Raw genomic sequence first — 72,089 nt, forward strand, 5'->3', positions numbered from 1 at the left:
AATGTCCTAATCTGATTTCTCTGAGGAAACCCACAGAATATCTTCAGCCCTTCATATGTACCAGCCTCTCCTCTCTGTTCTGTGTTGCAAATTCAAGGTACATTGATCTTCCATTATCTCTTCAAGTCAATAGCAAGGAACTCTCACTGGGTTCCTCTTCTCTGTAACACAAACTGGAAATTCTTTCCAAGCAATAAGTTGAAACAATTGCATTCATTTTTATTTATTCATGTAAAGAATCGCTTTCCTCTGCTTCCTAATGTTTAATACCTTGAAAATGTTTTTTATATATCTCATCTACTCTTTTAGTTCTTGAGATGAACAGGTAAATCTAGAAACTGTTGTCTATCTTAGATGAAATAGCAGTCCTGATTTATATATATATTTTTCAGATTGAATATAGAATGTTCAAATCAAGGAAAAAAGTAAGTTTTGAGGGAAAGTTAAAATAGCAGTAGGATCATTATAGCACATTACATCTTAAATAGTATTGGTTAAATATTTTCTTCATTAAAATCAAAAATAGTTTCTTATATAGATAGTTATCTACATAAATTACATATGAATGTTCATTTAGATGAACTACAATTAAATGCAAATATTTTGAGTAAAGAATTTAAAGCAGTTCTTATATTTCTAACTTTAGTAGCTGCCTTATAAATTAAGTATAGTTCATTAAGAAGCATAGCTGTGTTTTTAGATACAGATATGATATCAACTCCAATACCAAGAGAGAAACACATCTATTTTCTTTAAGATTGAAATATTTTGAAATATGTTGGGGGTTTCCAGTGTTGATTACAGCTCAATTTGTTGTGACTGGGTGTAGTGATATTTTATTTGTATTTTAATAAATAAAGATTCCCTGAAGATCAGAGTGCAAAGCTAAGCCATTAGAGGCCAGAGAGTGGTGGCACACACCTTTTATCCCAGGATTTGGGAGACCGAGTCAGATGAATCTCTGTGGGTTCAAGGCTACCCTGGGATACACAAAATGGATCCAGAAACAGATCTAGGTGTTGGTGACTCATACTTTTAATCCCAGTGTTTGGGGTCCCACACCTTTAATCCCAGCAGCCACACTATTTAGCCATAGAGGCTTTGTGGTGGTGGTGCACGCCTTTTGTCCCAGCACTAGAGAGGAATCTAAGATAAGAGGAGACAGGTCTCCGCTCAATCTCAGTCTGAGGATCATGGAAGCAGGACTGCCGCTTTCAGTCTGAAGTAGAGGTAAGAGCTAGTTCCTGGCTGCTTTGCTTTTTTGATCTTCATCTTGAACCCCAATATCTTTCTCTGGGTTTTTAAGTATTCGTGCTACAACTGGGAATTTCGTCTATGTTTTTGTCCTGGATACATTGTTGTAACTGTTTCACCAATTAGATTTCTGAGTTGATTTTGTTTGTAGAAAATAAAGATTTGGGGAAGTTTTAAGCTGTTTGGTCTTTCCATAAACTCCTTCAGCTTCAATTAAGTAACCATCCCTTAAGCCAGTAGTTACCATCCCTTAAGCCAGTAGTTGAGAGCATGTTTCTGAGGAATACTTGGGACTCACAGTTCTGAATAGGTGTTTTCACCCTGTTCTTTCAGCAATTCTCTGAAAGACATACTGCATTCTGAAGGTTCAGGCTTCTCTGCTATCAATATGGCATAAGCCTATGCCAGGGGTCTCAAGTAGTATCTTCTTGGGAATGTGGGCATCATAATCTTTTAAATTTATTTCCTGTTCTCTGTGGGTGATGGTATCTTCAGGGAATCCTCTTTACTTCCCAGCTAGAAAGAGCTAAATTACATTTTAAACAAAGTTTGGAACCTTTCTTGGTTTTTCGAGACAGGGTTTCTTTGTGTATTCCTGGTTGTCCTGGAACTTGTTCTGTAGACCAGGCTGGCCTCAAACTCACAGAGATCCATGTGCTTCTACCTCCCACGTGCTGTGATTAAAAATGTGCGCAACCACATCCTGGCCAGATTGGTACTTTGAAAGTTGGGCTGTTTTATATTGTGATATTAACATGATTTTGGGGGGGCAAGGAAAAGTTGTAACTTAGCAGGGATGTGTTTGTGTATCTAGTTAATGAGGTGTGGACTTGTGATGGCTAATCTTGGTTGTCAGCTTAATCTGCTTGTAAAGAGGGACTCTCAGCTGAAGAACTGCCTCCATCAGACTGTCCAGTGGCCATGTCTGTGAAGCACTTTCTTGGTTAATAATTGACGTAGGAGTACCATATGCCCACTGTGGGCAGTATCGCCCCTAGGCAGGTAAGACTTAGCTATATAAGAAAGGGAGCTGAACTGAGCCTAGGAGTGAGTCCATAAGAATCATTCCTCCATGATTTCTGCTCCAGATTCCTGCCTTGATTTCCTGCCCATATTTCCCTCAGTGATACACTGTTACCTCAAACTGCAAGATGAAACAAGCCATTTTCTCCACAAGTTGCTATTGGTCACGGTGTTTATCATAGCAACAGAATTCAAATTAGAAAAAAATAGAAAATGTGAGTATTTTCAACCATTAATAAATTGCCAGCCAAGGAAAGTCATGGGACAGCAGCATACTAAAAATATTACACATTAAGAATAAGGTCGTTTTTGTTCCTGGAATGAGTGATTGTTTAAATACAAACATAATTCATCGAAATATACTATAATACTATGATGAATAGAGTGCAAGACAAACAGCATGGAATAAGTATTTAACACAGTTTAGTACCCCTATCGTGATAACTATACGCAGCTCATAAAGAATAGAACGTTTTCAATGTATGAAAGTCATATGGAAAACCCAGGCAAACATCACCGCCAACTCTTGAGAGCCTGGATTCTTTGCCCATGATTAAGAATAGGAGGAGAATATCTGCCCTTCCACATTCACTCACCATAGTATTCAAAATTATGGCCAGAGCACATAAAGAAAAGGAGTAACACTATTACCATTAAAGATAGGCCCTAACAAAGAGAAAATCCTAAAGAATCCATAAGACTAATGATACCAATAAATTATTTAAGCCCAGTTGTAACAATCAATTATAATTTTGTTTGAATTATAACTGTCAAAATAGTCTCTTTGAAATAATCTATTTAATTTTATTTTATGTATATTGGTGTTTTGCCTGCATGTTTGTCAGTGTAAGGGTGTCAGATCTTGGAGTTAGAGACACCTGTGAGCTGCAGTGTGGGTGCTGGGAATTGAACCTAAGTTCTCTAGAAGAGCAGTCAGCACTCTTAACCACTGAGTCATCTCTTTAGCCCAACAAAGTATTCTATATAATTTCTTTATAGAAACTTTGCCTGGAAATATTAAGCCATTTATCACCTACCATACATTGTGGTGGTTGCTGTGGACCCAGGGAAGAGTCACTCCTATACCTGAATTATTACAGCTCTCAGGCCTCACTAGGGAAATTTGCTTGTGCAGTGGACAGTGCAGAGACTCACAACTAGTCAAGTGAGTATAGATGTAACATAAATGGGACATCAAATAGTGCAACCTATTGTAAGGCTTAGGGACCATCATGGAAAAGGGTAAGGAAAGATCATAAGAACCAAGAGATTGGGGTGGACCAACGCAAAACTGTGTCTTCTCGGAAAAGGTGAGTCATTATTCTTTAAGGGTTTTGCTCCTGGTAAGTGAACCAAGTACAGTTTAGAGTTGATGGGCTCGTAAATATTTTTTTAAAAAAAGATTATTTTTGTGGTTTGAAAGAAAATGGCCCCCGAAGCAAATGGCGCTATTAGGAGGTGTGGCCTTGTTGGAGTTTGTGTGGTTTTGTTGGAGGAAGTGTGCTGCTGTGAGGGTGGGCTCTGAGGTCTCATATATGCTCAAGCCATGCCCAGTGTCTCAGACCACTTCCTATTGCCTGTGAGTCAAGATGTAAGGACTCTCACCTCCACTCCAGCACCATGTCTGCCTGCATGCTGCCTTGCTTCCTGCCATGATGATAATGGACTAAACCTCTGAACTGTAAGTGAGACACTAAATGTCTTCCTTGATGAGAGTTGCTGTGTCATGGTGTCTTTTCACGTCAATAGAAACCCTACCTAAGACATACATGAAGTTGGGGGTGTAGGGATGTGGAGTGGATGTGGGAGGAGTTAAGGGGAGGATCTGAGGGTACATACAATCAAAACACAGTAGAGAAATTCTCCAAGAATTTACAAAAATATTTATTATAAAAGAATACATTGTTATTAACTATATCTACTATATTATACAGTAGTTATTTTCCTATTTTCTTTTTAAAAACGTATCTATTTTTGAAATTATAACATAAATACTTTTCTCCCTTCCATTTCCTCCCTCCAAATCCTTCCATAATCCAGTCTGTACCCATCTTCAAATTCATGGTCTCTTTTTTACTGTTATTACATGCATATTTGTATATGTACATACATACATACATATCCCTAAATATAACCTACTCAGACCATATAATGTTACTTGTACATATGTGGATCTCCTAAACATATGCCTCCTATGTAACTAGAATTTTGTATCATTTGATAACATTTGCCTAACCCCATTCACAACCAAGTCCATGGTAACAATCATTCTTCTTTCTGCTTCTATGAATTCATACATTTCTAGATTATGCTTTAAAGTGAGATAATATAGTATTCATCTTCCTGTGTTTGAAGAGTATTCTAGAGGGTCATTTATATTGTTAGTGATGAATACTATTACACTGTATATGGTGGTTATATTTTCTTGAACTACTCTGTCTTACTTTACATATTATTGTGGTAAAATATGTAGACAGAAATAACATTAAAAAAAGTGTGTATTTGGTTCCTAATTCCAGTTTATAATCCATCTTTGTGGAGAAATCAGGGCAACGGGAACTCGAAGCAGTTAATCACGTGACATCTATGGTAAAGAGCTGAGAGTAATAAATGAATGTCTGCATGCTAATCCTCAGTTGGTTTTCTCCACTCTTATGTATTCCAGGCTCCTCTGCCTATGGAGTAGTTCCATACACAGTGGTAGGGTCTTCACAGACATGACCAAAGTCACTTTTCCCAGGTGACTCTAAATTTTGTCTAGTTGACAAATGGCACATGGGTTATTATAGCTTTCAGACCTAACCATCACACACTTATATAGAGACGGACACTTAGACTGATGAACACATATCAATGTTACTATGCTACATGGTTACTCTGCTGCAATGAACATGGAAACAGGGACATTTCTGTGACATATTTTTTCACTTCTTTTGAATAGATTCTCCAGTAGTGTGATTGTTCAATCATATTATAGATTTATTTTTATGTTTCGGAGGAACTTACATACAATTTACTACAGTTTTCATTTGAAAGAACATTGCAGGGATCCCATTTTCTCCATGTCCTCTCTAATATATATTACCATTCACATTTTGATACTAGCCTCTAAGGTATGTCTCCAAAGCTATGAAGTGATATTTCATTTTTGTTTCAATTTGACCTCTATGGCGGTTATTGGTGCTGACAGTTTTATCATATACATGTTGGCCACTTGCATGTCTTCTTTAGGGAAAATGTTAATTCAGATCCTTTATCTGATTTTAAACAGGTCTTTATTCTTGTGTTACTGGTTTGTTGATTGGAATCTGCAATGTGCTGGAAAGGCTCCCATGCTTACGGTTTTTTGGCCACCTGGTGGTGCTATTGAGAAGCGACTAGATCATGAGATTACTAAACTCACCAGTGGCTTCTTTCATTAATTTAGAGCTGCATGAGTTATAAAGAAGGAGGGCCTAGATGTAGAAAGCAAGCGATTGGGGACACGTCTTTGAAGGTATACCTTGCCTCTCCACCATTTTCTCTTCTCTCTCAGTTTGCTTGGAGTGGGTCTCAATCCAATCTAACTGATATCCTTAAAAAAAAAAAAAAAACATATAAAAGGAGACAACAGGGATGCTTGTGAACGGAGGATGAAGCAAAGATGCTGCCATTTGCAAGGTAAAGAGAGAAGCCTGGGAATAAATTAAACTTGCTGACATCTTTATCTCAGACCTTTATCCTTTAGAACTATACACAAATTATATTTATATTACTTGTTTGAAGTCATTTTCTGTTATTTTTATGGCAGATGGCAGTCCTAGCAAAGTCATATATCTAGTAATGGTCTTTTATCTAATAAAATATAGAGGTAGTTAGGGAGATGGTTTGGTGGTTATGGGGTGTGGTGCTTGCCAGACAAACCTGACTGCTTGAGCTTGATCCCCAGAACCCACATTTGAAGAACAGAACCAACTTCTAAAAGTTGTCCTCTGATCTTTTAAATAAGCAAAAAAATAAACTAACAAATTAATTAATTAATTAAATTAAAAGAAATCTTATACCTCAAGAAAAAAACACAGGATTATATTTTTAAGTGGACAAATCATGGTTTGGAGAGATAGCTCAGTGCTTAAGAGTACTGGCAGCTCTTCCAGCAGACCTGGGTTCAGCTGGCAGCTTACAACCATCTGTCTCCAGTTCTAAGAATTCTCACAGGCACTTCTGGCCTCTGCAGGCACAAGGCACACATGTGGTGCACAGATAAACATGCAGACAAATCATATACTTTAAAAAATGGAATTTAAATAAGAAAATCAGTCACCATGGGCTGCAGCTCATTGGCAGAGTGCTTAAGTAGCATCATGAAAGCCTAGGTTGAATCCTTGATGGGAATAAAAAAAATCCCACAATTGTACTGGTGAAGGTACACTGACATTTTAAAAAAAGCAAATCAGACTCAGACTCAGAAAAACAGGTACTGCATGTTTTCTTTCACCTATGAAAGAGAGGGATATCAAAGGCCCAGAAGTAAATGAAAGATTGCTAAGAAAGAGAAAGAGGTTTAAGGTAGGGAGGAGGGGATAATGGAGGGCAAAGGGAGGATAAAGAGGATCAAAGTTGGTGATATTCAGGTCTGAAAATATCACAAAGAAATCTAATATTGAATACTTTAAATATACATGAAAATAAGACATGGGCCACAAAAGAACATTTGTTTAAGGGAGGGATTAAAAATGGACAATAAGGATATGAAATAGGGCTCACTGTGATGCAAGTCGAAAGCCACACACAAATACTATACATGCTGGGAGGTGGTGGTGCACGCCTTTAATCCCAGCACTCGGGAGACAGAGGCAGGCGGATCTCTGGGAGTTCGAGATCAGCCTGGTCTTACAAAGCGAGTTCCAGGACAGGTTCCAAAGCTACAGAGAAACCCTGTCTCACAAAAACAAAACAAAACAAAAAACCAGAAAGCCTTGAAGAGAGAGAGAGAGAGAGAGAGAGAGAGAGAGAGAGAGAGAGAAATGTAAGAGTGCACAGGCAAAGTGAAACAATTTGGCAGTTAGACATACAGTCTCAATGTGTACTTAAAAACAGATATTCAATTTAAAATTTGTACAAAGTTCTGTACAATAATTATTTACAATAGCTAAAAAGTAGAAGAATCCAAATATTCATCAAAACTTAATTTATAAAGATACTATATAGTTAAAGCACAAAATATTGACCAGGCATAAAAAAATGGAATCTATGCTATAATAGCACTGATGAATTTCAATATTATGCTAAATGAAAGATAAAAGACATACAGATCATATATCATTCCATGAAAATTAAATATTCAAAATAAGGAAATCCATATAGACAGGATGTATATTAATAATTAGGTTGCCAGATATAGAAGAGTGGGCTTATGGGAAAGGGAAAGTCACTGATAGATACAGGATTTTCTTTAAGGGTGACAGAAATGTTTTGGAGTTACAGGGAAGAAATGGTTGTTCAATATCAAATAACATAAATACCATTCCATTTTTTACTTTGAAATCAGAAGCGTTTCATAAAACATTTGAATTTCACCTTCATGAAAGTGAAGATAGCGTATCCACAAAGCATGCATTAATTTCAGAAAAGTGAATTAAACTAGACAGAAACTTCTTTGATCAGTAACAAGAGAATTTTATAGGGCAGAAAATAGCAAAATATGACCCCTCTCCCTCTGGTGTGTACTAGAAAAAATCAGAAAAACTTCAAATACAGAGAAAAATTACATCTACATTAAACTATTCTAGTACTTGCCCCAAAGCATAAATGAATTCCAGAGCAACAAAGAATACCCACACATTCCATAGATAACAATGTTTCCCCTGTGGCAGCTTCTGGACCCAAGAGACAGAAAGTGTGGCAGTTAGAAAAAAAAAAAGTTGAGATGAACTGCCCTGACTGGCATCATCTAGGTGAACCCAAGTTCCCTTTGTCCTGGAGATTTAGTAACTTGAATGATAGTGTACTTTTCACGCTCCTTGAAATCAGATTAACCAAGCAGAGCTGGATTGTCCAGGTAAAGCTGGGATAGAAAACAGGTAAGAGGTTGGAAGAGAAAACACTTCCTTAAACTGTAGGATGTTTTTTCCTTAAATGGAACAGAACAGGGTTTCACTTCAGACACACTACCAAAAGAAGCCCATGAGACCCAGTCACATCACAAAAACAATGTGGATGGCCCAAACAGCACGTCTCCATCAAACCCACTAGTCTAGAAACTAGAAATGTTTTCTAGTGGGAATTACCTAGATGAACTCCAAGACACAGAATCTAAAACAACAATAAAAACCATCATGAAAGAACTCAAGGGGCTTAGAGAAGACACAAACAGTTCAATGAATTTAAAGAAAATAGCAAAACACGTCTTAAGGGTGCCCAAGAAAACTCTAGTACAGATCCAAGAAAATCCAGATTGGAAAGCGAAATTCAATAACGAGATAGAAACATTCCAGGAAACACAAGCTGAAATAAAGATGGAACAGAAAAACTCAATAATCCAATTAGAAAACCCAGGGGGAAACCTCACAAGTAGTATAGACCAAGTAGAAGACAGTATAAGGATCTGACAATAAAGTAGATTACCGTAATTGTCATCATAGAACCTTCACCCAGTAACTGATGGAAGCAGATGCAGGGATCCACAGCTAAACACAGGGCTGAGCTCCCAAAATCCAGTCAGAGAGTGGGAGGAGCATAAAGGGGTAAAATTATGATGGGGATACCCACAGCAACAGCTGACTCGAGGTAACAGGAGCTCACTGACTCCAGACTGATGGTGTGGGAACCTGCATTGGCCCAAACTAGGCCCTCTGAATGTGGGTGACAGTTGTGTGGCTTGGACAGTGTGTGGGGCTACTGGCAGTGGGACCAAGTTTTAACCCTATTTAACCCTAGTGCATAAACTGTCTTTTTGGAGCCCATCCTTCTGGAAGGATTCCTTATGCAGCCTAGATGCAGGGGGAAAGGGTCTTGGTCCTGTCTCAAAGTGTTGTGCCAGACTCTGTTGGCTTCCCATAAGAAGCCCTAGCCTCTCTGAGAAACGAATGGGGGGCTGAAGTCAGGGGAAGGTAGAGGGAACCAGAGGAGGGGAGGGAGGGAATGGGAACTGAGATTGGTGTGCAAAACGAGAAAAGATTATTTTAAAAATATATAAAAATTCAAACATAAAAAAGTAGAGGAATTATACAAGCAAACAATATTTTAAAAACACAAATAAGGAATATGTGGAACAATGAAAACACCAAATCTTCAAATAATAGATATTGATAAAGGAGAATTTCAGGTCGATGTCATAGATCAAATCTTCAACAAATCACAGAAGAGAACTTCTCATTTTGTAGCCCCGGCTGACCTCGAATTTACTATGTAAACTAGGCTGGCCTCAAACTGCCTTTGCCTCTAGGGTGCTGGGATTAAAAGCATATGCCACTGAGCCAAGCCAACTTTAAATATTGACGGCCTCAATTCTTCAATAAAAAGTCACAAAATGACTGAATAGATGAAGGGGGGAAATCTATCTTTCTATTTTCTACAAGAAGCTCAACTTAGCTTGAAAGATAGCTTAAAGTGAAAATACAACAAAACGAATTCCAAGCAGCTGGGATTAGGAAGGAAGAAGGTGTTGACACCCTAGTATCTGACAAAGTAGGCTTCATATTAAACTAATTGGAAAAGACAAAGAAGGGCATTTCGTTCTAATCAAGCAAACAATTCTCAAGAAAATATTACAATACTAAGAATTTATGCACCAAATTCTTGTGCACCTGGTTTTATAAAAAGCTATAGGAATTAAAGACAAAGGTTAACTCTACACAAATAACAGTAGGTGATTTTTTTCATTAGACAAGTCATTTGGACAAAAAAAGAGTGAACCATGTAACTTCAGAATTAAATGGCATTATACATCAAATGAACCTAACACATATCCACAGACTATTCCATCCAAATACCAAAGAATGGCCACCTCAAGACTTCATGGAAGTGTCTTTAAAACAGAACACATTCTCAACACAAAAGAAATCTGTACGAATTCAAAAATGTTGAAGTAATTCCATATATTCTATCTGACCACAATGCCATCAAACTTAAAATTGACAGCAAACAAAAATCTAGTAAAGTCGAAAACTCGAGGAGATTAATGACTCATTAGTGCATGATGAATGAATCAAAGAATATAGCAAGGGCTGGAGAGATGGCTCAGCAGTTAAGGGCACTGCCTGCTCTTCCAAAGGTCCTGAGTTCAATTCCCAGCAACCACATGGTGGCTCACAACCATCTGTAATGAGGTCTGGTGCCCTCTTCTGGCCTGTAATACACACAGAACATTGTATAATAAATAAATAAATATTTAAAAAAAAATAACATTTAAAAAAAAAAAAAAGAATATAGCAAGCAAGCCAGAAAGAAATTTCCTGGATCTAAATGAAAATGCAAACAAAATCTCTGGAACACATTGAAAGCAGTCCTGTGTGGGACATTTTTAACTGCAAGTGACTGCATAAAAAAATCAGGAAGGGTGCAATTAAATGACTTAATGATGTGACTCAAAAATATGGAAAAACAAGAACAAACTAAACCCAAACACAGCTGATGGCAAGAATTAATAAAACTCAGAACATAGATTAAGGAAGTAGAAACAACACAAAGAACCAGTGAATATAGGGACTTGTTCTCTGAGAAAATATGCGACCTTGACAGAGTCTTGGCCCAAGTAACCAAGAGAAAAAAAAGATTCAAATGAACAGAATCAGAAATGAACAGGGAAACATTGCCCCCAGAGACCAGGGAAATTCAGAAATATTATAAGGGAATAATTGAAAAACCTGTACTCCATTAAGCTGAAAAAAAAAAAAACAAAAATAAATGGAAATATTTTTAGATTCATCCAAACCACCAAAATTAAACCAAGAAGAAGTCAACAATCTAAACAGACCCATAACCATTGAGGAGACTGAAAGAGTAATAAAAAGCCTTTCAGCTAAAATAAATAAATAAATAAAAGTCCAGGACCAGAGGAATTCACAGCAAAAGTCAAACATTCATAGAAGCTCTACAGTCAATCCTTTATAAACTACTGAAAAAGTAGAAACAGAGCACTCCCAAACTTCTTGTATGAACCCCATCTCTCTCTCTAACACCGAACCCAAGAAAAGATACAGCCATCTTCACATGTGAGTATATAACATATCGTAACCATAGAAACCAAGACAATATTAAGGGAACATGGGAAGGTGGCTTGAGGGAAATACAGTACATGAAGGCGAAGATTTATAAAATGGGAAGTGGCTTCTCATTAGGTAGAGTGGAGGGAGGTTACTCCAGAAGGAGAAGAGATGAAGGACAAATAACATCAAGGTTGTTTGAGTTTTTATATTTGCCTAAAATCACACACACACACACACACACCACCACCACCACCACCACCACCATCACCACACCACACACACCACACACACACACATATCTTAAATGAAGTTATGCCACTTGGGTTACTTCAGAAGGAGAAAAGATGGGGGACAAATAACACTAAGGTTGGTTGAACTTTTATATTTACCTAAGCTCGTTCTCTCTCTCTCTCTCTCTCTCTCTCTCTCTCTCTCTCTCTCTCTCTCTCTCTCTCTCTCTCTCTCTCTCCCTCTCTCAAACACACACACACACACACACACACACACACACACACACACCTCAAATGAAGTTCTGTCACTTTGTTGTTGCCCTTGGCTGCATCTCAGATGCTAAAGACAACACACACTTTAGGACACAAGACTTTAACAATTCCAAGATGAAATCCTCCTTCCTATGATCTCACTTCCATTGTAACAGAAGATACTATGCAAGCTGCCAAAGGAGGGATGCAATCAACAGTTCTATCCAGCTGCGACACCTGTGAAGCACAGCACTAACCAGCACGACCAGCTAACTCTAAAGGTAAAACAGTGGTCACGGTGGTATGAATAGAAATGGCCTCATAGCTCATATACTTGAATGCTCAGTCATTAGGGAATGATGTTACTTGACAGAGATTAAGAGGTGTGGCCTTGTTGGAGGAAGTGCGTCGCTGGGGCGGGGTTTACAGTTTCTAATGGTCCAGCTAGGCCCAGTGTCACTCACTTCCCAGTTGCCTACAGATCCAGATGTTGAACTCTCAGGTACATTTGTTATAGCACCATGAAACAAAGACTTGGTAAAAGAACTGCCATAAAGAGGACACTTTTACAGAGATTAAAACAACTAGAAAATCGTAGGAAAATAGACAAATATGTTGAAACAGAGACTTCAGAAACAGAAAACACAAGCAAGGATTTAATCAAAGTCAGGCGCATGGCTTGAAACCAGTGGGGAAAAGATTAAGGCAGTGGTTCTCAAACTGTGGATCACAACCCTTTTGGGGTTGCATATCAGATATCCTGCCTATCAGATATTTACATTGTGATTTGTAGCAGTAGCAAAATTACAGTTATGAAGTAGCTATGAAATAATTTTATGTTTGGAACTGTATTAAAGGATCACAGCATTAGGAAGGTTGAAAACCACTGGAGTAAGCTATCAATTAAATGATGTTAGGAAAATTAACTATCCATTCATAATGGCTGTTTCCTATCTCCAAGCATATGTAAAGGCAAAATTCAGATGAAACAAAACTTGAAATATGAAAAGGTACTAAACTAAAATGTAGAAGAAAGTTTCTCATGTTACCATAATAAAAATCTAAACCAAGAGACTTGGAAATTTGTTTATTAAAAAAATAGAAAATAAATCAGTGACTGTCATGATTTCAATATGTCCTATAACCTATAAAACATGCAAAATGAAATTTGTTCCACAATAAAGGGTTTTCAGAAGTTATGGGGCCGTTAAGAGGTCTTCGGGTCTTAAACACCAAACATGAAAGGACTAATTCCACTGTCAAAGCACTGGCTTGATTCTCGTGGGAATGAGAAACTTCTCACTCCTGTGAGACTAGATTAGTTACCATAGAAGTGACTTTGCTTCGTCCACGTGACCCCACCTGCCCTTTTGAACAGGTCTACCCCAATATGACTGTCCAACCCTGGACTTCTAATCTCTAGAACTATGAATTACATATGTCTCTACCATCCAGTCTCAAGTAGTGTTATAACAATGAAAATAAGCCAAGAGAGCAACTTTACACAAAGTTAAGGCAAATGATAAATTGGGGAAAGAAGTTATGAAGACAGAGTGTGAGACAAAGAACTAACATGCTTAATATATGAATATCTCTCTGTTTAATGTGGGAAAACTAATGTAATGAGAATAAAAACTGATGATAAACAGCCATCCATATAAGAAGAAAGGAAATTGTTGCTAAGCATATAAGAAAATGTTGACTCCATTCATCATCCAAACATGCAGAGCAAAACAGCAAAACTATGCTTTACATATTAGATGTCACAGGTTGAAGCTGAGACAATATTGGGAAAGAAATGAAGAGGTTTGTTTTATGGTGCAGGCTTTCTGGGGTGCATTTTTCTTTTAAATGTGTGAATGTTTTTGTCCAGCAATTCCACTTTGATAAATACAACTTAAAAGTAACTGAAGAAAGTGATCAAAGTTAAATTCACACATATGGTAACTACTGTGGTATTGATAAAGAAAAATTGTGAAAAACCTAAAGGTTTGTTAATCAATATTAATAAATGGCATATATTCAGACATTGAAACGTTGTGCACATCGAAATACTTTTAACTTAAAGGAATAAGAGAAATATCTATTTTCTGACTTAGAAAAATCATACACGTACATTGGCAAATCGTTAATGTCTCCCCATAACTCCTTTCTCCTGTGAATGGGAGAAGAGCTTTTATCTTTACCTAATTCTGAATTCTTTTCATGATAATCATATGCCATCTGTAACTTCATTTTTTCATAAAAGTGAAATTTGAGAATAAAAGAAAAAATATATCTGTAATATAAAGTCAAGGGAATGGTAAAATGCTTTCCTTTGAGCATGATCGTGTTTTAAAATATGTATATTAAAATACATGAAACAGTACAGGGAACCCCAAATTTATAATAGTGGTTATGAGTATTGTATTTTCTTAATTATATTATACATTTAAATTGATTTTATAGGTACATATTCCAAGTAACCATTATTATTTTGTTGGAATATGTTAATTGTGCAAAGAAGGGGTTTTATAATCAGAGGTCTATTTACAATTTTAATTAATTTACTTTTTTCAAAGGGTAGAGGGAAACATGAATTTGGAAAATGGCATGTGAATTTTATAGCACTTGTACTCATAATCATCAAAGCTAGAAGCACTGTCCTTAGGTGAGACACACAAAAAGGGGTTTCTAATAAAAATCCATCACAGATTCTAAGCAAATTGCTACATCAAACAAGCCATTCTAGACACTTTATATATTGTATGCTTCCAAACACATGCCTTTTGGAAAAATCAAAATCATAGTGGTAATAAAAGTTCAGTGCTTTCCAGAAGTTCAGAGTATTGAATAGATGAAGCGCAGGGGAGTTTTTAAGGCAATTGAACTATATTATATGATACCATAATTATATATTATGACAGTATTCATTTGTCAAAACCCAAAGAATTTTCTAGAAGAGAGAAGCTTTATGTATATTAAACTTTTACAAATTATATAAGAAATTAAGGAATCCTATGGTTGTAATATAAAATATTTCAAAACAGTGTAACTATATTCAAATGTATAAACCATAGGCATGGAAGATGGCTCAATATGTAAGAGTGCTTGCTGTGCAACAATGATTTTCTGAGTTCAAATCTCCAGAACCAACATAAAAAGCTGGGCATGAGTGTGTATGCGCCTGTCACCCCAATGCCATGAGAAACAGAGACAGAAAGATCATTAAAGCTTGTTGGCTGCCATCCTTCCAGGTACAGTGAGAGACGCTGTCTCAAAGAAATAAGGAAAAGAATGAAATAATAATAGAGCAACGCACGCGACATCTTCTTCCGGCCTCTGCTAATGGATAACGGCATGCACACCCTTACACACATTTGTACACACAACGCGCGCACGCGCACACACACACACACACATTGATTGAAACAACTTCACTGAAGAATGTAGACATAAAGGTGCTGAGTTAAGTAACTTGGGAGATAAGTGGAGTCTGTCGTGTTAGTGGTAAATCAAATTATACCAAAATATTTAACTTTATTTGATAGAGCTGTTTCCCATGAGACAAAGGTTAACAATTCTAGTATGTCTATAAATGTACACTGGAATTAAATAACTGAGTAGATAGCAAATGGTATAACCCAGGTTCCTCACTGTTACAATGAGAGATTGTTGCTACGTAAAGGCACAGGCTTGGGGTGAACAATGTGGTCCTTTGGGTAACAGATTAGATATAAAACATCAGATAATCTCATGATCACTTTCATAAACAGACAATTTTGTACGGAAGAAAAATTTAGAACTGTGTGTATACACGGGTCAAAGATATGTGTGTTTCTTTGCTTTGTCAGCTAAAAGGCTCTAGGCTTGATGTACTCCCAGTAGCAACATGTGCACCTAAAATCCAGATCTTGACTTTTTTTTCTAGAATTTTTAATTGTTTTTGATCTTGGTCATTCTTACAGGTGTAAGAAGAAATCTCAGAGTTGGGGGCTGGAGAAATGGCTCAGTGGTTAAGAGCATTGCCTGCCCGTCCAAAGGTCCTGAGTTCAATTCCTGGCAACCACATGGTGGCTCACAACCATCTGTAATGAGGTCTGGTGCCCTCTTCTGGTCTTCAGGGATACACACAGACAGAATATTGTATACATAATAAATAAATAAATAAATAAATAAATAAATAAATAAATAAATAAATAATTTTTTAAAAAAAGAAATCTCAGAGTTGTTTTGATTTGTATTTCTCTGCTGACTAAGGATCTTGAACATTTCCTTAAGTGTCTTTCAGCCATTTTAGATTTCTCTGTTGAGAGTTCTCTGTTTAGGTATGTACTCCATTTTTTATTTGGATTATGTCTCATTTTTTTTTATTTTTGGATAATGCGTTCTTCTGATGAGTAATTTCTTGGGTTCTTTGAATATTTTGGAGATCAGACCTCTGTCTGAGGTGGGGTTAGTGAAGATCTTTTCCCATTCTGTAGGCTGTCGTTTTGTCTGGTTGACCATGTCCTCTGCTTTACAGAAGCTTTTCAGTTTCAGGAGGTCCCATTTATTAGTTGTTTCTCTCAGTGTCTGTGCTGCTGAAGTTCTATTTAAGAAGTGGGAAGTTTCAATAGGGGGACATTAAAGAAAGTAACTGGCCAGCACTCCTCAAGTCTATCAGGTCATCAGAAACAAGGAACGATGGAGACACTACCACAATCAGGAGGAGCTCGAAGATTTGACGAATAGAGAGAATGTAGTGCCTGAATGAATTGCTGAACCACGCAAAAAGATATTAGGTAAAAACTAAGGTCATCTGGACTAAATGTGGACTGAATAATAATTTACCAACTTGCTTCATTCATTATAATACATACACCACAGCAAGCAATGTAAAACGATAATAAGAGGGAAATTAGTTACAAAATTTAGGGGAAGTCTAGAGTATAGTACGTTAACATTTTCCCGTACAAATTGAAAACCATACTGAAGTCATTTTTGTAAAAGGAAAGCAAAGGAGCTGAAGCCATTTACATAGAGGGCTATATTTATGAACAGAGGCAAAGTATAAAGTAAGAAGGCAAGACCATTTCCTTATGGCTTCTAGTAACAAAAGGGTCACCCAGGTCAAGGCTCATATAGAAAGCCAAACCTATGGGGGACGTGTATCAGGGTAGTTCATCAATACGAATGTGCACAGAACGCTGAGCTGTCATACACACACGCGTGCACGCAAATATTTAAAATTCAATTCATATTCCTCAAATAAGGATCATGTGATGTGAATGTCAGTCTTGTCACTAATTCTAGGATACTCTTCACCAGGTTCTTTAGGTGGCGCACACTTTTAATTCCAGCACTTACTTGGGAGGCAGAATCAGGCAGATCTCTGAGTTCGGAGGTCAGCCACAGAGCAAGTTCCAGGACGGCCAGGACTACACACAGAGAAACTCTGTCTCAGAGCTAGTTCCAGGACAGGCTCCAAAGCCACAGAGAAACCCTGTCTCGAAAAACCAAAAAAAAAAAAAGAAAAAAGGATCCTAGAGCAAAGAAGTGTAGTTACTTAGAATCTTAAGGTGATTTCATCTAATAATTTTGGTGCCATGTAAGGAAAAGACAACAGTTTTTATTCTCTAAATAGATCACTGTAACCAAGAAATTATATATGGAATTTTTTTAAAGAAATGCCTTCTGCCATTATATCGTACATTCCGCTCTCAGCGTCTGCGCCACCTTAAGCATTACTGCAAATGAGAGAGGATATGGGAATATCATCAAAAAGACTAGATCAAACACCCCCCCCACACACACAGTCCTTCAACCTAAGTATTCCCTCCCATTTTATACTCTTAAGCTCTTAACAGTTTATGACATTCAGGGTAAGAATATGTAGTTTGAGTCCTTTTCTCAGATACAGCATTTAAAAGAAAATGGGTAATGAATTTTCCTAAATCATATATATCAATAAATGTAGTGCATCTTACTTTTACATTGCCATTTAGTAAACTATAAAATGTAGATATTCTCTTGCATATCACCATAGAACCTTCATCTGGCTATGGATGGAGATGGAGACAGAGACCCACATTGAAGCACTGGACAGTGTTCCCAAGGTCCAAATGAGGAGCAGAAGGAGAGAGAACATGAGCAAGGAAGTCAGGACCACAAGGGGTGCGCCCACCCACTGAGACGGTGGGGCTGATCTAATGGGAGCTCACCAAGGCCAGCTGGACTGGACTGATGGAGCATGGGATCAAACCGGACTCTCTGAACGTGGCTGACAAGGAGGGCTGACTGAGAAGCCAAGGACAATGGCACTGGGTTTTGATCCTACTGCATGTACTGGCTGTGTGGGAGCCTAGTCTGTTTGGACGTTCACCTTCCTAGACCTGGATGGAGGTGGGAGGACCTTGGACTTCCCACTGGGCAGGAAATCCTGACTGCTCTTTGGAATGGAGAGGGAGGGGAAGTGGGGGGAGGGGGAGGGAAATGGGAGGAGGGGGAAGATAGAAATTTTTAATAAAAATAAAAAAAAATAAAATAAATTTAAAAAAATAAAATGCAGATATTCGTAACATGACGTGATACAAGACTCACTTTCTTTCCAGACCTTCTCAGCACCACTGAGAAGCTGAAAAGCCCAATCGGAGATCAGCTTTACTGAGAATCTTGGAGATTCTCTACTCCAGAGTTGTACCTGATACCTGAAACTATTCTTGACTGTTTCAACAAAGTGGGCTTCTGCGTAAGCAGACCTTGCTTGGAAGGCATCTTTGATTACTACTACAAAGTCCCTAACAGCAAGCCAAATTTCAGATTCCTTGTTTCATTTGAATTAATCTGCCCTCTGGAGGTACTCCAAGTAAATGTTACGGTTCTTCTGCATGGCGAGCCTTCCATTACTTGAAGTTGTCCACAATCTCCTTAGATGAAAGCATTCAGCATTCCTGACCTTTTCAATAATTGTTGTATCTGTGTGTAACCCACTCACCATCTTGGTCACTTTCCAGGTTATCTGTGTACATCTTAATTGTAGCACTCTGATATGACCCTGTCTTCCACATAAGCTATCAAATACAGAACAAAACTTTCTTTGTTCTGGGCACTGTGCCTCTTCTAACAAAGTCGAAATTTTCATTACATGTGTTTGCATTGTAACTTCACACAGTTAGTTCAGGTTGAATTTACAGTACATAAAAACCAGAATCTTCTTCACATATGCCACTGTCAAGCCTCATAGTCACCTAGTCTTGGTGGCTCAACTCTGAAAAGAGTAGCAATTCATATTAGATCCTATTCGATTTAATCCTACGAGGTGCAACCTTTCTCCAGCCTCTCTTGTGTTCTTGTTGGTAACATTAAGCTACATTTACTCTGCCTTCTGTGTACATCTGCAGCGGGATAGGAAACCTCTATCAGCATTGATTGGCACACTTTTGAACACAGTCCATCCAGAGTACTGCCCATCTACTCTCCAGCTGTTATCATCTAGAGCAGTGGTTCTCAGCCTTCCCGATGCTAAGACTCTAATACGGTTCTTCATGCGGTGGTGATCCCCAACCATAACATTATTTCGTTGCTCCTTCATAACTGTAATTTTGCTACTGTAATATTTATCGTAATGTAAATATCTGATATGCAGGATACCTGATATGTGACCCCTGTACAAAGGTCTTTCGACCCCCAGCGGGGTCATGACCCACAGGTTGAGAACCACTGATCTAGCCCATGCTACTCCATTCTCTTCTCAAAGATATTTTAAGGAACTGTCAACTGCCTCAGTGAGGTACACAATTGCTAGTGTCTCCTGAGCTCTCTGGAAGCAGCTCACCATAAAGTAGACATCCTCCAGAGCAGCTGTAGCATGAGGGAGCCCACATGACTGCCAACTTCAGATATACCACATGGATTAGGCCACTGAAGACAGACGTTATTAAAAAGCAGTTTCAAATATTGTCTTAACTCAAATGTCAGAAAGGTAGGGCTCTAAATTGCTTTTTCATTTATGACAAAGTTGGTTCTCATGTGTGCATTTTTATGTAACCTGTTGCAGGGTAAATAGCAGCAAAGATGTATTTATTTAACAAGAGTTAATGGGCCTACTGAACAACACCAGGCCACCTGATACAGAACTATACATCTCTCCGGCAGATGAATAGATTTAGAGACAGATGAATAGACCTAACACAGTGCAGTATGCTGAACCGGCTAAGAAAATGTTCTGGAATCTCATAATTGGTTTAAATCTTGAATTTGGCACTTGATAGCAATGTAACCTTTAAAAGTTACCTAGCCTTATCTATAAACAAAGAAACATAAAAAATGGTCCTATCTTATAAAGTTGTTATGATAATTGAACATAGCAGTGATTTTGCTGGGAATTATTGCTATTCCAGTGTAACAGAGAAATTAACATGAGACAAGATGGTATTATGAGGTCCATGTTAAGGCAGAACATTTCTTCTTCATCGTGCTCATCAGTAATTCTTTTAATAGTTAAACTATAGAATATTTTCCTGAAATTAGCTTAAGTTTGCTAATATGCATATTAGCCCATGAAGCACGTGCACACGCGTGCGTGTGTGTGTGTGTGTGTATGATATGTGTGATGCATACACACATGAGTGGGCAGGTACACATAAGCCAATAAGAGGCCAGAAAAGGCATCAGGTGTTTTTTTTTTCAATTGCTTTCTGCCTTATTGCTTTGAGATAAGGTCTCTCACTAAAACAGAAGCTCACCATTGGGACAAACTGGTATCCAGCAAGCTTTTGAGATGTCCCCAGCCCACATTGCTAGGGTTATTGGCATACATAGCAATGTCTTGCTTTTACGTAAGTGCTGGGGATTCCAATTCAGGTCCTTATAATTACAGAGCAGGTGCTCTTACCCACTGACCCCAGCCTCTGGTCTAAGAAGTTTTGAAGTTGGGTTGTGAATGTGTTGTCTTAAAAAGCCTCCAGCCTGTCTGTGCTCAGATACAGCTGAAGCTATATGCTTCAATTTCTATTTACTGAATACTATTGCCATTGGATGTTGGGACAAACAAAAACAAAAAAAAAAACTTTTCAAAGGTTGAATTTTTTAAAAAACCTTTAACTTTGTTGGTTAAAAGAGCTTTTATCAAATCTTGGGGTGAGGGTCCAACCCTAAATTTTAAAGCCTAAGTAAACACCTACATCACTTGAAAAAAATTGCTCCTTCTTGTGTGTGGTCTGTCTGTGCTTGATGTCTGCCAAATCATCTTTCTCCTTTCTAGTTTTATAAAATTGCCTTTCCCCGAAGTGTCCCAACAGATTTCTGGTAAGACAGCTTCATAAGAACAGGTTCTTAATTCTTGTTCTTCCTCTAACAAACTGACAAAAAGGATTGAAACAAAAATTGAGCAAAGCCTGTCAAAACAAAAAGAGCAACAGAACTCTCAAGGAATTTCTGGGAATTATGTTCATAGGGTCATATTAAAGTATATTACCAACCTTAGAAAGTTCTATGAAAGCCTGACAGATCAAAAAACTGATGGTACAAACCTATTAGGAGTTTCTAACTTAAAGAACAAGGACTGAACAAGGGGAATAGAAGCTGAAGGAAATTTAACTTCTCTTATTTATGCCTCCCAGTATCAATATCAATTTAGAAATGTCGAACTTAGCAGCACTTAAACTTTTTACTTTTACTAAATTAAGATTTACGCTAAACATCTTTTATTAGGTAACTCTAGCTATGTGGCTGGACTTACTAATTATTTGAGGATAGATGTGAGTCAGTTTGTAAGTGTGAAACCCATATGGGTCACGTGTCTGATCCCTATAGTAGGCCCTGATAACAATTACTCCATTATGCTCCTGTTTTGACACAATTTAGAGCAGACTGTCTTCTCTCCCGGACACGGTTTCTCAACATGGAGGTCTGCATCAGAAACAAGAGTCCCTTTAGATGCACCAACAGGATGTTATCTGTCCTTACAACCTGTGTGTCCCCGCTCACCATAAATGGAAGTGTGTGCATGTGTGTGTGTGTGTGCATATGTACATATACCTGTGTATACATGAAGTACAGGCCAAAGGCGCAAAAGAGCAGTTTTCTTGGTGATGAAGCTCTCTTGATGGTGACGTTTTCCTGCTGGGACTGCTGCTGCCTTAAGCTCCCACCACATTACCACACGCTGTTGAGTTACAGGCATTTGCCACCCAGAAAAAAAAAAGCGCTGACTCTCAGTGACTGCACAGAGGGATAGTCATTCAGGCTATAGCTTCTTGATTCAATAGTGACTAGGTGAATATATTGGTCACACATTGAAAGAACCCAAAATAAAAACAGACTATAAAAAACCCTGCAATAAAATACTAGGAAATATATCACATAAGAAGAATAACAGCTACAAGTAATTTAAAGTGAGGCCAACTTAAAGGTATTTTTAAAATTACTAAACTAAAATGTGGGAGAAGTCATGGATTTAATAAAGACACAGATCTTTCCTCGAATTACACAGCATAATTTTTAAAATATATATTTGGCAAAGCTCAGGGATTCTCTGTTCCTTGAATATTTCAAATAAATTTATGTTTAATTGCCTGAGCCAGGCCTCAGATGACATCCAGCTTCTTATGTGGTGACAGATTTACTGCCATTTTCTATGCCTCCCGTTTTGATATTTACTTCTAAAATCATTCACTTCATTAAATCTTAAATTTATTATTGCAGGAGAGCTCTGTGAAGATCTCAAACACCCAGTACCACACAGCAGTGAAATTACTGATCACCATTTCCTAAGCTGTTGTTCTGAGAAACGTGGATGGGACAGATGTTATTAGGTGCATTTAAAAGAAATTCTTTAAAAATAATTATGGCCAATACTTACTGTACAATGAATCTTACCAGGAATTAAGTATACAGAATTTTGCAAACTTACTGGCTTTCTCCCAGAGAAATGTTTCTTCACAAAACAGAATTGCTGCAGCAAACACATTCTGGCTAAAGCAAAAAATTAAAACCAAAATGCTACTCTCATCTTTATGACTTAGTACTACTATAGAATATGCAGTACATGCAATTAGTACCTATGCTATACACTTGACGAAAAGGGCATTCAACTTACCATTGTTAGAGCAGCTTACCAGGAAAAATTCGAAAACACCAATCAGAATTTTATAAAATAGGTCTTGGTGAATTGCTAATCTAAAATTTCTGAAAAAAAATTGTATAATAAAAATGGCATTAACATACTAGAAGCTCCTATTAGTAGCACAATGAGCTTCCTAGTGTAATACCTAAAAATACAATTATCAGGAAATAGACAGGACTTAAATAAAATTCTCTCAAAAGCTATAAAAAACTAGTCAATGAGATCCTGCTTTAAAAAATACTCCCAGTAGCCCACACCCCAACTAAATAACCATATAAACCCACAAATGTTTCTAGAAAACAATGGAATACTATAGTTTTCCACATTCTATCCACTTAAAATAAACCCAGCCAAATTCTCAATGTACTGTTTTGAGGGAAGCCTGTTAACGCTAACGTTCATCCGGTGAAAAATAAAATAAGCATGAAAACCATCAGAAAAATTAAATACAAAAATGATCACTAGCAGGATATACCCTAACATATGAAGTCATAGCCCCACCTCAGACTGGTGTGCTAGGCCTACAGAATTCAGTGGAACTAAAGAAAATTCAAGTACAAAATAAAGCATAAATATGTACATTTCAAATGTGTGAAGAAATAATTAATAATTGGTTAACCTTTGGGGGCAATAATTAGAACATGTAAATCTGCATGTCAAAAGAATTTCCTGTAGAGCAGCATTGTTAAATAAATACTTGTGGGGAGAGCTAACCCTTCTGGAGGGGATTCTAGAGCCAAAAGGCAAAAAGAAACAGCTTTGTCATTTTTTAAATTTTTTTTTATTTTTTTAGTCATTTTAATGCATTTTTCCCTGTGCACAAGAGAAATAACTGATAGTCAAAAGATACACTTTCCTGTATACATAGCAGTTAAAAGTAATGCAGACACCACATGACACTTCCAGTAAAAGTTACATTTCCAATTACAAATCAAAATGCATATTAGGGTCTCTTCATGGGAGAAGCTGAGGAAATCTTAGGTCAAAAGCACTTTCCTGGCATCACTACACTGATCCTTCAGGCTGCACAAAGATTAAGGTCATATACAATCAATCTGCAACTGTTGACACAATGTTACACTGTAAGTTTTCTGTACAATTAATGTATACTTAGAGAAACCAGGATAAACATTTCTACTATATTTTAACTGAACTTGCCTAGCCAACATTTTCACTGAGAAATTTATCAAATATGCTGTAAGACTCTACAAAATTGTGAGACATACCTAGCTTCAGGAGTATTTCTTATATTCTTTCTTATTTTGGTTACACATATTCTGCTCAGAGATTCTACAGTAATACTTCTAGATGTACAATTCCAATTGTGCTTACTGTACTGTGTACAAATAATAACAAAAACGATCAATGAATGGTATAAATCTTACAGCATTTGCTAGCAAAAATACATGCCAAAGTCACAATAAGCAATATTTTACCACAAATTAGAGAGCTTCAAATAATTTGCTTCTGTTTTTAATACCTTCATTCTACATTAAATTACTATCATAGGCTAATGTTTAAAATGCAAATAAACTGGACATCTGTAGGACAGAACTTGTTCACCCAACTGTGAAGGCTGATACCTGTGTCCAAAAATCACAATAAATGCAGAATAAAGAGAAGTGTTTGCATGCAACACCTTTGAGTGAAACGGCATTGATCCCCACCATTCAAATCAGAGAAGGGAGAAAATCCAAAGAAAAGGAAGGAATGAAGGAGGGAGGGAAGGAAACAAAGAGGGGAGAGGGCAGGCTGGAAGGGAAGGGCGAGGGTGGGAGGGAAGGTGGCGGGAGGAGGAGCAGGAAGGAAAGAAGGGAGGGACTCCACCTTAAAATGCATGGTATTAGATTTATAAGTAGACAGATTTAAAAGAATCAAAATAAAAGTAAAGCACGATTTTGTGTGTGTTTAAAGATTTAAGAGCCATTATCAAAAATAAGATACATTTTTTTCAAGGTACAGAAATGTAATTACGATGGCTGAGAGCCCAGCAGCCTCTCAATGGCCGCATTGATGTCGCCTCCTGTTGCTATTAGAGCCTGCAAGTTTGCTTCACGATTTAAGAAGCCCATGGCGTTGAGCTGTTCCAGTTGCTGTTGAAATCTCACTTCTGGATTCGGCAGCTGGTGAGGATTCGCTCCAGCCAGGGCCTGCACCATCTGCTGAATGAACTGCTGGCTGGGACCAGAATCTGAAGTTGGACTTATGGTTTCAGTAGGTGCAGAGCTGGTCACAGTGGTTGCAGTGGGGATCCCAGTGCCGGTGGAGCCAGGAGAGCTTACAGGAACAGTGGGTCCAATAGGCCCCATGGGGCCTATGGGTGTGAAAGGAACTATAGTAGGAGCGATGGGCCCTATGGGAGTGACTGGGCCCACAGGGGTTAGGGTGGTTCCCAGGATTCCCAACCCCAAACCTGGAGCAAAGGTTGGAATGAGGCCAGGTGCTTCAGTGGCTAGTGTCTGTAGCCCGTGCTGGATCTGCATCAACGCCTGCATTGCTCTCGGGTTTGACATGGCCGCAAGTGTGTCTGGATTCTGCATCTGCTGCAGGAAATGCGGAAGCTGCGGACGCATCTGCTCTTGCAGCTGAGGATTTGCTGCAAACAGCGGGCTACTCATCATCAGCTGGGCAGCCAATTCTGGATTCTGGCTCAGCGACTGCATCATGCTTCTTATGTAGGGTGCAGACAGCATATTCTGAATCAGCTGGGGATTTTCAGTTATCTGCTGCAGCAGGCTCTGCATTCCCGGGGTACTGAAGATGCTAGCAACATAGCTAGCTGCTGCCACGGTGTTCCCATTGAGCGTTCTAGCGGAGGTGCTGCCAGGCACATTGCCACTGCTTGTGGTCGTGGTGGTGGTCGGAGAGCTCTGGGTAGCCGGCGGTGGTGCCCAAGGATTGGGCAGTGGATCCCGGTTTTCTGTGCGGGAAGGCTGGGTGCCTTCCCCCGAGGAGGAACTGCTCCCCACCGTGGCGAAGGGGTTACCCCCAAACTGCTCCTGTGCGGCATTCAGCATGGGTTCTTGAATGTCAGTGTACATGCGCCGCAGAGCATTGTAGCCACCTGGGAGGCTTTCGAGATTGCTGAGAGCCAGGTCTTGGTTTCTCATCATCTCTTGCATCATGGCAGGATTCCTGGCGATTTCGAGAGTCTGCCTCATTATATCTGGGTTGTTCAGTAGGTGACTGATTTCTGGGTTTCTCTGAATCAATTGTTGCATCTGAGGATTGGCCATAATGAGCTGCCTCATCAGGTCAGGATTCGAAAGCATGCTCTGAACAAAGGGATTTTCCATGATTTGGATCATCATCTCAGGGGTAGACATGAGCTGGTGCTGCATGTGGTTCTGAAGCTCAGTGAAGGTGGTCGAGCTCAAACCCAGGCTGCTAAGGCTAGCAAGTCCTCCCAGGGTCCCCGATGCAAACGGATTGCTATTTGTGACCGTAGGTGTGGGGTTACTCCTGGGACCCGTGGTCGACGCTCGCGTCGTGGTGGTGGTGGTGGTGGTGGTCGTGGAAGTTCCTGCAGTAGTGCTAGGCTGCGTGGTTGACTGGCCCTGAGGGCGATTCTGGCTTTTGATGACCAGGTGAACAGTCAGTCCATCATGGATGCCATGCTGCATCAAGGTATCTTGATCTTTCAAGATTTTTCCGGCAAAAATCAGCACGAGCTGATCGATTTGCGATTTGAAGCGTTTGGAAATCGCTTCCTTAAACTGCAGGACGGTGCTATTCTCGGGCACCGCGAACTCCTCCTTCTCTTTGGGAGTCTTCACAGTGACTTTGATGATTTTGGGCTCGGCCGGCTCAGGGTCCGTGCCTGGGGCCGCAGCAGGGCCATGGGAGGGGCGCGGGGGGCCGCTGCTCTCGCCGTTCTCAGCCATGGCGGCCGCGGTGACGCAGGCTGGCAGGGAAGGCTCTGGCGAGCGAGAGGGCGCGAGGGAAGGAGGAAGGAAGGAGGCGCCGCAGCAGCGGACTGGGCGGCCCCGCGAGCAGCGCGGAACACAGTACCTCAGAGATGAATGGAGGCTGCGGCTCCCGATCGTCGGCTGCGCACAGGGTCTGGCGTAGGCCGAGGCCGAGGGCTGAGCGAGCAGGTCTGCAGGCCTTCTCCGCCGCCGCCTTGTGATCTGCCCGCGCAGTCTCCCAGCAACTCCTGCAGCTGCGGTGCCCGCGCTCCCGCCCCGCCCCGCCCCCTGCCGGCCCCGCCCCCTGCTGACGCAGCGCCAGCCCAGCGACGGTCGCTCAGCGAGCGCAAAACTCCTGCCCTGCAGAGGGGGGCGGGGTGGGGGGGGGGAAGAGAAGGAGAGAGAATTAAACAAAGAGAGGGGGAAGAGAAGGAAAAGGAAGGAGGCTGGAAGAGAAAGCCTGGGGACCGAGGCGAGGCGAGGGGGAAGGGAGGAGGCCGGGAGGAGGAAGAGGGAGGCAGCTTCTTTAGCAGCCACTGAAAGACCAATGGAGAATGTGGATTCGCAATCTGGGAGGCAGTGAAAGGATGAAAGCCTGAATTGAACCGATCCCCATGCAAAGGACGAAAAATGAATAGTAAAGAACTCTGACAAAGCAAAAAGGGAAAACGAACACCCGGGTGGGGGAAGGGAAGGCATGGCGGGAGCGAGCATTTTTACAAAAGAGACGAAAAACGGCCAACAGGCTTCTAAAATATGATTAAGCTCACTACTAATCAAAGGGATTCTAGTAAAAACAATGAGATTTTACTTCGAGTTTATCGCATTGGCAGAGATGAAAGAGAATGTTAAACCTTGTTCACCGGGAGCCGAGAAAATGCACTCTCATGCTGGTTGGAGTATGAATTGTTGTAATACGGCAGTTTGAAAATACAAATGGACATTTTAAATATTTGCACCTTTGTTTAGAAATACCTAATAATCGATGCAAAAAAGCATATGTATGATGTATATTAACAGTGTAGCATTTAGAAAAATAGTGTTGGGTATTTTAAACGTGTGTGTAACATAGGATTACTCAAACATACTATGATAGTGCCATACAATAAAATAATCCCTGTGTCTAAAAGATGGTGGCTAATTCATGTAATATTAAGTGTCTCTAAAAGTATACGTTAAAATGCAGTATCGTTATGAGAAAACAATAGATGATATTTAATATTAATTTATATTTTCCCAAACAAATGGAAACAATACAGGCATGTAGATATTGATCAGAAAGCTTGCAGATTGTATTGTGGAAAAGAAATATGAAAGGCTATACTCCAGGATGATAAAGGTAATAATTAGTAAGAGCTGAAATTGTTAATAATTCTTATTTTCTATTTGATAAGATTTTGAATTTGACGGATATGCTACATTTATAATTTTTAAAAACAATAAATATATTTTCAGACAAGAGTTTAGGTAAAAATTGACAGGCACACAATACTAGTGGCAAAATTAACATTTATCTATTTCATTGATTAAAGGACATAAAAATAATTACTACTGATAAAGAAAACTTGAATAATAAATCATTTCAAAATCATTTATTTATCTCTCATGCTTTGACCACAGAAAATCATTTTCCCGTACAAAAACCTAGAGATAATTTAAGAGCATTTTAAAATCACGAGAGATAATTTAAGAGCATTTTAAAATCACTAAGTCACAAATACCTCAATAATTCTCAGTATAAAACAAAATACAGGCTCATTATATACTTGAATAAAAATGTGATTGTCTATACTAGGTTTAATATTTATATAATGCACAATGTAAAGAGAACGTGTTTTAAATATAATTGTATGTGTATTAATTTATATTTAATATATTTATATTAATAATTAATTGGCACACATCAAATATCATTCTATGATTTTAGATACATGTTCATATGTGTATAGAAATAGGCTAGAGGGAATGGCTTGTAGCTCACTGATGGAGCACAAACCTATCGTGTGTGAAAAAACCCTGGGTTGAATTCCTAGTACTGCAAAAAAAAAAAAAAAAGCAGAAAACATACAAGAGGCAGTCAACCTAAAAATACAGAAAATATGCAAGTCTTTGTAAACTTATAGCCACAAGGAAGAGGAAATGGCACAGGATTCCAGACAATGACTAAACGGAATTGGGGTTAAAGCTGTAAAAATGTGCTTTGTCTCTAAAATGGAAGCAAACATGATAAATTCAGCAATGGCTGATTCTAGATAGCAGCAGTTCATAGCTGTTAGAAAGTGGTTAACTTTTCTGAAAATAAAGGGAAATTTAACAATATATAACTAGCCATCTTTACTTACTCTTAAAGGTAGTACTATTAACAAAAATGGGGAAGAAAAAACACTTAAAAATTTAAAAAAAAACTGAACGCCTTTGTTGCAGCACACGTGACTATTCGTATTAGAGTGAATTATAAGCATAATTATAATGAAAATATATATCTCAATAATTACCATAAGATTACCGTAGGTATAGCTTTAGGGATTTGTTAATAACAGAGATTCCTGGGCCCCACCCCAAATTAACTGAAGGTGAGCAAGAATCTGCATTTTTAGCACATCCACATATTAATAATATTTGATTTAAGGAGTATTATGTGAATGAACTCAGAGTCAAATTTATATGCTTAAAGACTTTAAATACCAAATAATAGCAAATAATTAGTGTATTAGACATTTAAATAAAGAGGACAACAGAGAAAACAGAAAGGAGGCAAATGAGGTGCCAGCTATAAAGTGACAACAGCAAAGAATCAACAAACAAGAACATCAATGCTTGTTCATTAAATCTAAGCCCTTAAAAAAAAAAAAAAACAATAACCAGGGAACCTGCATGGGACCGAACTAGGCCCTCGGAGTGCTGGTGATGGTTATGAGGCTTTATCTGTTGGAGGCCCATGGCAGTGGGACCACGACTTATCCAGGATGCATGAACTGGCTTTTTGGAGCCCATTCCCTATGGTGAGATACCAAGCTCAACTCTGATACAGGGGGAGGGGCTTGGTCCTGCTTCATCTTGATATCCTAGACTTCCTTGACTCCCCAAGAGAGACCCTACCCTCTCTAAGGAGTGGATGGGAGGGGTGGGGAGCAGGAGAAGGGGAGGGAGGGGATACTGGGGCTGAAATGTAAAATGAACGCAAAAACATTAATGAAATACAAAAAAGGGGAAAGAAGCCAAGTGGATAAAAGGTAATTATTTCTCTACCTCCATCCTTCACTCTTTCCCTTCTTTTCTCTCTCTGACACATTTTTTCCTTTTTGTGAGATACTAGGAAGCTACTTTATCTTGTTTAAACATGAAAAGAACTGAACATTTCGTCTGGGAACCTGGAAAGGAGGTAAGCTGTTGCTGCATTCACAAGGCCCCGGGTTCTATGTGGAGCACCACAAAAATCAATAAATAACGATTTGCAAGACAATCATACAGAATGCCTAAGCCTTCTCAGAAGCATTATCTGAGGCACTATTAGTAGCCATGGAGAAAAGAAGAACTTCATGTTCCTCCGGGAATTAAGTGATTCAGTAGGCCTAATTTATGAAGGCCAATTTGCTAATCCATATTGAAGGAACTCAGACAATTTTTACTTAGCACTTCTACTTTTATGAATTTATTCTAAAGAAGTAAGTCCTGAATTAATAAACTGTGTTGTCTTCCCAGAGTGGATCTACAGAACCCCAAGGAAATTCTGATCATTCCTCACTCCTACTCATCCATAGTCAGAAAATAATAATAATAACAACAATAATTAACAATCATAAAGCAATCCCGTCAGAACTAGAGAAAGAGTTAGGTAAGAAGGGCAAGATTTGAGTCAATGAGACTGGAATTAAAACTCCACCATAGTCATTGATGACCATGTGACCTTAGAACAGTTCAATCATTTCTCTCTAGGACAAGATTTTTAGTAGCTACGATGGAGACAAGAAGTATGCGCTAAAGAGCTGTATTAGTTCATGGGAGAGACAGACAGAGACAGAACAACACACAGAGAGTAATTCTTCTGATATATATCCCTCTGGGAAAACAAGGCAAATGAAATAAATTGACTCCTGGTAAAAATAAATTACAAAATTAAATCTTAAAAAATCAAATGACATAAAGGAACAAATATGCAATCTATTTAGCACATAGTCTACTCGGGGGTTATATTTTCTACCTTCATGCTCCCTGCAATCTTCTAATAATTTTTGCTTTGTTCATTTAGTTTACACATAAATAAATAATGTGCATGTCAGTCTTTCTTGAATGCCCAGAAATGCTAGTGCTGCATATCCACTTTAATCTCTGAAATATAAGTTATGAAGTGGCAATTCATGGGCTGGCTTTGGCCTGCCAACACATAAAACCTGGCAAATTTCCCAAACAAAGATTTATGACTTCAGTTTTAAAACTAGATGATCTGGTTACATTGGGTTCATACAATGTCATAATTTGCCTGAAGGTGAATAGTGGCTGCATTCTTTAGATAAGGTGTGACTTCTGATTTGCTAATGTCTACCATGCCTGCTTCACTGATTTTCTTATCTGATTGGGCCTCTAAGATTTTGAATGTTTGATGCTTTTACTAGGGGCTTCTGTTTTCTTTCTTTCAGTCTGTCTCTTGAAACGCTAAAGCCACACGGCTCTGGAGTAAATTGCATAAGATCAAGAAGTTAACTAGCCTGCTTTCTTGGAAGGGTGGAGCATTCACTTTAAGGGGAATATAATTATGTCGGTGAGGAGCGCGTACTATCTCTTAGTGAAGATGGTAATGATAAAGGCTATTTTTTCCTTCAATCTATATATCCATGGTTTTTCTCATAAGAATTATACTATTTTTAAGAAAACTGGAACTTGAAAAAATACAAGATAAAACTGAATGTCTGTCTCATTTTGTTGTGTAAAATGGGATTTTGTGTTACAAACAATTCAATAAACTGGAATTCATTTCAAAAGAATTTAGAATTAAGTTTTCTAAAAATTTACAAAGTCAATGGGAGATTGAAATAAAAATGAGAAAGGGGGAAATGCTCAGAATAAAACATTAAAATAAATGAAAAAGAGAAGCATTTCGTGGTAAGTTAGAAATGAGTACAACAACTGGTCTTTTCAGTCTGATTCAAATCCACGAAGAAGACAAAGTAGAAATAATCAGACAAGATAATCCCACCATTTTAGTGGTTATCCAAGTATAATATCTGTAAGAATAGAGCAGTGCCTGTAGGAAATTCTGTAGCAATTAAAATACTCCTAAGCTGGTGCATAGCCTGGTGGTATAGCACTTACCAGGCAAGCACAGTGTCCTGTATTTGATCTGTAGCACCAGGTATTGAATTTCTAGAATAGTCCTATAAAGTCTGTTTTCATTCAAAACATGAAATTTGCTATATTCTAGTCAAATGGGAATGTATCACTATGAAAATTGTTGTATGTGAAGCCTCGTTCCAAGCTGCAAAGAAACTATCAGCAGAAACACACCAGGCAGCAGTAAGAGCTGGTCTCAGAGTGCACTGCTTATGGATGCTGAAGACCATCCAGACCAGTGGGGAAAGCCATCAAAGGAAAGGACTTGGGGAGCACCAAAGACGACTAAGGAAATAAAGTAAAACACAGTTGCTTTTAACAAAGACCTCTTCATTTCCGTCTCAGATAACATCAAAGGGGACAAGGGCTGCTTTTTACATGATTTGATGCCTCCAGCTTGCCATCCAAAGACTCATCAGAGAGTGAAAACATTCAGGTACAAATCTAAAGAAAATGCAGTGATTATAGAAATCTTGTAGTTTGTAGATGGTAAGGAGTGAAAATAGACATATTAGGATTGAGAAAATTCAAACTCTCACACTGATGGTAAAAAGCAAGTTGTGTCAGTAGACGTGTAAATAGTACAAACACACTCTTTTCAAAAGCAGGACACAGATGGTTTAAAAGCAAACATTTTTAGATACTGTTTTCATATATCTTCTTTCCTAAAATTGAACTGCTAGAATATGTGCCTGAAGTCAAGTCATCTTCCTTTTGCAATTAACCTTTCCCCACTTTACAAAATAAAGACATGTTTCTGTTGCACATTCACAATTTACTATAGTTCATTACCCATTGCCTCCTTGTGTAAAAATCCCAGGGGAAACAAGGAGAGTTTTTGAGATATATATTAGTGTGTATATTGAAAAACAGAATGACTCTAATAACTACATAATAAATTCTTTCGCAGAGCAATGATTTCCAGTTATTTGCCTTGGACGAAATTGAAGAAGGACCAAATTGAGTTGTTAACTAATAGAATCATCAAAATAATTTATAAAGATAGATCTTTATATTGGTTTTAGCGTATTATTTGGAAAGAAAACAAAGAAAGGATATTATTACAACTATGTATTTATATTACTATTTAGTAACAGATTCCATACCTTATACTCATAAAAAATAAGAAATAAAGCTGGGTGTTGGTGGCGCACGCCTTTAATCCCAGCACTCACTAAGCAAAGGCAGGCAGATCTCTGTGAGTTTGAGGCCAGCCTGGATGAGTTCCAGGACAGGCTCCAAAGCTACACAGAGAAACCCTGTCTAGAAAAACCAAAAGAAAAAAGAAAAAAAAGAAAAGAATAAGAAATGAAAATACTGCTAGCAATGGGTAAAATTAATGTTAGGATATACTATTAGAAAAATGGCCTCTAAGTGAATTTCTAATTAAACTTATTTTTTATCTTTAATAATTTTCAAAGGCGGCAATAATCTTATTCTTTTGGCTGCTTGTACACTTCCAATAATTATAGTGCTAATGCAGAACATTTTAGTTTTTAAAATTAATTTTAATAGTCATAATTGCTACAGTAGAGAAAGAAAAGTAGATTGGTTGATGAAACAGCAAAATAAAAACTAGATAAAATTAGGACAAAAATCCTGGAGGTGGAAAAGATAAATTGGTTACAAAAGGAAGAACCTAAAATTTCCAACGCTTCAAGAGGACTCCAGTCCTATATATTTTAAAGATGACGGGCATGCATCTCAAATTGCTACAGTACTAAAAGCCTGATGTATGTGTATGTGAATGTATGTCTGTGAATGATGTAAAACTTTATTTCTTTTAAAATATTTGGATTCATACTATCCCACAAATGACCTTGAAATTTAATTATGATTTTTTTCAATTAAAAATATATGACAAACTTTAGGTATAAACTTAAATATTCATTAAAATGTATGTAGTTTATGAATCTTCTTTGGGGAGCCACAGGAAAAAATATTTGAAGATTCAAGGGTTGTCTTACATGCAGACTGTAGTCCCCTGCTTTACAGCTCCGAGTGTCCATCACGCCGTCACACAGGGTACTTCCCACAGATGAAGATGCAGATGAAAGAAGAGCAGCTTAGGAATTTTCAATGAGAAATAGCACAGTGACACGTACTGCAGCTGCTCATCTCTATGCATTCAGTGAACTTTCCCCCTGAAAAAAAGCAAAGGAAAGCTGAATGAAAATTAAATGAGAAAATGACAGCTAATTGATTGCCTGTTAAACTTATATACTCTGACTCCAACACATCATTACTCAGAGAAGACTAATGCAAAATGAAGGATGTTTGATGGGTTTAGTGGGGTGGTTGCTGAGTAAACCATGATTCGCAACCAAATTTAATGGCATAAATCTATTCTAGTGCTGGATCTTCTAGCAAAGATGGCTTCGCTTATAGGTGAATAGGTAATATTTCTTATTTCACTAGACTCCTGCCAATGTCAACTTCAGGCAGCTACTTTTCCTTATTTTGTGGTTCACTCCTTCTCAGGATGGTAACACAATAAGATCACAGTATATTTATGCCTTTGGGGCCTGCTGGTCATTCTGCCTCTTCCAAAGAGTTTGCATCTATGTATTGGTTAATGATTTACTTGTCCTACAATTTAATTCTCAGAAGAAATTAAAATAATTTTCATTTCACTGATGTAGGGTTCAGTGAAAGGGAGTCTTATAATAGTCACTTACTTTAGAAAACAAATAGGCAAAAAGGCAGAATTTTTTTTAAAAAAAGCAAATAAAAGATACACTAATGAGCTAGAGAAGCAGGCAGAAAGTTGGAAGGGTGAGGAGGTGAGAGAACCTAGGAGAAGATGGGAGGGGAAACCGTGATCAGAATATATTGTATAAAAACAATTTCTATTCAATAAAAGAAAAAATAAATGAATGAAATCACTTCAATATGGCAGAAATTAATCAATAATATCACTTTTGTTTTCTTAGCATGTCCACATAAAGTTATCATTAATAAATGGCTGAATAATTTTATCAAACAATAGTCTTTTACTTTCATTGATGCTTAGGAAGAACAGCATGAATGAAATAAGGGATACAGTTTTTTTTTCTTGGTGGAAGTTAATAAATTAATAACACATTGTTTCAGTAGAAGCTCATCAGGTTGTAAGGCCAAATGGAATACACAGTAGCAATCGCACACTCAACACATGTAGGCAAAAAGTTAAATTATAATATTTCAGAATCTTTTCATGAAATTAAAGAGCAAAAATCTGAACAGAGATTTGAAACAAAATGGGAGAGGAGATAAACCCTGCTTGTTGGGAGAAAACCTTAAAGGACTAAAGAGAAAAGATTCAAAAAGCAAGCTTTAGGGAAGAAATGCAACCAACATATTCTAGTTGAGATAAGTATATCAGGTGATGACACAGGCAATATAGAGGAAGGAGTGAATGCCAAGGGGCATGACGTGGAAGAGTGGCAAAGACTATTTTAATGGCATGCCGTAACTGGGTTTCTACATCTACAACATGGGCATGATGGGTACAGATACCTTTCACGATCTAAAAGAAGAGGATACAACTGTCGTTCTAAGAAACCAGGTTTAACACAAATAGGTCATAAAAATTTTTTAATATTTATTTATTATTTATTATGTATACAATAGTCTATCTGTGTGTATGCCAGAGGTCAGAAGAGGGCACCAGACCTTATTACAGATGGTTGTGAGCCACCATGTGGTTGCTGGGAATTGAACTCAGGACCTTTGGAAGAGCAGGCAATGCTCTTAACCACTGAGCCATCTCTCCAGCCCCTAGGTCATAAAATTTTATAGCTGCCTCCAGATTAGGGCACAGCCATGGGTTATTAGGCAAAACAAGAAATCAATTTTTGTTTGTTGGATTTTTTTATAAGTTTCTTATTGGTTCTTATCAACATAAAATAATAGAAAATATAAAATGAGTAATTTTTTATGTTTATAAGGTAAGCTAAATCTGTTTTCAGAATGATACATCTGAAGGGTCCAAGGTCTAGAGCCTGGGAGGTTAAAGAAGATGTGCCGAGCTGCAGACCTGCAGGCAAATTTAATATACTTTATTCCAGGTGAGAGACACCACACAGCAAGATAAGCAGATGCTGACAGGCACCCAGCTACAGGTGGGCGCACACAGGCTGTGTACATAAGTATTCGCGCGCGCACACACACACATGCGCACACATACACACACACACAGAGGTAGGCTTGTGAACTCAAAGGTTAAAGACTAAAGGCCTCTGGCCTCAAGGTCACATTTATACAAAACCCAAACTATGTGGCATTTTGCCAGCAATGTAAAAGACTGCATCACTGTTTACTTTGGGGAGCATCAGATATCAGCCATTTTGTGCCAATTCATACCCCTCCCGTGTTTAGGAACTGCTGTATTGACTCATGTTGGCTATCTATACCAGTGCCATATTGTCTAAACTGACCGTTTCAACCCTCTGTTCTCTACAATGTCTCATCAAATGAAGCAACCATGATAGGGGAGAAAGACAGCAAAAGCTAATTTAGGCATTTAGCTGTTCATCTAAACAAAAGGAAAATCAATTTTTTTTCTTGGGAAATTTCAGTTATATAAATCTGAATAAAGAAATGAAGACAATAAATGATAGGATGCTGGCAAGAATGGCAGTTGTATGTCAGAGTACTTCAGTAAACAGAAATTTTGCCTAGAGTTATAAATTTGTGAGTATCAATGTATACTTTGAAGAATTAACATTATACTTTTTTCCTACAAGTTTAGATGGGCAACAATTGTGCAGGCAACATTTTGTAGACACAAATCTTAATTTTTTTCTGTAGCTCTGTTTTGGAGTTTTGGAAACATTACTTATAACTTTCTAGAAGATATAGAGAATCTGACATTGTGTCTAGTAAATGAAAGTGTTCAATGGAGCAAGACAGTTATGATAAAAATTACAGTGATAATTATGATGTCTGGGTGATCATTAGGTAAGGGGCAGGAATTAATTCATTACATTCTCACAAGTATGTGCTAGCATTTGCTCATTCTCTTCGTTTGATAAATGAGATAAACAAGGTACAGAGCTGTTAAGTCAGTTACCCAAAGATATATACAATGAGAAGCAGAGTGACCTAGAAACTTGGAATAGAATTAGTAGGCAATTACAATAATTGATTGCCAATTCCTTATGATAGGTACTATACAATCATCCAATACTAAAAGCTCTGGCAGAATAAGATATAAGTTAATACTGTCCATGTAGCTAATTTGATAGGCATAACTTTAGGTTTGTTGAGATATGGCAATTACATCTTAGAAACTGCCGAACAAGCGCTGGGTGGTGGTGGTGCATGCCTTTAATCCTAGCACTCAGGAGGCAGAGGCAGAGGCAGGCAGATCTCTGAGTTTGAGGCCAGCCTGGTCTACACAGTGAGCGTGTGGGGGTCCCATTACAGAACAAGAATGTGGTACAGCTTAGAAGAAATAAGATAGTGTCCAAATAGGCATCTCACAGTCTCCTAAGTACTTAGGGAACTATCTAGATTAAATGCAAAATGGCTACTGGTCTGCCTATGCAAAAATGTACCAAAAAGGGGCATATTTGACAATTATTCAGACCTACATGATTTGGTTTCTAAAAGGCATCTGTCAACAAAATTTTAATTTAAATGAGTTTCTAGATTTTCTCAAAAATTCTCAAGATAATGTGTTGAATATTTATTGTGTTATTTTTCTAATCTCACTAACACAAATTATCCCATTTAAACCTCAGGCGGACTCTAAGTGAAAGACACCATTATTAATATTTTGCAACTGAAGAAACTAGAACACAGAGGCTAAGTGCCTGGTCTTATGTCATAGCTAGTAAATAGCAGAGCCATGCAAAGTCAGAGAATCTGGCACAGAGCCCACATTCTAATTTTATTTATTAACATTTTGGTTATAAAATATAGGGTACAGTAAAATTAAATAATGCTTACAGTGTATAATTATACATGTACTGTCTGAACCAGAATAATTAGTAATTTCACTATCATTATTTTGTGTGTGGATGATCCAAGACCTTTTCTTCTAGCCATTTATAAAATATGTACTAAATTATTGTGAATTAGTAGATATTTCATAGTGACATAAAAAACTAAAACTTATTACTTTTATCCAACTGTACTTTGGTACCTGTTATGCAACCTCCACCTCTAATTCCACATTCATGCCAGGCTATAGTAACCACTAATTCAGATTGACTTTTTCTTTAACTTTTACATGTGAAGAAGAACATGCTTTGTCTTTCTCTGATCTCTTTAATTACCATATGCCCTCTGGGTTCATCCATTTGGCTGAAATGGAGAAAATGATGTTATTTTATGGCTGAATAATATTTCTTTGTGTGCTTTTATATACATATATAACATATATAACATGTACTTTTTGATATGATGCTATTATTTCACTTGCATATTACATCCAGAAATGCTGTATCATATCGTATGTATAGTTTTGGGGGGAGGAGGACCTATCCATTATGTTCTTTTGGTGACTGTACAAATTTACACTTCTGCCAGCAATTGTTAAGAGTTTGTTTACTCTGCATCCTTGCCAACACAATCAAGGCTACATATGACACACAGCTTTGGACCAAATGTGGGGGAAAGATGAAAATCCTTTCACCTAAGACTTGGAAAAAGAAAAATATGTCTACTCTCACCGTGTGTTTTTAATACACTAGTAGAAGTCTTAGGCAGAGATACTGCACAGGAAAAAGAAAGATGTGAAATGCAAGCAGGAAGAGAAGAAATCAAACTACTGTTTGCAGATGATATGTTTCTATATCTACAGCAATCTGAAGACTCTATAGGATTCTTTTTTTTTTTAATTGAGAGGTTCTTGATAAAGCACAAGGTTTTCTGAGGAAAGCTGCTGGTACAAAGTCAACATAAAATCAGTAGTATTTCATGGAGCAGAAACAAATTGGCAGAAAAAGAACCATTTGAAGGAATGAAATTGAGCAGTACTCAGAGCGGGAAATGAAACAAACAAACAAACAAGCATTTTCACAATTGCAACACTTTTGAAAAACACGTTACCCTGGTTTCATAGTGACATAAAAAAACTAAACTTATTACTTTTAATTGCTCCTTTCTCTACTCTGGCTCCCACAGTCCAAAGTAAAGGTGCTGACTTAGGGATCGGGCCCACACTTTCATGTATAGGCTCTGAAGAATTCTCTTTGACAGTCATTCCGTGTAGTCACCATATACTTGCTGGAAGTTGGTAGAGAGGCTTTGCACAGTCATTGGCTCTTATATATCCATAGCCAGCCAAAGCAAACCAATCTTTTTGTCTCCTCTTGCCTCTCCCCCTTCTGTCTTCTTCCCTTTCCACCCACTCCCTTCCCCTCTCCTCTCTCCTCTCTTCTCTCTTATGCTCTCTGCCTTCTTCTGCTGCTTTTAAGGCCCAATAAGTATTATCTTGCAGACTAAACTAATCAGATAATAAATGGCTTATAATTAACGTCTCATAGAATCTACACTAATGTTCACCTGAGTGAGTGGGGGATGGGAATCTTAAGAAGCCACTTATCATATTTCCATATACCTTATTTGATTGTATGTCCCTGCTAGGCTTAATCATTTAATTGCTGGTCTGTCATAAAGCAAATATTGTATCTGTTAAGTGTAGAATTCCAGAACCTAATTATTTGAATCAAAATCCTTCATGTACCAACTTTTGGTGGCTAATCTAGGATAAATTATTCAATTTGTTTTGGACAATCTGGAGAATGACCTATTGTATTTAGTTATGAATGAACGAGTTACATGAAGTATACAAGTCAAACTAAAAGAATAAATAGTAGCTGGGCAGTGGTGGCACACACCTTTATGCACAACACTCGGGAGGCAGAGGCAAGTGGATCTCTGTGCGTTTGAGGCCAGCCTGATCTACAGAGTAAGTTCCAGGACAGGCTCCAAAGCTACAGAGAAACCCTGTCTTTAAAAACAAAACAACAAAAAAGAATAAATAGTAAGAGATTTGACAAACAGATAGGAAAACAACATCAAATTAATGGTTTAAACAAAAGAACAGCATAAAAGTAACAGTACCAGACTAGGAGTTTCCAATCATCCTGTAGAAACTAACTGAGGAAGCCCTTTAAGGCAGCCAGTCAGTTGAAGATCCTGACCTCGAGGATCCCTGGGCATAGGAGAATGTGCCCACAGTGGAGGCTTTTCGGTAAAAGAGCAAATAGCAACAGAGACAACATCATCAAATTGAGCACTGACAATCTTCAGCAGAAAGTGACTGGGGAAGTTGAGGCAGTCAGCTGGTGCCCTGCTTTTTCCCACTGGTTTCTGTGTTCGTTTCTATGGCCTTTTTGTTGCCATGGTTCTACAGCACAGTTTGAAGTCAGGGATGTTGATAGCTCTTAGATCAGGAGCTCTTTGACTAATTGGAGTTTTGAGCTTCCATTTGAATCTGAGGTTGTTTTGTTCTAGTTGTATGAAAATATCTTTGGATCTTTCATTTGTATCACTTTAATTTTTTGGAAGCCTAGTTTTGCAGTTTATAGTGGTCAGGAACTTGCTGTTTTGTTTAGGCTGACCTCAGTTTCATGACCCTCCGGCTTTCATCCTTCAATTGCTAGGATGACAGACACACGCCAGCTTGAAACTTGTATAAAACCTAAAGATCAGTTCTAATAATATGACCATTTTAACTCTTCTTTTTCTGGGGGGGGGGGTCCAGAAATATTGGCAGTAAATAAATCTCCCAGTGTCTTCCTGAATTTCTTTCTTTGAATTTTTAATACTTTTCACTGTAGAAGAGTTTTACCTCTTTGACTACATTTAAATCAAAGTGTTTATTATTTTTGAAAATATGGTGAACTGTATTCTTTTTCTAATCAGGATATAGAAAAAGTACAATTTTAAGTTAATTTTGTGCCCTAGTGCGGTGGGTTGAATAAGAATGACTCCCAATAGGGTCATGTTTTAATACTTGGTCCCTAGTTGGTGGAGCTATTTGGGAAAGATTAGGAGGTGTGGCCTTGTTAGTTACTTTTCTATTGCTTTGAGAAAAAAAATGACTAAAGCAACATGGAGTAAGGGAGGGATGGCTTTAAGGTTTCTGTAGACTCTTGCCATTCTCTCTCTCCCTGTCCCCCTCCCCTCTCTCTGAATCATACTTGTGGATCAAGATGTAAGCTCTCTCTCGGCTGCTGCTCCAGTGCTGCCATGCTCCCGGAAAGGATGGTAATGAACTCTTTTCCCTCTGGAACTGTAATCCCTATAGCGAGTCTTTCTCTGTCCCATCAGTCAGCCCCCACATCATAACACAGAGACTTATTATTAATTATGAACGCTTGGCCAATAGCTTAAGCTTGTTTCTATCTAGCTCTTATAACTTAAATTAACCAATTTCTATGAATCTATGTGCTGCTCCAGGCAAGTTTATCTCATCTATGTACTGTCCCTTATGCTTTCCTGTTTCCTCCGTGTCTCTGCCCTTTTTCTTCCCAGCATCCTCTCTGCCCCAAAAATCCTGCCTAGCTATTGACCATTCAGCTTTTTATTAAACCAATCCAAGTGACACATCTTCACAGTGTACAAAGAGATTACTCCACAGCAAATCCCTGAATAATAAATCTTCCTTCTATAAGTTGCTTTAGTAGTGTTTTTTTTTTCCACAGCAATAGAAAAGTAACTATACCTGGTATCTTACTGAATTTGTCAGGTCAAAAAGTTTTTTGGTGGAGTTTTTAATGAGTTTCTAAACATAGGCTATTATTTAGGATATTATTAGAAAATAGAAAAAAATTATTTACTATTTTGCTATTACTCCCTTTGTATGTCCTTATATTGATTTATTGATCTGACTAAAGCAATACATTAAACTAAAGCAATACATTAAATGAACGTGGTAAAAGTAACAATCTATCTCTTCCTGGTTTTATACAAAGGGCTGTTATTTCCCCTCATTCAGTATATTTTTGGGGTATGAACCCATTCTATACAGCTTTTTACAATGTTGGAGTACAATTCTCTTCTTACTCTTTTGGAATTTTATATCAAATAGTGTAAAATTTTGTCAATGACTTTTCTTCATCTACTGCCATAGTAACATTATGTTTGTCCTTGATTTTATCTCTGTTCTATATTGCATTTACTGCTTTTTATGTTAATCTATCATTTCATCCTAGAATGAAGCCATCATGCTCATAGTGTATGATTTTTTTATTGTGTTCTGGAATTCAATTTGCAAGTATTTTCATGAGCATTTTTGCATCTATGTTCATCAGGAATTTTGGTTTATATTTTTGTTGTTGTAGTGTTTTTATCTGATTTTGGTATCTGGGTAATCCTTGTTCCATACAGTGAATTTGAAAGTTTTCCTCTCCTTAATTTTATTGAACATTATAAAGAATATTGTGGCTGTTTTATTTAAAGATCTGGTAGAATCCAAGGATGAAGCTATATAAACTAAACTTTTCTTTGTCTGGACACTTTGTGTTATTGTTTGAATTTCATTACTTGATTGATCTATGTACACATTTTATAATCTCTTGGTTCAGTTTTGGTGCTCTAGAGATATATTCATTTCTTCTGTATTTTCCAGTGTATAGAATAAAAGTTTTTTTTTTAAAAAAAAAATACTGCTTTCAATAATTCCTTGCTATTGCTATAGGGATAGATATACAGGATTAGCTTAAACTAGACATGCCTATTTTGGGCTTGGTGATCAGCTATTTTTTTTTTAATCTTCCCAGTTCTTTGATTTAAAGGACTCACTGAAGTAAACAGGAATGGGTTGTGTGCAGATAAGGTGAACTGGCAGATTGCCTAAGCAACTTGCTTTGGGGTGCTGTCCTCAGTCCCTACTACTGTGTAAAAATAAGAAGACAAATACCAGCAATAACAACAAATAGTAATGAACAAGATACAAAAATTAAAAATCAAGCACCACGGCATCCCCAACCTAAGACTAACATCAGGAGTAGTGAGTGCAAAAATACAAGCCACAATTTTTCTTTATTTATCTATTTATTTTATATCCCAGCCTCAGCATACCCCAATTTTACCTTTTTAATATTTTATTTTAATTGAAATAATAACATAATTTCCCCCTTCCTTTCTTTCCTCCAATCTCTCCATGCCTTCTCCCTGCAACCCTTCCCAAGTCCCCCACCCCTGTATTCCCTATCAAAATTGTAGTCTCTTTTTCTTTAATTACCATCAGTACATGTATCCGTGTATCCTGCTGCGTTCACTTAATGTTGCTTACATGTGTATGATTTCAGGACTTGGTATTGGATAATCAATTAGAAGGCTGATCCCTTAGGAAGAATAATTCTCTCCCTCAGCTACCATTAGTTGTCTAGAGCTCTTTGTCTAGGGATAGAGCCTCTTGGGATTTGCCCCTTCCACATTAGCATGTCTATTAGTGTTGTCATTGCTTGGATCTTGTATAGGAAGTCATATTGTTTGTGGTATAATGGGTGTAGCTTTTCTGACGTTTCTAGGAGACACAGTTGCACAGCAGACTTCCCATTCTTCTGGGTCTTAAAAGCTTTCCACCTCTCCTTTTCAATGTTCCACAAGTGTTGTGGATGTATCAGCTGGAGCTGGGCACCACATAATCAACCAGTTGTTCTCTGCACTTTAACAGCTTATAGTTTTCTGTACTGGTTTCTGACTGTTATCAGGAAGCATCTTTGATGAGGACTGAGAGACACACTTACCTGTGGGTATAAAGGTAAGTATTTAGAATGCTATTGGAGATTATGCTGGCTTAGTAAAGTGACAATAGCGGGTTCTCCACTAACATCTACCACCTCACTAGCTCCAAATAGTTGGTAATGTTTACTGTCCTAGGCATGAGTTTGCTCCTATTGAGTAGTCCAATCATACAGCTACTAGTTTTTGCCAAAATATGCATGCTACTCTCACACCGTTAGAGATAGCTTGCCATGCTGGTCATTGTTGAGTAAAGCAATTTTCTAAATTATTTTTACTTTTTAAAATTTTATATATTTGCTTTTATTGCATGTATGTCTTGCCATGGGTGTGCTTGGTCCCTGTGGGGTCAGAGGAGGGCATTAGATCCCCTGGAACAAGAGTTATAGGCAACTATGAGCTGCCATGTGGGTGCTGAGAACTGATTCCAGCTCTGCAAAAGCAGCCAATGCCCTTAACCACTGAGTCACCTCTCCAGCCCCAAACCAAAATCTTTTAAAAAATAATAAAATGAAAAAAATTAAGACAGAACCAAATGTAAAACAATAGAAAAACTAAAATAATTAAAATAAAAAACTGAGCCAGTCAGTGGTGCATGCCTTAATCCCAGCACTCAGGAGGTGGAGGCAAGTGGATCTCTGTGAATCTAAGGACCGCTTGGTCTACAGAGCGAGTTCTAGGATAGCAAGGGCTGTTACACAGAGAAACCCCATCTCGAAAAACCAAATAGATAGATAGATAGGTAGGTAGGTAGGTAGGTAGGTAAGCAGGTAGGTAGGTAGGTAGGTAGGTAGATAGATGATAGATAGATAGATAGATAGATAGATAGATAGATAGATAGATAGATAGATAGATAGATAGATGATTTCCAAACTGAAACAATGGGACTGAGAAATGGCTCAGTGGCTAATGGCTAAAATTATTGACTGTTCTTGCGGAGAACCCAGGTTCGACTACTAGCACCCACATGACAGTTCTGTCTCTGACTCCAGTCTCAGAGGATCTAACTCCCTTTTCTGCCAATGTTTTATGCAGGTCAAAATGTCCACACACACTTGCTGAACATAGCGGACAAAGAGGACTGCTGAGAAGTCAAGAACAATGGCACTGGGTTTTGATCCTACTGCACGTACTGGCTTTGTGGGAGCCGAGGCTGTTTGGATGCTCACCTTACTAGACCTGGAAAGAGGTGGGAGGTCCTTGGACTTCCCACAGGGCAGGGAACCCTGACTGCTCTTCGGGCTGATGAGGGAGGAGGAGTTGTTTGGGGGAGAGGGAGGGAAATGGGAGGCGGTTGTGGGGAGGAGGCAGAAATCTTTAATAAATAAATAAATAAATAAAAATATTTTAAAAAAATGTCCACACACATTTTTCAAAACCACAGAAACAAGAAATCAGAATAACGGAAATTAAAGGTCATAATTAATATATGATGAAAACAACATATGCAACAAAATTCTTAATAAAAAAACATTGTCTCTGCTGAGGTATTTGAGTTCAAGCATGGGTATTGACTTCTTATGCCAATCTGTGCTACCTTTTGTTTTCTTGGGTTATGTATCTCTTGGAGCCAACAAGGCATGAGGGTTATTAATCCCTTGTTCCTTTTGTGTAGCTGCCAATTGGTCCGCTAGAGTGATTTAGGACCAGAGAACAAAGTAGCATGGCATGCAACGTTCCCTGATCTAGAGTTTGCTCTGGGCAGAGTAGATAGATCATTGTACTCCCAGAGCCTAACTGATGCTGAATTCTGCTGTCCATCTCTGTTCCTCCATCCCCCCAGGAAACCCGCTGAAGGCTGGAGAGAGCTGGCAGTTTTGGCGTGTGTCAGCTCCCATGACCTTGGCTTTTTAAGGCCCAGTCCCTATTTGCAATCACATATTCCTGCTCAGCTTCTGACCTCCTAGACACTTAAGCTTCCAGTCTTGCCGGGAGGTGGAGCACACCTTTAATCCCAGCATTCAAGAGGCAGAGGCAAGCGGATCTCTGTGAATTTGAAGCCAGCCTGGCCAACAAGAGCTAGTTCCAGGACAGCTAGGACCGTTACACAGAAAAACCCTCTCTCAAAAAAAAATTTAAAAAACCAAAAAAGCGAAAACAAAACAAAAATACAGCACTATGATTGTGTGTTGAGAAACACAAATGTTTTCAAGAGTTAGCCTACTGTGTAGCTCCCAGAGCAACTATGATCATGCTGCTTTTTAATTAAATGTCATTTTTCTCTGTCCCTCCTCCTGCTTTCTATTACTCTCCTCTGTGTCATCCGATTGCCACCTGTAACACGGTGTTGCACATTTTCTCACCCTATTTCATTATAGCCAGAACTCTCTTTTCTAATATTGAATTTGATGTGTCAGACACACACATTCTGAAGCAGCCGGGATCTAGCTGGCCAGACTCAGAACACTGGAGACACTGCAAAGTATCTTTTTCTTCTAGTTTGCCATTTTGCTTTTTCCCTGTGACTTCTGACCGCCCCTCTCTACTGTCCTTGTAAATTTCTTCAAGCCGAGGGTTACCTAGGTTTTTTTTTTTTCTTGTAGAACTTAACAAAGAATCCAGAATGAAATAAGTGATCTTTAAGCCGTGGTAGAGTAACTAAATGAAATAGTAAATTATTATTCCAATGAATTCTGTCTTTGATACCACCACGTAACATAGCTGTTTAGGATTTACAGGCCCAATGGGTATGCCTGTAATCTCAACCCGGGAAATAAACAGGATAATCTGAAGTTCAAGGCTGTCCTCTGCTACATCGTTAGGGGCTGCCTCAATAAACAAAAACACACAGACAAAATCAAATAAACAAAGACCAGCAAACCAGCTGTGACTATTTCATGCCTTCCATTGTATTTTAAATATCAAAATACAGAGTACAAATAATTATCACTCGGAACAGTCACGAAAACCAGTAGTCAAGCAGCTGAAGTTTTGAGACGGGGTATGGTTATAGTAACAGTTCTACATTCTAGCTTGAAAACTGCAAGCTTCAAAAAAAAAAAAAACCCAAGAAGTCTACAAATCAAAGACAAACTGTCACTTTAAGAGTCACTTTTTACCTCAACTTCATCCGTGGCGTGGTTGACTCTGAGGACCTGCCCTTGAACATCTCCCGAGAGATGCTGCAGCAGAGCAAAATCCTGAAAGTCATCCGCAAGAACATCGTGAAGAAGTGCCTGGAGCTCTTCTCTGAGTTGGCTGAAGACAAAGAGAACTACAAGAAATTCTATGAGGCCTTCTCCAAGAATTTAAAGCTTGGGATCCATGAAGATTCTACTAACCGCCGGCGCCTCTCTGAGCTGCTCCGCTATCACACCTCTCAGTCTGGAGATGAGATGACCTCCCCATCAGAATATGTGTCTCGCATGAAGGAGACACAGAAGTCCATCTACTATATCACTGGTGAGAGCAAAGAGCAGGTGGCCAATTCTGCATTTGTGGAACGTGTGCGGAAGCGGGGCTTTGAGGTGGTGTACATGACTGAGCCTATTGACGAGTACTGCGTGCAGCAGCTCAAGGAGTTTGATGTAAAGAGCCTGGTCTCTGTGACTAAGGAGGGCCTGGAGCTGCCAGAGGATGAGGAAGAGAAGAAGAAGATGGAGGAGAGCAAGGCAAAGTTTGAGAATCTCTGCAAGCTCATGAAGGAGATCTTGGATAAGAAGGTTGAGAAGGTGACAATCTCCAATAGGCTTGTGTCTTCACCCTGCTGCATTGTGACAAGCACCTATGGCTGGACAGCCAATATGTAGAGGATCATGAAGGCCCAGGCACTTCGAGACAACTCTACAATGGGTTACATGATGGCCAAAAAGCACCTAGAGATCAACCCTGACCACCCCATTGTGGAGACCCTGAGGCAGAAGGCTGAGGCTGACAAGAATGACAAAGCTGTTAAGGACCTGGTGGTGCTGCTGTTTGAAACTGCTCTGCTCTCCTCTGGCTTCTCACTTGAGGATCCCCAGACCCACTCCAACCGCATCTACCGCATGATCAAACTAGGCCTGGGTATTGATGAAGATGAGGTGACAGCAGAGGAGCCCAGTGCTGCTGTTCCTGATGAGATCCCCCCACTTGAGGGTGATGAAGATGCTTCCCGCATGGAAGAAGTAGATTAGAGATGCCCTGGGAAGACCATGTCCTCTGTATAGTTTCCCTGTACTCCCTAGCAGCCTTGACTGGCCCTGACCTACCTGGCTCTCTGCTCATGCTAGAGGATCTCTTACCCTGTCTTGTGCCTTAAGGCAGGAAAATCCCTTCCCACAGAATAGCAGGGTTGGGTATTGTGTATTGTGGTTTTTTTTGTTTTATGTTTTATTTGTTCCGGAATTAAAAGTATGCAAAAATAAAGAAAATGCAGTTTTATGTATAAAAAAAAAAGAGTCACTTTTTATCTCACCAGCCGGGCCAGTTTATTTAAATTTAATTAGTGAAGAAGCTCATATAGGCTTTCAGTAAAACCGTTCCACCTGGACCATGGATAGCATCTTGTCATCATTTTCATTAATTTAATATGGATGTAACCCAAGAACCTATGCCACGTTATAGACAACAAATTTAAAATATGAGGTAGACCTCATTTTTATTAAATAACAAGATTAACTGTCCTAGGAAATTACTCTACCTTCTTTATTAAATTTGTGTGTGTGTTCAATCACAGGGAAGCAGGATAGTGTCTTATATTTGGCGAAAAAAGAGAGTGATTAATTCCTAATTACACTGCAGCTGGGGGCTTGAAATGAGGTAGATGAATTTGTTTTTCTTATAGCAACACAATGGATTTTCTGGAAATCAAATGAACATCCAACGGTCAAGGACATTAACATCCAATTGAGCCTCTGTATCTCCTCCCACTTATTGCTCTTCCAGAGGCGCGTGTTTGGCTGCCAGCAACCAAACTTGGTAGCTCAGAACTCCCTGCAATTCCAAGTCCAGGAGATCTGATACTTTCTGTCCTCCACAGGCTCTGCACTCATACAACACAACCCACACCCACAACACACAAAGTAAATCTTTGAAAGTCATTGTGTATATCCAGCTCTTTTCCGTTTGATTGCTTTTTGTTTTTCGAGACATGGTTTCACTATGTAACCCTGGCTGTCTTGGAACTTATTCTGTAGGCCAGGCTGGCCTTGAACTCACAGAGATCCTACCTCTGCTTCCCGAATGCAGGGATTAATGGTGTGCACCACCTCCACCCAGCATATATCCAGCTCTTTAACTTGTCTATGCCCAATAACTCTTAACTTGATAATAGCTTACTCTTCCAAAGTACAAACTGGAGTGAGTGTCGGCCACAGAGAACTGGTTTCTAGATAGTTATCTTTATATCTGCTTATCTCAAAAATCACTTTAAAATTTCAGACCATTTCAAAAGCCCACTAGCATCTCTTAGTTATGTTTGACTGACAAGGGCACCAGCTATCATTATTTTTGAGATTTGGTCTTACTTTGTAGCCCTAGCTGGGCTAGAACTTGTTGTGTAGATCAAGATGGTCTTAAATTCACAGAGATCCACAGACCTCTACCCCCAAAGTCCTGGGATTAAAGGCATGTGCTACCTCACTTTGCAAGACTTGTTTTTATTTCTTATGTGCACGGTTGTTTTGCTTGCATGCATATATGCTACTGGTATATGGCATGTGCCAGTGTGTGGCATCCCACGTCTATCTGGTGCCCATGAAGGGCAGTAGAGGTCATCAGATCCCCTGGAACTTGAATTATGGACCATTGTGAGCCACCATGCTGGTGCTGAGAACCAAGCCCGGGTCCTTCACTAGAGCAGCAAGTGATCTAACCACTAATCCATCTTTCTGGCCAAAGATAGCAATTTTTAAAGCTGTTGGATGAGATTAAAAGCTATCCCTGGCTTCTGTAACTATAAATTTATAAGTAGGGATTATTCTATTTTTCCTAATGCTACATATCTGAGATCTTCAAAACTATTACCAGTGGCACTGCCCTTTATCTTCAACAGGTTTCTAAAGGGTAATAAATTGTATACCTGGTCAAGTTCTCCCAGGTTCATTTTTTTGTTTTGTTTTTCTAAGGCATTAACATCTAGGAAAGAATATTTTGTTTTCTCCAGCCCTATTTGTCACAGTACTTGACTAGTTTGACCCTATTTGCCTTTAATTTACATGAAGAAAATTCTAGAACAATTTATATGTATATCTATGATTTATAATTTTAAAATCATGCTCACTTAATTTTTTCCTAGACTTAATGAATATATATATATATATTATACATATATACATACACACACATAGGCAATTGAGAAAGAGAAAATATCAGTCAGCCTTGAGCTCACAATTAATTCTCTTGTCTCAGCCTCCTGAATGCTGGAGTCCCATCGTGCACGGCTTTGAATCTTGAAGAAAAATGCAGTACTCTTTTTGAGATCCCATCTGGATTTTTGATCCTTGCAGTAGGTAAAGTATAAGCTGTGCTCCACCTCTGTTTCCAGACACACACACAATTTCTCCTTTTCCTAATTTCAACGACTCTCCCCACCCCCATCACCCTCAGTTTTCTTGCCTTGACTAGACTCCATTAAATGAACTTTAGCTTTCAAAATCTCCCCTGAAAAATCTCTAGGCTTCCACTAGCGATGAAAGCAAAGTGGCCTTGGTTGCCAAGCCACAGTTTCTGCCTGGCTATTGTGCCTCCACTCTAACTAAATCAAAAACTCGGTCCAAACTGAAAACAGCCGGGAAGAGGGGAAAGTGGCCTCTCCCAGGAAGAGCACACCAATTAAGTGCTCAGTGCTAAATGGTCAGCCCTGAAAACATAAATACAAGTAACATTATTCAGACTGAATAGGCTATCTTCAAGAGCAATTAGTGGGGGGAAAGCTATGAATTCGAGAGAAAACAGGGCGGGGGGGGGTATATGGGAGGCTGGAGGGACAAAAGGGAAAGGAGAAATATAATTAACTTTTAATATCAAAAATTAAGTAAAAAGCTCAGCCCATCATTTATTATCAAACATCTAAAGTTTTTGTTGTAAATGAAGCAATAATGCTATGGCATAGTTTCCCGCTTGTGTATATTCCCTACTTTGTACTCTATTAAATGATCAGTATTTAGGAGAGCGCCTACCAGATAGCAAACAACCAAGAAGATTTTAAGAATTTTTGTGTTTCTCTAAATCTTGAAACTGTTGCTTTCTCTCTTATCACAGATGACTTCAAGGGAGAAATTGAAGAACATCGGAAAGTCATAGAAAGGAATGCTGATAGACTTTTGAAAAAGAAAATGCAATTTCCCTTAAAGAGGCAAGTACACAAAAAGAGCATATCTCATAGCTTGTGTTCAAGTTGTAGTTTGGTTAGGGAATTTAGGAGTATTGCGACTGAGCAAGTCCCTTCAATCCTCTGAATTGTGCCAATAACACGGCCTTTCTCATGGCGGTGTTGTGATAATGAAATAATAACATATCCAATAACAAATGCTGGTTCTTCCCTTAACATCTGTATGATTTCCTCATTGTCCTCAACTTTCCATGAGAAAAACACATGCCAGCGGTGGTATATGGAACATGGTGTTATTCCCAATGCCTCCCCTCCACCCTCCGTCCCTCAATTCTGGTCAAAACTAACCAAAACCTAATGAAAATTCCACTGGACTGTCTGACCTGGAAAGAATTGGGAAAGATCTTCCTTCAAAAAAAAAAAAAAAAAAAAAAAGCTTGCTGGGTAAACACACAAAGGTCATCTTAGCAAATCTCACAGCTCTTTCACAACTTCCGGGCTGGCCTCTGGAGGAGCACCTCAGAACTGATTCTTAAGAAAATATACCTCCTACCACGCACTAAGCACCTGATGTGTAGGGAAAACGGCAAACTATTTAGTTATCGTCTCATGGAAATCTAACAGCTCTTGGAAATCTATGCCTTCGTTATTCCCATCTTAGGGCTAGAAAGACAAAAGCTCAGCTAAGTACCTTGGCCAAAGGTCTTAAAACTAGAATTTAAGGAAGTTGGAATTTGAACTCGGGTAGAGCTTTGCCTGGAGTCTGAGCTTATTCACAGTAAGTCAACACGTCAAACCCTGCCCAGCGTGCTTCACGTGACCCCCAGTTTGTCAACACTAGATCTACCATTACATTTTTGTCTGCATTTTCCTTTACCCTCCACTCTGAACCCTCTATTACCATCAGATTTACCTCGTTGGCATTTGAAATATAGAATTTGCTGCAAACTTTGCTCGGATGTTTCCCCGGAAACACCATTTTTCTAGTAACTCAAGTGCTTCTCAAACTTTCTTATGCTTCAGAATTTCCTGAGTGGGTTTATAAAACAGATGTGCTGGCTCTAGCCATATCAGCCACCTGGCCTGCCTTTTATTACTTCCGGCTCATGTCTTGAAAATGACAAAATACAAGCAGCACAGACAAGAGAGTCAAATCCTCTGAAACAGTGGGAAGAAGAAGTTACCTTGCCTTAAGGCTTGTGCTTGATGCCATTTTGTTTGCTCAAATTCACATGTCCCAGACAGGACTCTGAAGCCTCCATCTGTGACCTACCAACACACACACACACACACACACACACACACACACACACACACACACACACACACACACACACAGGGGTGGGGGAGAAGAGAGAGAACACCTTTAAGAATATTCCATTCCCACCCTACCCCCAGGCAAATACTTCTCTCGTCTAAGGGAACAGAAAGTGTTTTTTGACAAAGCTCTACTCCATAAAAACACCTCTCTCTTTGTCTCTTCCCCACAGTGGGAGGCTGATTGCCCTCCTTTCACCAAAGAACCAGACGTCCTGACTCTAATTCCCACTCCAGGGGGCATTGGGGACCAAACAAGAAGTTCTGTCTTCTTTGTAATTAGCCTAGCAAAGCGGTAGGTGACACACTGAAGAACCGAGTTAGTGGGTATGAGCATGGAAAACATCAGATCCTTTGCTCAGTGTAAGGAGCTGGCAATGAACTTCGCAGTGAGGGCATTGCCAGGGTACTGTACTTAAGAATTTGTTTTGATTGCCTCTTCTCGTTGTTGTGACGAAATACTTAGCAAAGCAACTTAAGAATTGAAAGGTTTCTTTTGATTCCCAGTTTTAAAAGATGCCATTCATGGCCAGGAAGGCAAAGCCATGGGAATATGAGGCTCTTGGAGACTTTTCATCTCTAGTCAAAGCTCAGAGAACAAAAACTGTGAATATTCCCCTGGCTTCCTCCTTTTTGCTCGGTTTGAGATTCAGCCCATGGGCTGATGTCACTCTCACTTGGGGTGGGTCTTCCCTCTTCGTTTAAACTTCTCTGGAAACACACTCACAGATGGGCCACAAGGTGTGCCTCACTAATATCCGACATGTCTCTCAATACAATGAGATTGAAAAGAAAAATAGACTACCATAGACCCGACCCTTCGTTGTCAATGGCATAAATGCAACAGAACAAAAGTTCCTGAGTTAGATTTGGTTGACACTCAATTTCTTCCCACCCTTTGGAGAGCACTTTCCACTAGGAAATAAACACACCGATTGCACCAGCAGCTGTAAGATCGATGTAGGTGGTTCAGAGGTAGGGGTGATCCTCACTTGGCACCCCAAAGTTCCCACGCCGCTTAGAAAGACTGGGGGAGAGGTAGCGAGTGTTCATTTCTCGCTTCTGTTGGTGTCACTGACCACATGTGTAGGAAAGAGAGCCTCCATCTTCATCTGGAACCAAAAGGTGGAAAACTTTGAATAATAGGGGTAGAAGGCAAGGATAATCAGTACCCCACTTTCTCCTCATCTTCCTCCCTCCAAGCTTCAGGAAAGGCGTGAGCATGCGAGTTCCTGCACCCATCATACAACATGGGAGTGTCTGCATTCTTTTCCACCATTTGAAGGCAGCTAAGCCCAGTCATAGCAGTTTACATACTGATGGAGAGATAATGTTGGGAGAGCTAAGTAAAGAGCTAAAGGGCTCCCGAGTCAGCGCTAAGGAAGGGCAAGTAGTTACTTTGTATTTGCTGTAGTGGGATCCATGGTGCAAAAGAAAAGACAAACATGAATACTACATATTTAACTGTTCCTCATGCTGTGCCTAAAGAAGAGACCTATGTACAAAAACAAACAAACAAACAAACAAAAACCATAGACAGTCTTCTAGGTCCTGAGCCAGCAGTGGTAGCACACACCTGTAATCTGTGTGAGGGAGGAGGATAGAAAGCCTGGTCTACATAGGGAGCCCAGGACAGCCATGCCTGTGTATCAAGACCTTATCTAAAGCTAAAACCATGAAAGATGAATATAGTTTTTTTATATAGATCTTAATAATACCTAAAGTATATAGGACAGTGTAAAATGATTTTTCATGTGAAACTAAAATTGCAAATGTTAACAGTTTGAATGACAAATGCTGAAAGGGGTAGTAGTTATCAAAAGAAGTTGGGTTTTTTTTACAATTACTTACAGTTTCTTTCAAAACAGACAAAAATTAAAAACTTAGCAAAACCTGTGCAAGCCAAAGCAAGACAGCCTCTTTGCATGGAGAGTGGGGCTGGTGCAAAACCCCATCTCTAGCCATGAAGCTGTTTATTGGCACTTGTTAGCTACTGGGAGGAGATCGCTTTCTCTAAGAGTACAGATGAAGACCACACATCCAAGAACACTTGGGCCGCATCAACTGAAAAAAATAGGTCAGGAAGTTGGGTGGAGAGAGAAGGGGGAGTGGGCTGTGAAAAGTGGGGAGAGGAGGTGAATACAAACAAAATACATCTATGAAATTCTCAAAGAACTAATAGAAAACCAGCAAAGACATAACAGAAAAAGAAAGTAATGGAAACAAAACCTTCATTGGATTCAGAAGTAAAATGGAGATGACAGAAAAATGAGTGAAGTTATCAGTAAGGGCTGGAGAGACGGCTCAGTAGTTAAAGAGCACTGACTGCTCTTCCAGAGGACCCTGGTTCAATTCTCAGCCCCCACATGGCAGCTCACAGCTGTCTCTAACTCCAAGATCTGACACCCTCACACAGACATACATGCAAGTAAAACATCAATACACATAAAATAAAAATAAATTATAAAAAAAATGTTTTTAAAAAGAATGTATCAATAGACCTGATGTCACCAAGAACAACAGGAAGGAAATAGTGCCTCAAGATCCTAAAGGTGCTATCCTACCCTCTGAGACACAGAAGGAAGAGGAAATCAATTATGACTGAAGAGGCATTCTAGAAATAAAGACTGCACACTGACCATATTTGGCTAAAAAAGAAATCTAAATTTCTTTTAAAAAAGCTAAGTAAATATCAAATAGAATAAAACTAAATAAATACATTCCAAGATTCAAAAACTTCAAATTCTGAACTACATAAAGACAAAGATAAAAATTTTTAAGCAGGTAGACAACCAGTGGTGGTAGACACACCTCTTCAATGAGCTGAAGAGGACGGGCAGGAGGATTGTGAGTTCAAGGCCGGCATATTTTATTTAGTCAGTCTGGGACCACAGCCCACGTGACAGTGTTGTCTACATTCAAGGTGAGCTTTGATCCACAGTCCATCCTCTCTGGAAGATCCCTGACTGACACACCCAAATGCTTGTCTCATTAATCTTTTTAATGGTTCTTAACCCAACCAAACTGACAGCTGAAATTAACTTTTATAAGTTACGAGTTACTTACAAAAATTAAAAAAAAAAATCTCATCATTGTTAGAATATAACTTCCAGCATGTTAAATGTTAAAAGCCTGGAGAACATGGAATAATGTATTTCAAGACATGAGAGAAACTGTCAATCAAAATTATTAATGCAGTTATGTGATTTTTTTTCATTATTAAAGCAAACCACATTCCAAGATGAGCATAAACTAAAACAATTTGTGTACACAAGGGGAACATTTAAGAAGGAGATCAGTATAGGAGGGAGGAGGGGCAAAGTGTAACAGGGCATAAGTGTGAACAAAATGTATTATATACATGTCTGAAAATATAATAATAAAGCAATTGCCATGTATAATGAATATATGCTAATAACAAAAAGACAAAATAGATAATAAATGAGAATTCAGACAGAATCAACCACTTTCAACAAAACAGCAATATAAGGGAATTAATAGGAGAGAAAAAAATACTCTATTCAAAACAAACAAAAAAATTTAAAAAATCATGATAACGTGAATTAGTTCACATTTTTCAAAATTAGCCCTGGTAAACTTTCTTAACTCCTCCAAGGAAAAGATTCAGATTGTCTGACTGAATTAAAAACAGGACTTAACTCTTCGCAGTCTGAAATAAACTCACCTCACTGACAAGGTTTTCATAAACTGAAGATAAAAAGAAAGGAAAATATATCTCAAGCAAATAGAATCCAAATGCCTGCAAGAATCAAGTCAAATGGTAAAAATGGAGCCCTACATACTGAATACGATACCAATCCATCAAGAAGGTATATAACAACTGTAAAGATAAATGCACCAAATATCAGAGTACTTAATTTAAGAAAACAATCGTTACTGGACATAGAGCAACACATGGCAGATATAAAAAATATAACTACAATACTCTTATTTTTCCCAGCACAGAGTTCATCCATGTAAAACAAATCAACAAAGAAACAGCAGAGATAAAATGCATGATAGATCCAATAAACTTAATCCACACTAATAAAAGATTCCTTTTAAAGGCTGCAGCCAGTACATTCTCAGTCTCTCAGAAATAGTCTTGGTAAGAGATCACATTTAGGCCAGAATACAAGTCTTACCCAAACTGACAAAACGAAATAAATTCTTTCATCTTATCACGTCATAATGGAAAAAAATTAAGAATTTAAACACACACACAATCTCGACAGAAAATTCATTTGCACATGACTTGAGCAACTAGTTCTAGGGCTGACCTGGTTGCAGGTCATTTTCCTTGACCTGAACAATCTGCTCCTCTACATATCCAGGATGTTAAATCAAAGCTTATTAGATGTGGAAAATATCCACTTCCAAATCTCAGTGACTCAAATCTTGACTACCCTATCCTCCCTGATCACCAAATCGCCAGAGATTCTTTCTAGTTTTAAAGTGAATGCAAATTTACTATCCTTTATGTGCAGCAACGTAACGTAACTGACTCTTTGTCAGCACCCGTTTTGTTCTTAACAGACTCAATTCTATAGAGAAAAAAGGGCTTTCAAAGCCAGCTCTGGGGGCTTCACGCTGAACAAAAAAAAAAAAAAAATGCAAGGGAGGGAGAGCAGGGAAGAGAAAATGCCGTACAGGCAATAAAAGTGTAGCTAAAAACTGTTCCTTCTTGTGGAGAACTGTGTGTTTTCTAACACATGACCCTACCAGAAGATGTGAAAAACATACTCGCTGAATTTTATGAGGAAGTTTCCTTATTCTGTTTCACAAATGGTGACAGAAAGACACAGAGGGAGAAGACCAGAGGCTTTGTGTCTGTCCGGGCTCCTTTCATGCTATTGTTAAAGAGAGGAGAGCAAAAGGGATGACCATTAAATCCTGAATCACATGACTAATCCACAATAACACCGGAAGCTGGTGTGGAAAGCAGCCTTAATGGACGGCTGTAAGCAACAGCCGAGATAAACAAAGACGGAAGAGGGCCGCTGAGGCCGACCCTCTTCCACACGATCCACTTTCTTCTGTCCAAGGATGACTTGCTATTTTAGAAAGTATGGACGGCAAAGGCAGCATATTATTTTAAAGCAAGTTAAAGGACTTAATTACATATTTTAGAGGCAACTGATAGGGTTAAAACCAATAAAAGTTAAAGCATTCTGTGCAATATTGTTCAATCCTAAGAATAATTTGAGGTCGAATTTAATGTAGAGCTTCTGGTGGCTTGCTTTCAGTAGGCACCTATAAAGATGTGTTCCTATCTGATAATCCGGACTGCGTTAATGTAACTTACTCTTAGTAGCATAGTCTAGAAAACTTGACGAAACACAGTATTTATTAGTCTGCAACTTAGTATTTTTCAAGTTGTTTTGTGAAATTTTTAGTATTGTGACTCCATGGATTATACAGAAAAAAACTAATATAGATTGCATGCCTTAAAAACATTCAAATAAAAATAGATCGTCGAGGAGACTTCTTGGAATAAGTGTAAGGCCCATGGTAAGAGAAGTCATTTTCCTCTGATAGATCCAGACGATCAAAATTGCTCCCATGCTGCTAACCACATGCTACTCTGCCTACCTGCCCTCTCTCAACTGTTTTCACACATGTGATGAGTCTGCTGGAAAATTGGACTCTCTTATGAATCACTTCCAAAGTGTCATTTTTTTTTTTTTTTTTTTGATGTTTGGGTAACTCTTGTTAGAGTTACTGTTAAGAAGATCAGTTTCTCTGTCTATACCCAAGAAGCCAAGTCTGGCCATCCATCCTTGAGAAGCCAATTAACTTGAAATTAACAGAAAGGAAACCAGAAAGGGGAGCTTTATTCATGATTGCCACATTGGGAGGCAGGAGGAGACAGACTTCATGATACCCTCTCCGCCCATCTTTGTGATCCTAAAGTGAAATTAAGTTTACATAGAGAGGGCCAGGGATGTGCACAGCTGAGGAGTCTTAGTGAGGGTATGGCCGGCCTATCACTGACCCATCTTTTTCTAAGCTCCAGTCTTTCCAGAAAGGTGATCAGACCAGTTGTTAGCACTGTGTGAAATCTTCCTGGGAGGCAAGTTCCTGGCTCTGCCTTGTGCCTGCTTCCTGGGGGAATTGCAGCCTCTTGGAGTCATCCTTGCAATAGTATGATAGTCAACTAGAGGAACAAGAATTTTTCCCCAGTTGTGACAGGACTTTAATAACAGTAAAATTAAAAAGTAACCCACAAAATTATTATCCTTTGTGTGTTATTTTGTTGAAAATATTGGAGCGAACCTTTTAAAATTTATTTTATGTTATACGTACTTGATTTCAAATTCATGAAATAATTTTCCAAAATTTGCTAGGTATATGAATGCTACTATCTAAATCTTTAAATATTGCACTGGAAGAGAATTTTTAAAATCTAACTTAATCCTTTGCAAATAGTGCATTTTTATGATAAGAAAATTAACTTTCAGTCTAGAAAAGTAAATGTCAATTAAAATAAATAAGAGAAAGGACTTGGAATTCTACTTAGAAGTAGACTTTATACTGAAACTTAATATTAAATTTTTTCAATTTGAACATTTTATTCTAATTTTCATAACTGTCTGTCACTCAATTTTCAGGTTGTTTATGATTTCTTTTACTACTAAATCCTATATAACTTTGCATTGGGCCTTTAGTTTCCAGGGCTGTTTCCAGTTCGTAACAGTGGGAACAGGGGCTGTCTCTGACACTATTAACTTTTGGGACCCTACTCCTCATACTGGGTCACCTTGCACAGCCTTAATACCTGGGGAGGTGCTTAGTCTTACGGCTGTGTTTTGTTGATATCCATGGGAGGCCTGCCCTTCCCTGAACAGAAACAGAGGAGTTGAAAGGAGGTTGGAAACGGGGGTGGGGTCAGGGGTTGGGGGTGGGTGGTATTAGAAGGACTGGGAGGAGAAGAGGGAAGGGAAACCAAGATGTTAATTAATTAATTAATTTTAGAAACAGGGTTTCTGTGTAGCTTTGGAGCCTGTCCTGGAACATGCTCTGTAGACCAGGCTGGCCTCCAACTCACAGAGATCCACCTGTCTCTGCCTCCTCAGTGCTGGGATTAAAGGCGTGCACCATTATTTTTAAAGCAGGTAGTCCCTTTTAGTTCCTCCTCTTTAAGTCTCTCATGGTCTTCATTTCAGGGTTTCAAAAGTAAGCAGTCCCCTGGTGTAACTGTCATGGTCACAGGTCTGCCAGCTGCTCCTGAATATTCTAGCAGGGTTGGTGATTGTCATTCTACGGTCTGTGCTCCCTACTGACACTGTTGACTCCCTACTTGAAGATCAGAAAAGTAATTGAGGATACCAGTGCGTTAGAGCCTAAGAGCAGTCAAATGCAATGTTTTATAAAGAAAATTGAATTTATTTTTTCTTTTTTTAAAAAAAGAAAACAAACTATCTTTTTTCATTATACATACCAATCCCAGTTCCCACTCCTTCTCCTCCTCCCATTCCCCTACCTTGCTCCACACCTTCTCCACATCCACTCCACAGAGAGGATAAGGCACATTGTTTTGGGAAAGTCCAAGTCTCTCCCTACTACATCTAAGTTGAGCAAGGTATCCATCCAAAGAGAATAGGTTCCCAGTACATGCAGTAGAGATAAATCCCAGTGCCACTCACTGCCAGTAGCCCCAAAGTCTGCCCCAGCCAAGCAACTGTCACCCACATTCAGAGGGACTAGTTTGGATCTATGCTTGTTCCTTCCCAGTCTGGCTGGAGTTGGTGAGCTCCCATCAGCTCAGGTAAACTGTTTCAGTGGGTGAACCCATCACGGTCTTTCCCTTTTTGCTCATTTTCTCATTCCTCCCACTCTTCAATTGGACCTTGAGAGCTCAGTCCAGTGCTCTGATGTGGGTCTCTGCCTCTGCTTCCATCAGTTGCTGGATGAAGGTTCTATGGTGATATTTAAGATATTCATCAGTCTGACTACAGGACAAGGCCAGTTCAGGCACCTTCTCCTCTATTGCTTAGGGTCTTAGCTGGGGTCATCCTTGTGGATTCCTGAGAATTTCTCTAGATTCAGGTTTCTTGCTAGTCCCATATTGGCTCCCTCAGTCAAGATATCTCTTTCCCTGCTCTCATCTCTGTCTTTCCCTATCTCAGCTATCCTGTTTTCTCAAATTCTCCTTCCCCTCCCCTTCTCCACTCCTTTTTCTCTTCCATCCTTCCTTCTCCCCCCACCCCTGTGCTCCCAATTTTCTCAGGCGATCTTGTCTATTTCGACTTTCCAGGTGGATCTATGTATGCCTATATTTCATAATCCTAGAGAAGAATAAAGTTTAACAGTACAATAAACAGTTACTCTTTGAACTGCTTTGTATTGAAAATACTATTTTGCAGCATGAAATTATTGATATATAAAATATTTTGATATAAGTTAATATAAAAATAAATAAATCTTATCCATGTTTCTTATAAAGTGATCTCTGAAATGTTACTGATAATATTCTAGATAATACCTATTATATACTAGAGTCTTGGTTATGAGATTAATTTCCAAAGCTATGTATGCTCTTGATAGGGAAACTCTCAGCAATTTTCCAGGAGCCATATTGATTATATCTCATTATTAATATATGAAAGCATTCATCTCACTATTATATTTGTAATTTTATTTCAGACACTTCTGATAATTACTCACTTCCCAATCAGAAATTCTGTGAGTCTGTCTGTCTTTAACTTTGTTTCATTTCTGTTACATCAACATGTGCTTGAATCATTTTTTAACATTTACAAAAACAAATTATTGTTTCACAAATTTCTGTACCCTATTCAGGGTTCACTTTGAACTTGATTGTGCCATAGAAAAGCATAAGTTTATAACTAGAAAATCTTCTCTAGACCATAAGGAATATTTTGGTTTAATAATTACTTAACAATAGGTTTTAAACAATTATGTAACACAAATATATAAACATATGAACACATCCAATACACTTTTGCGTGATCAGCGGTATATTAAGGAAGAAAGGGAAATATAAAAAAAACTGGAGTGAAATGAAAAGAGAAATATGACGTCTCATAAACTGTAAGATAAAATGACAACGGCTCTGAGAGGGAGGTTGATGAGTAGAAGCACCTACTTTACAACACTGGAGAGATGGGGCAGAGAGATATTCAGTGGTTAAAAGCACTTGCTCATGCAGAGGACCTGGCTTCAGTTCCCAGAATTCACATGACTCATAGCCAACCAGAACAAGTTCCACAGGATCCAACTTCCTCTGACCATTGCAGACATCAGGCACATTTGTGATGCAGATACATATATGCAGGCAAACACACACACACACACACACACACACACACACACACACACACACACACACTAAGTCCAAATTACCAGAGAGATGCCAAATAAATAAATCCCTAATATATCACAAGATTTTACAAATGTAAGAAAAAGCCCTGGTCAAAATTAGTGGGAGAAAAGATAAAACAAAGATCAGAGCCAAAAATGTTGAAATGAAAACAAATAAAACAATTAAAAACTATAAACAAAGTGAAGAGTTATCCTTTAAAAAAGATAAACAGAATTTTCAAACTTTTGATATATTAATCAAAGTTAAAAAATATAAATTACGGCATAAGGAATGATTTCCTTAACAGAACTCTGATACCTTAGGAAATAACAGCAACAGGGGAGCAGTGAAACTGGAACAACTAAGAGGGCTTCAGCATAGCCAAGAAGATGAAGACAGAGAATGGTGACTCTGCCAGATTTACAGAAAATGTATGTCTAGGTATGTTACAGACCCAGACACAATGCCCCAAAGACAAAATCATCTTGGCAAATCTTACCTGTATGCCTCTGCTCACCACCTTGAGCTTCTCCTGAAATGTAAACTTCCTCCTGGCAGTCATCCACCGGCCACCAATGCTGATGTCATTGTAGCCACCAACAGTGGGGAGACTATCAATATTGGTGCCACCGTAAAGACTGACACGGCCACCAAAACTGGACTGGCCACAAACACTGTACAACTGGCCAACAGTGTGTGCTTTTTGTACCTGGAGCCTGAGGTCCTGACACAGATGATTGATGGATGGCCACTTCTACAAAAGGGTCTCCTAGGACTTAGGGAGAAAGAACCAGCTACTTAGGTCCCATCCACTCACCCTTGATAAGCCAATGTTTCAAATACCCACCAGGCATGTGTTTGAAACCACCTTCTGTCTTCTAAGAAGGACATGAATTCCTCTCTCACCCCAGTTTGGACAATCACCTGTCATTGATCTGGTGACTCCTTCCATGATCCTATGTACCTAGAGCTCTCCAGGAACAACACAAGTTAGAGAACAGAGGGCCATTTCCCAACCACCATCCTAACTCCTTGACCCTAACTCCCTCCCGTGACCCAGGAGAAGTTCACAGAGGAGGCACTTCTAGTGAAAGCCCTGTGCAAGCTCCATCAAGCAGGGTAGTGCTGGCCAAGATTGGCTGTTACTGAGGCAAAAGAGACTGAAAGATGTGCCGGAAGCAATTGTCTTGATTAGAGATAATTCACATTTGGACCACCTACTAGCAATGTCTGTTAAGATATCAGTGGGAGATTCACATTGGATTCTATCACATGTACAACTGCCAAGCTTAAAAAAATTTGACAGTTTGATTCATCTGACTGCCTACAATGTTCAGATGCAAGGATGCGGGAGCCAGCTTAGAAACACCCTTCCTGTTTATCTGGGAAAAAAGTATAACTGTCTTGCCTGGTAAGAATGAAGATACTTGGGGCTGGAGAGAGGGCCCAGAGGTTAAGAGCACTGGCTCCTATTCCAGAGGATCCGACACCTTCCTCCTTCACTTCACAGTAAGGTGAGGTGGCATCAAGGAGAGAAGGTCCTTTGTCACAGGGGTCTATCACTAGGGTGCCTAGAACAACAGTTCTCAATCTGTGCGTTGCGATCCTTTTGGGGGTTGTTGAGCAAGCCTTTCACAGGGCTCTCCTATCAGATATCCTCCGTATCACATATTTACATTGCAATTCATCACAGGAGCAAAATTTTGGTTATGAAACAGCAACAAAAATAATTTTATAGCTGGGTCATCACAGTATGAGGAACTGTGTTAAAGGGTTACAGCATTAGGAAAGTTGAGAACCACTGGTTCAGAGTCACTGACTGGTGACTCTACTACCTGAAACAACCACTGGTATTTGGTTTCCTCCAGTTGAAGTTTTTTCACCTTATACCTAGCAAATAAATCTTTTCACATGTTTATTATTTCTTTTTTCCTCATTTCATAACTCCCTGTGGACAGAATTCTAGCCTTGAAGCATAGGCGAGCCCATCATGAGTATTGGGTATGCATTTGTCCAATAACTGATCCTTCAAAGGGAACAAATCTAGACTTCCAAGTCAATAGTTGCTCTGTCTTAAGATAATTATACTCATGCTCACTAATGTCAGAACCGCCCAGTTGTAAGTTAATTTTTTGAAGGCAAAGTCACTGTTCTACACCTTAGTTATTCCTTTAAAAAAAACTTTCAACTTATATTCTAGGATTCCCTATTAATTTACCAGAAATGTCTACAAAGAATAGAATGTAGTGATCTCACAGCTTTATTCACTATAAATAAATGTTGAATTAATTTACATTGCAGGAGAAATAGTTTTTTTCTTTCCATGTGTATGTGTTTATATGTGTATGTGCACACACACACACACGGAAAGAAGAATGTTTTCATGTATACGTGTGTACGTACATGTGTTCATGTGCACATGTGTGTGAAAACCCAAGTTTGATGTTGGGAATCTTTATCAGTTTCTCTTCCACCATATTTGTCTAAGCATCACTCCTAATCAAACTCAGAGCTTGCAGATATGGCTGGTCCCCTTCATCATTTTGTTCCCATCTCTACCTTTCAAAGCTATTTTAGATACGTCATGGGTTCTGGAGGTCCTAATTCTGATTCTATTACTGGTCTGGCAAGCACTTTAACTGATGAGCTATGTCCTCAAGCCTTATTCAATATTTTAAGTAAATGAAATAAAGGCATTTCATTCAAGATGAGTGAGTAACTCTTAATTCCTTTTCTGATAATGATTCACTAAATGGCATTAAACAAATGAAAAGATTGAAATCATAACATCAAATGTAATGAAGTGGTCATCCGCAGGAGGAAACTTCCGTCAGAAAGCTGGCAGAAAGCTTTTGTAGGAAAAGTGCTTCTGCAGATGGAATGCCATGGAGGAAAAATCGGCAAGTTTTCATTCCAGAAATCAGCCATTTAGAGGGCAGAGATGAGGTGTGAAGCTGAGCCCCTGATATGGCACCATTCCCTGGGGTGACTAGCCAGTGATTGGTGGCAGGTTGACTACACTGACTTCCTCCATGGAAAGGACAACACTTTGTCCTTATTGGAGTAGACACTTATTCTGGTTATGGATTTGTCTTTCCTGCACATAATGCTTCTGCCAAAACCACCATCTGTGGACTTACAGAATGCTTTACCCACCATCATGGTATTCTACACTGTATTGCTTTCAATCAAAAAACTCACTTCATGGCCAAATAAATGTGACAATGGGCCAATTAGCATGGAATTCATTGGTCTTACCATGTTCCCCACCATCCTGAAGCAGCTGACCTGACAGAATCGTGGAATGGCCTTTTGAAGACATTGGTACAGCACCGGTTAGGTGACAGTTCCCTGGAGGGCTGGGGAAGGATTCTCCAGAAGGTGGTTTATACTTTAAATCACCATCCAATGTATAATGGTTTTTCCTACTGCCTGATTCATGAGTTCAGGAATCAAGGGGTAGAAATGGAAATGTAACTAGCAATCCACTAGGAGACTTTTTACTTTCTCTTCCCATGACCTTGAATTCTACCGGCCTATAAGCCTGGGTTCCAGAGTGGGAAATGCTCCTACCAGGAGATACAACAACCATTTCATTGGACTGGAAGTTCAGACTTCCCCCACCTGGAGATTCTGATATCTTTAATCCAACAGGCTAAGAAAGAAATAACAGTGTTAGGAAGGGTGACTGACCTAGATTTTCAAGGGGAAATTGAATTGCTTCCCCATAATGAAAGTAAGAAATATTATGTTGCTGGGCCATGGTGGCACATGCATTTAATCCCAGCACTCGAGAGGCAGAGGCAGGTGGATCTCAGTGAGTTCGAGGCCAGCCTGGTCTACAGAGCTAGTTCCAGGACAGCCTCCAAAGCGACACAGAGAAACCCTGTCTCAAAAAAAAAAAAAAAAAGAAAGAAAAGAAAAAAGAAAGAAGGATAAAAGGGAAAAAAGGAAGAAAGGAAAGAAGGAAAGAAAGAAATAAGGAAGGGCAGAAGGAAGAAAGAAAGATAGAGTATATGTGACCCTTCAGTTGTTCTGATTAACGAACAATTCGGCTTCTGGAGACGCCTGTCTTCTGTCCTTTATTTCCTCATTGCCTCCATCAGTCCCGATCTTGTATTTATGATTCACTTCTCTAGGAAAACAGCCAAGAGCTGCTGAGGAGCTTGCTGAGGGTGGAGGAAATTCAGAATGCGTAGTAGAGGGAGGAACTATCAATACCAACGAAGGCCATGTGACCAGTTGCAGACATGAGCATTATAGCTGACACAAGACTTTCTGTCGTATTCTGTTAAGAACATGTTTTGTGAATGTACACACATACATTAAGTAGATACTTTTGTTTTTGTCTTTCCTCTGTCTTTATCATATAACACCAATTAAGATAAAACCAGTTGTTATCATATTTAAGCTATGAGACATTAAAAGATTGTCCCTCAAGGGGTATTACCACCTATTCTAAAATATACAATGTGTTTGCAATTGTACATGGGATAGTTGTGTTTTCACTTCTGTCTGGGATAGTTATATCATATTAGCTATAATTATGACCTCTTTGTTGTTTTCATTTGAAAATTAATCATGACTTAAAGAGATATTGATTGTGTGTCAGACTGACTAGAGGTGGACTTGCGATGGCTATTCTGGTTTTCAACGCGACTACATCTGAAATTAACAAAAACTCAAACTGGGCACACCTGTGGAGGAGTTTTCGCGCTTAGATCGCCTGAAAGGGGGGAGGTGGTAAGATATACCTTAAATCTGTATCATTTGAAAAGGAAGCACAGCCTAAATCTGGGTGGCACCTTCTGGTGACAGTCCACATAAAAGAAGAGCGAAGAAGGAAGCTTTCACTTTTAGCCTGCTTGCCCTTACTTCCTCTGGAAACACACAATGAAGAGTAGAGGAGGTTATTATCGTCCTTACTGTGGCAAGATCATCTCTTCTGCTGCAGAGACCATATGTCATTGGCAAGAGAACAGACTTCTTAAGGATTCCACCGTGGATTGACGAAGACTGAGATAGTCGGTCTCATGGACTGAATGACCACTGGATTCTTGGCCTTTCCGTCAGACACAGTCATTATGGGACTAGCCAGAGCTTAGTCTGCAAGCCACTTCACTAAATCCCTTTTCATAGTAATATGTTCATCTATACATTCTGTTCCTCTAAAGAACCCTGCCATGTTGCCTTGTAACTGGTAGCTATTTGATTAGTTTTGGACAGAATTAAGTTTTGTTTTTCTTGTCTCTGTTCATAAAATATTTAAATGAAGTATTAACATATTTAGTGAAGATCATTGTCCAACATATGGGAAATATAGAAACATTTGGAAAATTAAGAAAGAAATCTTCTTTTCAAAAATATAACCACAATTGACATCTGTACTAAACCATTTTAGAGAGAGAGAGAGAGAGAGAGAGAGAGAGAGAGAGAGAGAGAGAGAGCTCCAAACTAGAAGAGAGGGGCTCAGTAGAAAACAACCGGAAAAGAATTGCTGAGAATCAGTGTCAGCGGAGCACTGAGCCATGAAAAAGATGTCTATATCACACCTGCCCCAAGGCACAGGAACCACGGAGGAAGAGAAAGATTGTAAGAGCCAGAAAGAGGTCAGGGAGGACTGAAGCAAACAGTGGCTTCCAGCACAAGACCAAGCCAGTAAAGATCCTAGCGTAATTAAGAAGCTATGGACAGATGGCTTCAGGGGGTAGAAAAGTCAGTGTCATTTTAGGGTGTGGCTGCTAGCAAATTGACCATGCTCCAGCAGAGAACCCCACATCTAAAAACATAGGGGCATCACAAACTGGAATTGAGTGATTATTAAACACAAAGGAGGACACAAAACTCGGGGTGGGAGTAACGCTCAATTGGTTATTTAGTACCAAGTGTTCAGCCCTGAAATCACATACATACAAGCAGCACTACATGGACTCAACAGTTTCTATATTTATTTATTTATTTACTTACTTTTTTTATTAAAATTTCTGCCTCCTCCCACCTCCTATTTCCCTACCCCTACCCCTACCCCTATCCCCCTTCTCCTCCCTTTCCAGCCCGAAGAGCAGTCAGGGTTCCCTGCCCTGTGGGCAGTCCAAGGTCCTCCCCCCTCCATCCAGGTCTAGGAAGGTGAGCATCCAAACAGACTAGGCTCCCATAAAGCCAGTACATGCAATAGAATCAAAACCCAGTGCCATTGTCATTGGCTTCTCATCAGTCCTCATTGTCTGCCACATTCAGAGAGTTCGGTTTGATCCCATGCTTTTTCAGTCCCAATCCAGCTGGCCTTGGTGAGCTCCAATTAGACCAGCCCCACCATCTCAGTGGGTGGGCGCACCCCTTGTGGTCCTGACTCCCTTGCTCATGTTCTCTCTCCTTCTGCTCCTCATTTGGACCTTGGGAGCTCAGTCCAGTGCTCCAATATGGGTCTGTGTCTCTATCTCCATTCATCGCCAGATGAAGATTCTATGGTGATATGCAAGATATTCATCAGCATGGCTATAGGATTGGGCCATTTCAGGCTCGTTTATGCATATGTATGTACATATAAAATAAGGGAAGAAGAGGAAGATATGAATTTTAGAGGGATCAGGGGGTATGGGATGGGTTAAGAGGAGAGGTAAGAGGGAAACAATGTAATTATATTTTAATTTCAAAATATTTTTATTTATTTACCTAAAACTACACATAATACATACTATATGTAAGCTCATGTACACATAGCTTTAATTAACACCACCTAATCTGACAATACTGTCCCCACAGTCCATAAACTAGCTAACAAAACCCAAACACTGGGCATGAGAAGTTTCCTTATGAATTACTGGTCAGAGGAGCCCAAGAGATTCCCAAAACATTACAGTACACTGTTGTTGTCCTTAGTTGCCTCCCAGGGGTGGAATGTTTGTTCCTGTTGCTGAAAATGCCATGCACTTTAGACACACAACACTGAGCATGTGAGCCAGATCAGATTTGAAAGCCTCCTTTGGCAGGACTAGCTTTCACGGCACCAGAAGATACTATGTAATCTTCCAAGGAAGAAAAGCAACCAACAGTCACTTACGGCACCTATGAACTATAACAATAACCAGAATGGTAAAATCACCCTAAGGGTGCAAGAGGGGTACTCATATCTTGGCGGTACCCAATATCTGTCTAATTAGACTTAAGTCCCACTCAGCAGTTAGGAAATCAGGCCTGGCACTGGAAACCTAGCCAACTACTAGAGCTAGTGAGGTCATAAATCTTGGAGGGGAACATACAACTGTCACTTACAACACTGGTATAATTTCCTACCTTCATTTTAAATATGTATCCCTATATCCACAGACGAGTGTAGCTCTTACCCTTCAACAAAGAAACTCCTCTTTGCAACATACAGAGACCGAAAACCATAACTTATCAAAACACAGAGAATAAGTGATTGTGTGGTCTCTGGCTCAAATTGATCCATCTACAGCACAACAGCCAAGGTTCAGGGAGCATCAAGGAAGAAGGGGCAGGAAGACTAGCAGCCAGAGGGACAGAATGCGGGCTGTGAAGCTGTCTCCTAGCAATGCCAGGGAAGTTACATCTATGAAGTCTCAATGACTCGCCGGCCTAAATGAGACTTGAACAAGGTCAATACCAAAAAGCATACTATGTGGAAGGGAGAGAGTTCACAAGGCCCCAACCCTAGACAAAGTGCTACAGGCAAGTAAAGAATGCAGAGAAGGTGAAAAATAAGTCTTCCCCAGCAAAGAGTCCCCAGTTGGTTATCCAATACCAGTGGTCATCCTTGAAATCATATAATACAGGTAACATTATATGAACTGAGCAGTTTGTGTGTGTGTGTGTGTGTGTGTGTGTGTGTGTGTGTGTAGCAATAATTAGCAAGTAAAGGGCTATGAATTTGAGAGAGAGAAATGGGGGGTGGTACATGAGAGGAGTTTGAGAGAAGAAAGGGAAAGGAAGAGATGATGTAATTATAAGTTAACTTCAGAAAATACTTTTAGAAACCAGAGAATACCTATAACCAAACCTACATATCAAAGTAAAATAATAATAGCAACAATTTAAAGTTTAAAAACTTGGGGGGGTATAATGAAATGGGAGTGAATCTGAAAGGAAATAGGCAGGAGAGTTTGGGTGAATGTGATCAAAATACACTGTACAAAATTTTCAAAGAATTAGTAAAAACTATTATAAATTTTTAAAAAAGGAAAAGACAACTGGATAAAGATAATATAACTAGTCAGAGCACCATGTCAAAATAGTATGATCACAAACAACAGACTCAAGTGGCAAGAAAACAGAAGTGATAGATGACTAGATGAAGGTAAATTTTCTCACAGAAGAAAATTAAGATAGAATAAATCACCTTCATTATATCGAAGAGCACACCACTAGAAACATAACCTGGGTGACAGATTCTAGTCATAAGAAGCAAAAATAAAGGTAAGTTATTGACTTTAGGGGTCCGAGACCAGAATGTGTCCAATACAGTTTCTGTTCATAAAGAGCACAGTTGTCACGGTACTCGAATGATGGTACCAAGCATTTTTCTTATTGCTATCATTCCAGAGTGGATTATAAGGCACAGAACTGTGAAGTTGCCTGTTTTAGACCTTCCACCTGAGGTTCTGCTTGCTCTCAGTGCATGTTGAAGCCTGAGCTATTGAGTAGACATTAAGAAGTCTCAGTGAGCCGGGCGGTGGTGGCGCACCCCTTTAATCCCAGCACTCGGGAGTCAGAGGCGGGTGGATCTCTGTGAGTTCGAGACCAGCCTGGTCTACAAGAGCTAGTTCCAGGACAGGAACCAAAAAGCTACAGGGAAACCCTGTCTCGAAAATCAAAAAAAGAAAAAAAAAGAAAAAAGAAAAAGAAGAAGCTTCAGTGATGTGACTTGATGGAGCTGAAGGGCAGGAAGACCAGGATGCCTAGCTGGGCTGCGCGGGAAGCACAGGTTCAGAACATCAAGACACACAATAGAGCACTTCATAAAGAGTAGGCAGCAGAATCAAATGGGTCTTCTGATTTGCCTAAAAAAATACAACAAGAGCACTTACCTTAGCAGAAACATGGACATATGAAGAGGGAGCGGTGCACACTCAAATTGAACTGAAATTTTCTCTGAAAAACATCAACCTGGACCACTCAGTGTCATTCATTCCATTATCTTCCAGGGAAGGCTGAAAGAGAACATTGGACTTGTATTTCACTTTGTAGCCAAGGGAGAGTTAATTTGTTGTTCCTCTCCTATTCCAACTAGAAGAGGACTGCTCACATCATCCCTTTCAATAGCTTTCTAAACAAAGCCAAGCTACTTGGTCATATGCAGCGACTAAAGTAGTATGGCCATATAAAAGGTGCTTTCCTGTCAGAAAAGGAAGAGGCAAAAGCAATAGTCTGGCTGTTAAGCTAGCTAAAGGAAAAATTAGGTTAATAAAGGTCTAACCTTACCTTGATTTTCTTTTGAGAACCTGATTAGACTTTTAACTCTGTAAAAATCAATTTAATATTATATACTTCATATAACTGCTGTGAAGTTTAGAGACTATGTGGTTACATGTTATATTCATATATACATATAAACTATTCACGTGTGTGTATAAGAGGTACCCAATAAGTAACATTTTCTTCTCCAATTTCGCTCTATAATTGCACATTTTCATTAGTGTTTCTATACCTAGTTTATGTATTAAACATAATGCTCCCAAGTTAATGACTTTTGTCAAAAGCACAGAGTTTCCTTCTTCTTACAATTAGACATTTAATTTTTTGTCTATTCTTCCACTGATAGATATGGTTGGTTTCCCATATTAGATAGTGTGAAAAATGCTGTAGTAGACATGAGTGTAGATTTCTCTTCCATTCTTTAATTTCCTTTCCTTCAATTGCTATTTTAATGGTTTTGCAAGAGATTTCCAGGTAAGATGGCAAACTAGAAGATGCCTTAGTGTGACCCAGTGAAAGAGAAGAATCAAAACAATAAAAATTCAGTCTATTCTAAAGACAATAAAAGCACTAAAAATTAACAAAGGGACACCAAGCAATGGTGAAGGTGGGACATGAGCCTGTTGTCACCCAGGGTAGCATGCCCAACCACAGGGCATGTTACCACACAGTAACAGAGGCAGGGAATTGGCCAATGGTAACTCAGGGTATGGTGCCTACGCACAAGAAGCAATGCTAAATGGCTTAAGTGTATCATCAGGCTACCCCAAGTGCAGAGAAGTGTTACACAGACCTGCAAGGAGGCATAT

The 72,089-nt window shown here is 39.0% G+C and overlaps 1 protein-coding gene and 1 pseudogene across 1 annotated transcript; one reads left to right on the plus strand and one right to left on the minus strand.

Annotated features, from left to right (window-relative positions):
* Positions 1-23,805: 23,805 nt before the first annotated feature.
* Ubqln2 (ubiquilin 2) lies at positions 23,806-27,216 on the minus strand. Its single transcript, XM_041646137.1, has one exon. It carries the CDS (start codon positions 26,915-26,917, stop codon positions 25,004-25,006), a length of 1,914 nt encoding a protein of 637 aa, XP_041502071.1. The 5' UTR covers positions 26,918-27,216; the 3' UTR covers positions 23,806-25,003.
* Positions 26,916-48,316, plus strand: LOC121444308 (annotated as a pseudogene).
* The last annotated feature ends 23,773 nt before the right edge of the window (positions 48,317-72,089 follow it).

This window comes from Microtus oregoni, unplaced genomic scaffold (genome assembly GCF_018167655.1).
Source record: "Microtus oregoni isolate MIOR12 unplaced genomic scaffold, Mior012 000121F_000, whole genome shotgun sequence".
NCBI lineage: Eukaryota > Metazoa > Chordata > Mammalia > Rodentia > Cricetidae > Microtus > Microtus oregoni.

Coding starts and splice junctions, on each gene's coding strand:
- Ubqln2 (XM_041646137.1), bottom strand. CDS start 26,917: ATGGCTGAGAACGGCGAGAGCAGCGGCCCCCCGCGCCCCTCCCATGGC.